Genomic DNA, 72,089 nt, shown 5'->3' on the forward strand with positions numbered 1-72,089 from the left:
ACGCGGGGAGTGCTCATCCTCCTCGAAGGCTCAGAGTGGGGTGCCTAAATGTGTGTGGATGTAACCAAGATGTGAAAAAAGGAGAGATAGGTAGTATGTTTGAGGAAAGGAACCTGGATGTTTTGGCTCTGAGTGAAACGAAGCTCAAGGGTAAAGGGGAAGAGTGGTTTGGAAATGTCTGGGGAGTGAAGTCAGGGGTTAGTGAGAGGACAAGAGCAAGGGAAGGGGTAGCAATACTCCTGAAACAGGAGTTGTGGGAGTATGTGATAGAATGTAAGAAAGTAAATTCTCGATTAATATGGGTAAAATTGAAAGTTGATGGAGAGAGGTGGGTGATTATTGGTGCATATGCACCTGGGCATGAGAAGAAAGATCATGAGAGGCAAGTGTTTTGGGAGCAGCTAAATGAGTGTGTTAGCGGTTTTGATGCACGAGACTGGGTTATAGTGATGGGTGATTTGAATGCAAAGGTGAGTAATGTGGCAGTTGAGGGAATAATTGGTGTGCATGGGGTGTTCAGTGTTGTAAATGGAAATGGTGAGGAGCTTGTAGATTTATGTGCTGAAAAAGGACTGATGATTGGGAATACCTGGTTTAAAAAGCGAGATATACATAAGTATACTTATGTAAGTAGGAGAGATGGCCAGAGAGCGTTATTGGATTACGTGTTAATTGACAGGCGTGCGAAAGAGAGACTTTTGGATGTCAATGTGCTGAGAGGTGCAACTGGAGGGATGTCTGATCATTATCTTGTGGAGGCTAAGGTGAAGATTAGTATGGGTTTTCAGAAAAGAAGAGTGAATGTTGGGGTGAAGAAGGTGGTGAGAGTAAGTGAGCTTGGGAAGGAGACCTGTGTGAGGAAGTATCAGGAGAGACTGTGTACAGAATGGAAAAAGGTGAGAACAATGGAAGTAAGGGGAGTGGGGGAGGAATGGGATGTATTTAGGGAATCAGTGATGGATTGCGCAAAAGATGCTTGTGGCATGAGAAGAGTGGGAGGTGGGCTGTTTAGAAAGGGTAGTGAGTGGTGGGATGAAGAAGTAAGAGTATTAGTGAAAGAGAAGAGAGAGGCATTTGGACGATTTTTGCAGGGAAAAAATGCAATTGAGTGGGAGAAGTATAAAAGAAAGAGACAGGAGGTCAAGAGAAAGGTGCAAGAGGTGAAAAAAAGGGCAAATGAGAGTTGGGGTGAGAGACTATCAGTAAATTTTAGGGAGAATAAAAAGATGTTCTGGAAGGAGGTAAATAGGGTGCGTAAGACAAGGGAGCAAATGGGAACTTCAGTGAAGAGCGTAAATGGGGAGGTGATAACAAGTAGTGGTGATGTGAGAAGGAGATGGAATGAGTATTTTGAAGGTTTGTTGAATGTGTCTGATGACAGAGTGGCAGATATAGGTTGTTTGGGTCGAGGTGGTGTGCAAAGTGAGAGGGTTAGGGAAAATGATTTGGTAAACAGAGAAGAGGTAGTAAAAGCTTTGCGGAAGATGAAAGCCGGCAAGGCAGCAGGTTTGGATGGTATTGCAGTGGAATTTATTAAAAAAGGGGGTGACTGTATTGTTGACTGGTTGGTAAGGTTATTTAATGTATGTATGACTCATGGTGAGGTGCCTGAGGATTGGCGGAATGCGTGCATAGTGCCATTGTACAAAGGCAAAGGGGATAAGAGTGAGTGCTCAAATTACAGAGGTATAAGTTTGTTGAGTATTCCTGGTAAATTATATGGGAGGGTATTGATTGAGAGGGTGAAGGCAGGTACAGAGCATCAGATTGGGGAAGAGCAGTGTGGTTTCAGAAGTGGTAGAGGATGTGTGGATCAGGTGTTTGCTTTGAAGAATGTATGTGAGAAATACTTAGAAAAGCAAATGGATTTGTATGTAGCATTTATGGATCTGGAGAAGGCATATGATAGAGTTGATAGAGATGCTCTGTGGAAGGTATTAAGAATATATGGTGTGGGAGGCAAGTTGTTAGAAGCAGTGAAAAGTTTTTATCGAGGATGTAAGGCATGTGTACGTGTAGGAAGAGAGGAAAGTGATTGGTTCTCAGAGAATGTAGGTTTGCGGCAGGGGTGTGTGATGTCTCCATGGTTGTTTAATTTGTTTATGGATGGGGTTGTTAGGGAGGTAAATGCAAGAGTCTTGGAAAGAGGGGCAAGTATGAAGTCTGTTGGGGATGAGAGAGCTTGGGAAGTGAGTCAGTTGTTGTTCGCTGATGATACAGCGCTGGTGGCGGATTCATGTGAGAAACTGCAGAAGCTGGTGACGGAGTTTGGTAAAGTGTGTGGAAGAAGAAAGTTAAGAGTAAATGTGAATAAGAGCAAGGTTATTAGGTACAGTAGGGTTGAGGGTCAAGTCAATTGGGAGGTGAGTTTGAATGGAGAAAAACTGGAGGAAGTGAAGTGTTTTAGATATCTGGGAGTGGATCTGTCAGCGGATGGAACCATGGAAGCGGAAGTGGATCATAGGGTGGGGGAGGGGGCGAAAATTTTGGGAGCCTTGAAAAATGTGTGGAAGTCGAGAACATTATCTCGGAAAGCAAAAATGGGTATGTTTGAAGGAATAGTGGTTCCAACAATGTTGTATGGTTGCGAGGCGTGGGCTATGGATAGAGTTGTGCGCAGGAGGATGGATGTGCTGGAAATGAGATGTTTGAGGACAATGTGTGGTGTGAGGTGGTTTGATCGAGTAAGTAACGTAAGGGTAAGAGAGATGTGTGGAAATAAAAAGAGCGTGGTTGAGAGAGCAGAAGAGGGTGTTTTGAAATGGTTTGGGCACATGGAGAGAATGAGTGAGGAAAGATTGACCAAGAGGATATATGTGTCGGAGGTGGAGGGAACGAGGAGAAGAGGGAGACCAAATTGGAGGTGGAAAGATGGAGTGAAAAGGATTTTGTGTGATCGGGGCCTGAACATGCAGGAGGGTGAAAGGAGGGCAAGGAATAGAGTGAATTGGAGCGATGTGGTATACAGGGGTTGACGTGCTGTCAGTGGATTGAATCAAGGCATGTGAAGCGTCTGGGGTAAACCATGGAAAGCTGTGTAGGTATGTATATTTGCGTGTGTGGACGTGTGTATGTACATGTGTATGGGGGGGGGGGTTGGGCCATTTCTTTCGTCTGTGTCCTTGCGCTACCTCGCAACCGCGGGAGACAGCGACGAGGTATAAAAAAAAAAAAAAATATATATATTCCCTCAAGGCCCAGTCCTCTGTTCTTAACGCTACCTCGCTAATGCGGGAAATGGCGAATAGTTTGAAAGAAAAGAAAGATATATATATATATATATATATATATATATATATATATATATATATATATATATATATATATATATATATATATATATATATCGCTGCCAAAACCACTCCCAGATATCTAAAACACTTCACTTCCTCAAGTTTTTCTCCATTCAAACTTACCTCCCAATTCACTTGTCCCTAAACCCTACTGTACCTTATAACCTTGCTTTTATTCACATTTACTCTCAGCTTTCTTCTTTTACACACTTAACCAAACTCAGTCACCAGCTTCTGCAGTTTCTCACCCAAATCCGCCAACAGCGCTGTATCATCAGTGAACAACAACTGACTCACTTCCCAAGCTCTCTCATCCACAACAGACTGCATACTTGCCCCTCTTTCCAAAGCTCTTGCATTCACCTCCCTAACAACCCCATCCATAAACAAATCAAGCAACCATGGGGACATCATGCACCCCTGCCGCAAACCAGCATTCAATGAGAACCAATTACTTCTCTCTTCCTACTCGTACATATGCCTTATATCCTCATTAAAGACTTTTCACTGCTTCTAGCAACTTGCTTCCCACATCGTATATTCTTAATACCTTACACAGAGCATCTCTATCAACTCTATCATAATCCTTCTCCGGATCCATAAATGCTACATATAAATCCATTTGTTTTTCTAGATATTTCTCACTTACATTCTTCAAAGCAAACACCTGATCCACACATCCTCTACCACTTCTGAAACCACACTGCTCTTCCCCAATCTGATTCTCTGTATATGCCTTCACCCTCTCAGTCAATATCCTCCCATATAATTTCCCAGGAATACTCAACAAACTTATACTTCTGTAATTTGAAAACTTAACTTTATCCCCTTTGCCTTTGTACAATGGCACTATGCATGCATTCCGCCACTCTTCAGGTACTTCACCATGAGCCATACATACATTGAATATTAAGATATTAAGATATTCATAATAGCTATAATAAGTATCTTAGCCAAGGAGTGTGTAAAGTCTAGTATGAATGCTTCCCAACAGTGATACTTTATTTCACTTTGTCGCTGCCTCCCGCGTTAGCGAGGTAGCTAAAGGAAACAGACGAAAGAATGGCCCAGCTCACCCACATACACATGTATATACATGCACGTCCACACACGCATATATACATACCTATACATCTCAACGTATACATATGTATACGTTGAGATACACACAAAGAAATATACATATATACACAGAAAGAAATATACATATATACACATGTACATAATTCACACTGTTTGCCTTTATTCATTCCCATCGCCACCCCGCCACGTATGAAATAACAACCCACTCCTCCCGCATGTGCGCGAGGTAGCGCAAGGAAAAGACAACAAAGGCCACATTCGTTCACACTAAGTCTCTAGCTGTTATGTAATAATGCACCGAAACCACAGCTCCCTTTCCACTTCCAGGCCCCACAGAACTTTCCATGGTTTACCCAAGACGCTTCACATGCCCTGGTTCAATCCATTGACAGCACGTCGAACCCGGTATACCGCATCGTTCCAGTTCACTCTATTCTTTGCACGCCTTTCACCCTCCTGCATGTTCAGGCCCCAATCACTCAAAATCTTTTTCACTCCATCTTTCCACCCCCAATTTCGTCTCCCACTTCTCCTCGTTCCCTCCACCTCTGACACATATATCCTCTTGGTCAATCTTTCCTCACTCATGCTCTCCATGTGACCAAACCATTTCAAAACATCCTCTTTTGCTCTCTCAACAACACTCTTTTTATTACCACACATTTCTCTTACCCTTTCATTACTATTATTACTTACTCGATCAAACCACCTCACACCATATATTGTCCTCAAACATCCCATTTCCAGCACAGCCACCCTCCTCCGCACAACGCCTCGCAACCATACAACATTGTTGGAACCACTATTCCTTCAAACATACCCGTTTTTGCTTTCCGAGATAATGTTCTCGACCTCGACACATTCTTCAACGCTCCCAGAACTTTCGCCTCCTCCCCCACTCTATGATTCACTTCCGCTTCCGTGGTTCCATCTGTTGCCAAATCCACTCCCAGATATCTGAAACACTTCACTTCCTCCAGTTTTTCTCCATTCAAACTTACCTCCCAATTGACATGTCCCTCAACTCTACTCTACCTAATAACCTTGCTCTTATTCACATCTACTCTCACATTCTTCTTTCACACACTTTACTAAACTCAGTCATCAGCTTCTGCAGTTTCTCACCTGAATCAGCCACCAGCGCTGTATCATCAGCGAACAACAACTCACTCACTTCTTAAGCTCTCTCATCCACAACAGACTGCATACTTGCATCTCTCTCCAAAACTCTTGCATTCACCTCCCTAACAACCCCATCCATAAACAAATTGAACAACCATGGAGACATTACACACCCCTGCCGCAAACCAACATTCACTGAGAACCAATCACTTTCCTCTCTTCCTATACGTACACATGCCTTACATCCTCGATAAAAAAACTTTTCACTGCTTCTAACAACTTGCCTCCCACACCGTATATTCTTAATACCTTCCACAGAGCATCTCTATCAACTCTATCATATGCCTTCTCCAGATCAATAAATGCTACATACAATTACATTTGCTTTTCTAAGTATTTCTCACATACATTCTTCAAAGCAAACACCTGATCCACACATCCTCTATCACTTCTGAAACCTCACTGCTCTTCCCCAATCTGATGCTTTGTACATGCCTTCACCCTCTCAATCAATACCTTCCCATATAATTTCCCAGGAATACTCAACAAACTTATACCTCTGTAATTTAAGCACTCACTTTTATCCCCTTTGCCTTTGTACAATGGCACTATGCAAGCATTCCACCAGTCCTGAGGCACCTCACCATGGGTCATACATACATTAAATAACCTTACCAACCAGTCAACAATACAATCACCCCCTTTTTTAATAAATTCCACTGCAATACTAATCAAACCCACTGCCTTGCCGGCTTTCATCTTCCGCAAAGCTTTAACTACCTCTTCTCTGTTTACCAAATCATTCTCCCTAACCCTCTCACTTTGAACACCACCTCGACCAAAACACCCTATATCTGCTACTCTATCATCAAACACATTCAACAAACCTTCAAAATACTCACTCCATCTCCTTCTCACATCACCACTACTTGTTATCACCTCCCCATTAGCCCCCTTCACTGAAGTTCCCATTTGTTCCCTTGTCTTACGCACTTTATTTACCTCCTTCCAAAACATTTTTTTATTCCCACTTAAATTGAATGATACTCTCTCACCCCAACTCTCATTTGCCCTCTTTTTGACCTCTTGCACCTTTCTCTCGACCTCCTTCCTCTTTCTTTTATACGTCTCCCACTCATTTCATTATTTCTCTGCAAAAATCGTCCAAATGCCTCTCTCTTCTCTTTCACTAATAATCTTACCTCTTCATCCCACCACTCACTACACTTTCTAATCTGCACACCTCCCACGCTTCTCATGCCACAAGCATCTTTTGCGCAAGCCATCACTGTTTCCCTAAATACATCCCATTGCTCCCCCACTCCCCTTACCTCCTTTGTTCTCAACTTTTTCCATTCTGTACTCAGTCTCTCCTGGTACTTCCTCACTCAAGTCTTCTTCCTAAGCTCACTTACTCTCACCTCTCTCTTCACCCCAACATTCTCTCTTCTTTTCTGAAAACCTCTACAAATCTTCACCTTCACCTCCACAAGATAATGATAAGACATCCGTCCAGTTGCACCTCTCAGCACATTAACATCCAAAAGTCTTTCTCTCGCGCTCCTATCAATTAACACGTAATCCAATAACGCTCTCTGGCCATCTCTCCTACTTACATACGTATACTTATGTATATCTCTCTTTTTAAACCAGGTATTCCCAATCACCAGTCCTTTTTCACCACATAAATCTACAAGCTCTTCATCATTTCCATTTACAACACTGAACACCCCACGTACACCAATTATTCCCTCAAATGCCACATTACTCACCTTTGCATTTAAATCACCCATCACTATAACCAGGCCTTGTGCATCAAAACTACTAACACAGTCTCTCAGCTACTCCCAAAACACTCGCTTCTCATGATCTTCCTTCTCATGCCCAGGTGCATATGCACCAATAATCATCCATCTCTCTCCATCCACTTTCAGTTTTACCCATATCAATCTAGAGTTTACTTTTTTACACTCTATCACATACTCCCACAACTCCTGTTCCAGGAGTAGTGCTACTCCTTCCCTTGCTCTTGTCCTCTCACTAACCCCTGACTTTACTCCAAAGACATTTCCAAACCACTCTTCCTCTTTACCCTTGAGCTTCGTTTCACTCATAGCCAAAACATCCAGGTTCCTTTCCGCAAATATATAACCTATCTCTCCTTTTTTCTCATCTTGGTTAAATCCACACACAACTAGACATCCCAATCTGAGCCTTCGAGGAGGATAAGCACTCCCCGCGTCACTCCTTCTTCTTTTTCCCCTTTTTAGAAAGTTAAAATACATGGAGGGGAGGGTTTCCATCCCCCCGCTCCCGTCCCCTTTTACGACACGTGAGGAATGCGTGGGAAGTATTGTTTCTCCACAATCCCCAGGGATAAACAGTAATATTACATTTCAAAAATTCTGGTTAGGCTTTCTGTTTGTAAACATTAGTTTGTAGTTTTACAGCAAGTTGAAATTAGTTGTCAGTTTAAGGTTTCATATGTTATCTGATAATGTGACTTGAGCCTCAACATGTAGAGAGATAAAAATGAAGGTCAGATGAGTTTCTTGACCCATCATATATCCTCCTACTGAGATAGACTTCTTAATGTCCTGACAGAGTTGAAGCAGTACATGACATTAGGCCCTAAAGATTTTGATTACTGACTGTCTTTCCTAGTGCTAACATCGTGATAGTTATATTCAAATATAAACATTGTTAAACATAAAAGGCGAAGTGTCCTTACTGATGTTCCCCTAACAAACAATCTACATGTTGCATGTTCAAAGATGAAAACAGATTATGATGAAGTTTTCAAGATATTAGTGCTAAACATCATATGAATAATCCTGAAATCACAAAGTTTATGTTAACAGTTAGTGGAAATTATAGATAAGTGTTTTTGAAACAATTTGAAGTTTTACATTACCTGATTACAAGGCTTTTCTAGAACTGAACTACCATTAAATTATGAATATATCAATTTACTGATCAAATATGGCTCATTCAGTCACAAAATAGAAAGCCACGTTTGCTCATGTCATTTGTCAACCGATAGACCCCGTTGCTCACCATAGTGAGACGAAGGGTATTCGAGTACTTAGTATTTCGAATAGTTGTTTCCTATTATACAGTCCCTTAGCCTAGCGGTTAGCATGCCTGCCTCTTGCACAAGGGGTCCCAGGTTCGATCCTGGCTGATGGAACTTTGTATGTTCTATGAAGGTGCGCGTTCATATACACTTTATTCGTATTCATATAACTCCGCGTTGTACAGTCAGGTTCGGTAAAACGCTCTCAGCTGGCTATGTGTTCTGTTCGGAAACAACCGATAGACCCCGTTGCTCACCATAGTGAGACGAAGGGTATTCGAGTACTTAGTATTTCGAATAGTTATTTCCTATTATACAGTCCCTTAGCCTAGCGGTTAGCATGCCTGCCTCTTGCACAAGGGGTCCCAGGTTCGATCCTGGCTGATTGAGCTTTGTATGTTTTATGAAGGTGCGCGTTCATATACACTTTATTCGTATTCATATAACTCCGCGTTGTACAGTCAGGTTCGGTAAAACGCTCTCAGCTGACTATGTGTTCTGTTCGGAAACAACCGATAGACCCCGTTGCTCACCATAGTGAGACGAAGGGTATTCGAGTACTTAGTATTTCGAATAGTTGTTTCCTATTTTACAGTCCCTTAGCCTAGCGGTTAGCATGCCTGCCTCTTGCACAAGGGGTCCCAGGTTCGATCCTGGCTGATGGAGCTTTGTATGATATATATATATATATATATACATATATTTTTTTTTTTTTTTTGCTTTGTCGCTGTCTCCCTCGTTTGCGAGGTAGCGCAAGGAAACAGACGAAAGAAATGGCCCAACCCACCCCATACACATGTATATACATACACGTCCACACACGCAAATATACATACCTACACAGCTTTCCATGGTTTACCCCAGACGCTTCACATGCCCTGATTCAATCCACTGACAGCACGTCAACCCCGGTATACCACATCGATCCAATTCACTCTATTCCTTGCACGCCTTTCACCCTCCTGCATGTTCAGGCCCCGATCACACAAAATCTTTTTCACTCCATCTTTCCACCTCCAATTTGGTCTCCCAATTCTCCTCGTTCCCTCCACCTCCGACACATATATCCTCTTGGTCAATCTTTCCTCACTCATTCTCTCCATGTGCCCAAACCATTTCAAAACACCCTCTTCTGCTCTCTCAACCACGCTCTTTTTATTTCCACACATCTCTCTTACCCTTACGTTACTTACTCGATCAAACCACCTCACACCACACATTGTCCTCAAACATCTCATTTCCAGCACATCCACCCTCCTGCTCACAATTCTATCCATAGCCCACGCCTCGCAACCATACAACATAGTTGGAACCACTATTCCTTCAAACATACCCATTTTTGCTTTCCGAGATAATGTTCTCGACTTCCACACATTCTTCAAGGCTCCCAGGATTTTCGCCCCCTCCCCCACCCTATGATCCACTTCCGCTTCCATGGTTCCATCCGCTGCCAGATCCACTCCCAGATATCTAAAACACTTTACATCCTCCAGTTTTTCTCCATTCAAACTTACCTCCCAATTGACTTGACCCTCAACTCTACTGTACCTAACTACCTTGCTCTTATTCACATTTACTCTTAACTTTCTTCTTTCACACACTTTACCAAACTCAGTCACCAGCTTATGCAGTTTCTCACATGAATCAGCCACCAGCGCTGTATCATCAGCGAACAACAACTGACTCACTTCCCAAGCTCTCTCATCCACAACAGACTTCATACTTTCCCCTCTTTCCAAAACTCTTGCATTCACCTCCCTAACAACCCCATCCATAAACAAATTAAACAACCATGGAGACATCACACACCCCTGCCGCAAACGTACATTCACTGAGAACCAATCACTTTCCTCTCTTCCTACACGTACACATGCCTTACATCCTCGATAAAAACTTTTCACTGCTTCTAACAACTTAGAAAGGGTAGTGAGTGGTGGGATGAAGAAGTAAGATTATTAGTGAAAGAAAAGAGAGAGGCATTTGGACGATTTTTGCAGGGAAAAAATGCAATTGAGTGGGAGATGTATAAAAGAGATAGACAGGAGGTCAAGAGAAAGGTGCAAGAGGTGAAAAAGAGGGCAAATGAGAGTTGGGGTGAGAGAGTATCATTAAATTTTAGGGAGGATAAAAAGATGTTCTGGAAGGAGGTAAATAAAGTGCGTAAGACAAGGGAGCAAATGAGAACTTCAGTGAAGGGCGCAAATGGGGAGGTGATAACAAGTAGTGGTGATGTGAGAAGGAGATGGAGTGAGTATTTTGAAGGTTTGTTGAATGTGTTTGATGATAGAGTGGCAGATATAGGGTGTTTTGGTCGAGGTGGTGTGCAAAGTGAGAGGGTTAGGGAAAATGATTTGGTAAACAGAGAAGAGGTAGTAAAAGCTTTGCGGAAGATGAAAGCCGGCAAGGCAGCAGGTTTGGATGGTATTGCAGTGGAATCTATTAAAAAAGGGGGTGACTGTATTATTGACTGGTTGGTAAGGTTATTTAATGTATGTATGACTCATGGTGAGGTGCCTGAGGATTGGCGGAATGCGTGCATAGTGCCATTGTACAAAGGCAAAGGGGATAAGAGTGAGTGCTCAAATTTCAGAGGTATAAGTTTGTTGAGTATTCCTGGTAAATTATATGGAGAGGGTGAAAGCATGTACAGAGCATCGGATTGGGGAAGAGCAGTGTGGTTTCAGAAATGGTAGAGGATGTGTGGATCAGGTGATTGCTTTGAAGAATGTATGTGAGAAATACTTAGAAAAGCAAATGGATTTGTATGTAGCATTTATGGATCTGGAGAAGGCATATGATAGAGTTGATAGAGATGCTCTGTGGAAGGTATTAAGAATATATGGTGTGGGAGGCAAGTTGTTATATATATATATATATATATATATATATATATATATATATATATATATATATATATATATATATATATATATATATATATATATATGAGGTTCGAAGTTATAACTTAAGTACTAAGAGCATCATGTGGACTCACAGTAACCATGTGCGATCAAGTGCTCCTGTTGAACTAGTCCGACGAGAGCCATTATGAAGGAAAAAAAAGAGATTCGAACCCGTGTTAATGGTTTCGGATCTTCTGAGCATCGAATCCTTGCCTCATACCTTTCTGTTCAACCTGATGTTTTTGTCCACTTCTTCATGCTGTAGATGTTCTCTTTTTCATCCTTGGGTTTACCTTCTTTTTTTCTTTGGCTTGCATGTAGTGCCAGGGGAGAGGAGGGTGGTAGCAGTGCCGGGGACCTGGGGGGTGGCAGTTGTGCCTGGGAAGGGGAGGGTGGCAGTATTGCTAAGGGAGGGGGTGGTAGCAGAATTGCCAAGGGACGAGGGGTTGACAGAGTTTCCAGGGGAGGTGGTGGTGACTGTAGTGCTAGGGGATCAAGCACCCCTGCTGCCAGGGGTGGGGGTGTTGGCAGCAGTGCCAAGAGAAGGGGGGTTGACAGTAGTGCCATGAGAGGGGGTGGTGGGAGTATTAACAGGGGAGGGGGGGGGGGGTGGCAATAGTACCAGGGGAGGGAAGGGTGGTATCACTGTCACGGGGGGGGGGGGGGGAGGGTGGTAGCAGTGCCAGGAAAGGGGGTGGTGGCAGTTGTTCAATGGTTCGTGGGGTTGACAGTTGTGCCAGGGTAGGGGTGGGTGGCAGTATTACCAGCAGACGGGGGGCAGACAGTAGTGGCAGGGAAGGGGAAGGGGGCAGTAGGGCCAGGGGAAGAAGTAGCGGCAGTAGTGCCAGGGGAGGGGAGGGTGGTAGCAGTGCCAGGGGCCTGGGGGTGGCAGTTGTGCCTGGGGAGGGGAGGGTGGCAGTATTGCTAAGGGAGGGGGTGGTAGCAGAATTGCCAAGGGACGAGGGGTTGACAGGGTTTCCAGGGGAGGTGGTGGTGACAGTAGTACTAGGGGAGGGGGAGGGGGTGGTGGCTGTTGTTCTAGGGGAGGGGAAGGTGTCAACAGTGCCATGGAAGGGTTTGGTGGCAGCAGTGCCAGGGGACGGGGAGTTGAGAGTAGTGCCAGGGGAGGGTAGGGTGGCAGCAGTAGCATGGGAGGGGATGGTGGCAGTAGTGCCAGGGGACGGGGATGTGGTATTAGTTCCAGGGGAGGGGAAGGTGGCAGCAGTGTCAAGAGAAGGTGAGTTGACAGTTGTGCCATGAGAGGGGGTGGTGGAAGTATTAACAGGGGACGGGGGGGGGGCAATAGTGCCAGGGGAGGGAAGTGTGCCATCAGTGCCACGGGAGGGAAGGATGGCAGCAGTGCCAGTGGAGAAGGTGGTGGCAGTAGTGCCAGGGGACGCGGTGTTGACAGTAGTGCCAGGAGAGGGTGTGGTAGCAGTAGTGGCAGGGGAGAGAAGGATATCAGCTATGCGAGGGGAGGGGATGCTGGCACTGCCAGGGGACGGGGTCTTGACAGTAGTGACAGGAGAGGGGGTTGTGGCCGTAATGCCAGGGGACGGGGGGATGGTAGCAATGCCAGGGGAGGTGAGGATTGCAGTAGTGCCAAGGGAGGTAAGGGTGGCAGTAGTGCCATGGGACAGGGTGATGGCAGTAGTGCCAGAGGAGGGCGTGATGGCAGTAGTGGGAGGGGACGGGGAGTTGACAGTAGTGCCAGGGGAGGTAGTGGTGGCAGTTGTGTCAGGGGACGGGGGGGTTGACAGTAGTGTCAGCGGAGGGTGTGGTGGCAGTAGTGCTAGGGGAGGTAATGGTGGAAGTATTGCCAGGGGACGGGGGGTTGACAGCAGTGCCAGAGGAGGTGGTAGTGGCAGTTGTGTGTGGGGACGGGGGTTTAACAGTAGTGTTACGGGAGGGCGTGGTGGCAGTAGTGCTATGGGAGGTGGTCATGGAAGTATTGGCTGAGGACTGGGGGTTGACAGGAATGCCAGAGGAGGTGGTGGTGGCAGTTGTGTCAGGGGACGGGGGTTTGACAGTAGTGTCAGGGGAGGACGTGGTGGCAGTAGTGCTAGAGGAGGTGATGGTGGAAGTATTGCCAGGGGACGTCGAGTTGAGAGTAGTGCCAGGGTAGGGGTTTATGGCAGTAATGCTAGGGGACGGATGGGCGGCAGTAGTGCCAGGGGAGTGGGTGGTTACAGTAGTATCAGGGGAGGTGATGGTGGCAGTAGTGCCAGGGGAGGTGGTGGTGAAAGTATTGCCAGGGGACGGAGAGGTAGCAGCAGTTCCAGGGGAGGGGGTGGTGACAGTACTGCCAAGGGACGGGGAGGTGATGGTGGAAGTATTGCCAGGGGACGTCGGGTTGACAGCAGTGCCAGGGTAGGGGTTGATGGCAGTAATGCTAGGGGAGGGATGGGCGGCAGTAGTACCAGGGGAGTGGGTGGTGACAATAGTGCCAGGAGAGGTGATGGTGTCAGTAGTGCCAGGGGAGGAGGAGGTAGCAGTATTACCAGGGGACAAGGGGGCGGTGGTAGTGCCAGGGGAGGGCAGGGTAGTCGCACTGCCAGGGAAGAGGGTTGGTGGCAGTAGAGCCAGGGGACGGAGTGTTGACAGTAGTGCGCGGGGAGGCGGTGGTAGCAGTGCTGCCAGTGGAGGTGGTGGTGGGAGTATTGCCAGGGGACGGAAGAGTGGCAGTAGTGCCGTGGGAGGGGAGAGTGGCAGTAGTGCCAGGGGATGGGATGCTGGCAGTAGTGCCAGGGGATGGTGGGTTGAGAGTAGTGCCAGGGAAGGGGGTGGCGTGAATATTGCCAGGGGAGATGGTGGTGGAAGTATTGGCACGAGACTGGGGGGCGGCACTAGTGTTTGGGGAGGGGAGTGTGGCAGCTGTGCCAGAGGAAGGGGTAGTAGCAGTAGTGCAAGGGGAGGGGATAGTGGCAATAGTGCCAGGGGATGGGAGAGTGGCAATATTACCATAGGAAGGGAGGGTGGCAATTGTACCAGGGGATGGGGTGATGGAGGTAGTGCAAGGGAACGGGGGTTTGGCAGTAATGGTCGGGGAGATAGAGGGGATGCCACATGGCCGTATCAACCGTGACGTAAAGTTTACCCCAGCTCAGAAGAAGCTGTTGGTAGATATGCTGGTGCGTGCGAAGTGCGAAGTGCAAGAAATACCGTCTGGGTTGGTGGAGGAAAATTTTTCTGCTTTTGTTGACTGTCTTCCTGCTGCTGACCTCCTGCTTTTTCCATAAGACTGGTCCTGGAGCTTCTTCCAGGGACCTGCCAGGGGCCAGGAAGACTAGTGATCTGTTGATGAACAGCTTTAGGAGTAAAGCCGGAATATGAAACTCAGATTGATGACCATGCATTTATCCTACCTCCGTTTTTTTCTCTAAGCATTTTGCTGAACTGGTTATTACAATTGATCGCGTTGCGATCAGGTAATTAATACATTTTGTCCCGATAAGGCCACCCTCACCACACCCTTGTCTCCTTCCCCACTCCCCATCGTTACACCCTCCTAACCACTGACCCTTGATCTAACCATTATAGGTAAGGTCGAAGGTTACCCATTTCCACACATACACACACACACACACACACACACACACACACACACACACACACATCACTCAAAGATAAATCTGTGAATGAAAGGATATTGAATGTAAAAATATAAAGAAGATGGCCAATGGCCTAATTGACATGAGTGTGTCTTTAGAAGATATGATAAAGAAATACATAGTGATAAGTTAGCCCGACTCAGGCCATGTGGACGATAACACCTCAAGAGTCCTATACTGTTAAGGTGCGATGACCTACCTCAGGGATTCTTGATATGAAGCACAAAAGTTTTCTGTTCAATCAGTTGGCTGTTTCTCTCCTGGTGTCTGTCCTCCAGCCATTTCGTTCTGACTGACTGCTCGTTGTCCTCCTGAAGTTCACTGTGTCTTCCGTCTCAGTAGTTGACTGACCTATTCCTCAGCGTCCTTCTTTCCCGCTTCCGTCTACATCCTCTATGTACATCGCTCGTCTCAACTTTCAACTAACCCGTTTCTTTTTGCGTATTTGTGCACTGTCCACCTCCGCTTCGTCCCCTTTTGGCTTATGTCCGCGTCCTTGTTCGTCGCTCATATGACTTACAGCTCTGACTCGTCTCTTCTTTCGGTCTTGTGCACTGCTCACTTCCGACTCGTCTCTCTTTCGTTTATGTCTACTACATCCACTGTGTCCCTCCTTCACTTCGCCCTCAACTCTGTCTTTTCCTCACTGTCCACTTCCCTCTCGTCGCTTTTCCGTTTATGTCTGCACTCTGGTTGTTGTCTGTTCGTCATGGACTTTGGTTCTGGGGGAGGATTCAGTGTCCCTGAAGTTTCGAGGACGGTCGTATCCAGAACTGGTGACGAGGACTTGTAGCCAACTTCATCAAATGACTTCGTCGTCAGCCTGTATCTCATGTCGATCCGTAATCCACCACGGCGTTAGTGGCGTTTAGTATCTTCTGCCCGAGTGTAGAATGGCAGACTTGAATCTCAGGTGCGTATGTGACATCCGTAGAGCAGAAACACATGCATGTGGCACAGCGTCAATACCCTTCCTACATATATATATATATATATATATATATATATATATATATATATATATATATATATATATATATATATATATATGTTTTGGACAATCACATGTTTACCAAATGTCGTCCTAGCTTCGTCTCCTCGATGTATATCCACTTTTACTTATATTTCTCTCTTGATGATGTGATTATTACACGAAAGTGCACTTGGGAACTTATCGTGTTTCATTTTCCCCGTGGACTCAGACGAAATCTTGATCACGCGCAAAATTGTGATCCTTTCCAATATATATATATATATATATATATATATATATATATATATATATATATATATATATATATATATATATATATATATCGTCGTTGCTCTCCCGAAATACGAACGGAGTCTTGTATAATGTCTCGCCATATTTATATTCCCCCCGACAGACTGAGGATGTGTGTGTGTGTGTGTATGTGTGTTGTAGAGTGATGATACGAGTTGCTTCAGAGAGGAAATTACCTGAATGAATTGTGGTTTCACATACATTTTCGAAGGCAACCAGGACGGCTGCGCCATGTTCTAAACTATGTATTCACTTTCACGATGAATTCTTGTACAGCGTTCAGTATTCTGCTCCTCAGTGTTTATAATCTAAACACGCATAGTATATATATATATATATATATATATATATATATATATATATATATATATATATATATATATATATATCCCTGGGGATAGGTGAGAAAGAATACTTCCCACGCATTCCTCACGTGTCGTAGAAGGCGACTAAAGGGGACGGGAGCGGGGGGCCAGAAACCCTCCCCCTCCTTGTACTTTAACTTTCTAAAAGGGGAAACAGAAGAAGGAGTCACGCGGGGAGTGCTCATCCTCCTCGAAGGCTCAGATTGGGGTGTCTAAATGTGTGTGGATGTAACCAAGATGAGAAAAAAGGAGAGATAGGTAGTATGTTTGAGAAAAGGAACCTGGATGTTTTGGCTCTGAGTGAAACGAAGCTCAAGGGTAAAGGGGAAGAGTGGTTTGGGAACGTCTTGGGAGTAAAGTCAGGGGTTAGTGAGAGGACAAGAGCAAGGGAAGGAGTAGCTCTACTCCTGAAACAGGAGTGGTGGGAGTGTGATAGAGTGTAAGAAATTAACTCTAGATTGATATGGGTAAAACTGAAAGTTGATGGAGAGAGAGATGGGTGATTATTGGTGCATATGCATTTGGGCATGAGAAGAAAGATCATGAGAGGCAAGTGTTTTGGGAGCAGCTGAATGAGTGTGTTAGTAGTTTTGATGCACGAGATCGGGTTGTAGTGATGGGTGATTTCAATGCAAAGGTGAGTAATGTGGCAGTTGAGGGAACAATTGGTATACATGGGGTGTTCAGTGTTGTAAATGGAAATGGTGAAGAGCTTGTAGATTTATGTGCTGAAAAAGGACTGGTGATTGGGAATACCTGGTTTAAAAAGAGACATACATAAGTATACGTATGTAAGTAGGAAAGATGGCCAGAGAGCGTTATTGGGTTACGTGTTAATTGATAGGCGCGCGAAAGAGAGACTTTTGGATGTTAATGTGCTGAGAGGTTCAACTGGAGGGATGTTTGATCATTATCTTGTGGAGGCGAAGGTGAAGATTTGTAGAGGTTTACAGAAAAGAAGAGAGAATGTTGGGGTTAAGAGAGTGGTGAGAGTAAGTGAGCTTAGGAAGGAGACTTATGTGAGAAGGTACCAGGAGAGACTGAGTAGAGAATGGAAAAAAGTGAGAACAAAGGAGGTAAGGGGAGTGGGGGAGGAATGGGATGTATTTAGGGAAGCAGTGATGGCTTGCGCAAAAGATGCTTGTGGCATGAGAAGCGTGGGAGGTGGGTTGATTAGAAAGGGTAGTGAGTGGTGGGATGAAGAAGTAAGATTATTAGTGAAAGAGAAGGGAAATAATGCAAATGAGTGGGAGATGTATAAAAGAGAGAGACAGGAGGTCAAGAGAAAGGTGCAAGAGGTGAAAAAGAGGGCAAATGAGAGTTGGGGTGAGAGAGTATCATTAAATTTTAGGGAGAATAGAAAGATGTTTTGGAAGGAGGTAAATAAACTGCGTAAGACAAGGGAACAAATGGGAACTTCAGGGAAGGGGGCTAATGGGGAGGTGATAACAAGTAGTGGTGATGTGAGAAGGAGATGGAGTGAGTATTTTGAAGGTTTGTTGAATGTGTTTGATGATAGAGTGGCAGAAATAGGGTGTTTTGGTCGAGGTGGTGTGCAAAGTGAGAGGGTTTGGGAAAATGATTTGGTAAACAGAGAAGAGGTAGTAAAAGCTTTGCGGAAGATGAAAGCCGGCATGGCAGCGGGTTTGGATGGTATTGCAGTGGAATCTATTAAAAAAGGGGGTGACTATATTGTTGACTGGTTGGTAAGGTTATCTAATGCATATATAATTCATGGTGAGGTGCCTGAGATTGGAGGAATGCTTGCATAGTGCCATTGTACAAAGGCAAAGGGGACAAAAGTGAGTGCTCAATTTACAGAGGTATAAGTTTGTTGAGTATTCATGGGAAGGTATATGGGAGGATATTGATTGAGAGGGTGAAGGCGTGTACAGAGCATCAGATTGGGGAAGAGCAGTGTGGTTTCAGAAGTGATAGAGGATGTGTGGATCAGGTGTTTGCTTTGAAGAACGTATGTGAGAAATACTTAGAAAAGCAAATGGATTTGTATGTAGCATTTATGGATCTGGAGAAGGCATATGATAGAGTTGATAGAGATGCTCTGTGGAAGGTATTAAGAATATATGATGTGGGAGGCAAGTTGTTAGAAGCAGTGAAAAGTTTTTATCGAAGCTGTAAGGCATGCGTACGTGTAGGAAGAGAGGAAAGTGATTGGTTCTCAGTGAATGTAGGTTTGCGGCAGGGGTGTTCGATGTCTCCATGGTTGTTTAATTTGTTTATGGATGGGGTTGTTAGGGAGGTGAATGCAAGAGTTTTGGAAAGGGGGGCAAGTATGCAGTCTGTTGTGGATGAGAGATCTTGGGAAGTGAGTCAGTTGTTGTTCGCTGATGATACAGCGCTGATGGCTGATTCATGTGAGAAACTGCAGAAGCTGGTGACTGAGTTTGGTAAAGTGTGTGAAAGAAGAAAGTTGAGAGTAAATGTGAATAAGAGCAAGGTTATTAGGTACAGTAGGGTTGAAGGTCAAGTCAATTGGGAGGTAAGTTTGAATGGAGAAAAACTGGAGGAAGTTAAGTGTTTTAGATATCTGGGAGTGGATTTGGCAGGGGATTGAACCATGGAAGCGGAAGTGAGTGATAAGGTGGGGGAGGGGGCGAAAATTCTGGGAGCGTTGAAGAATGTGTGGAAGTCGAGAACTTTATCTCGGAAAGCAAAAAGGGGTATGTTTGAAGGAATAGTGGTTCCAACAATGTTGTATGGTTGCGAGGCGTGGGCTATGGATACAGTTGTGCGCAGGAGGGTGGATGTGCTGGAAATGAGATGTTTGAGGACAATGTGTGGTGTGAGATGGTTTGATCGAGTAAATAATAATAGGGTAAGAGAGATGTGCGGTAATAAAAAGAATGTGGTTGAGAGAGCAGAGGAGGGTGTTTTGAAGTGGTTTGGTCACATGGAATTCTTCCAGCCAATCATTGTGCATTCCCACCGCTAATCGCGTTTTTCTTAATATTTGCTAGCGCTGAACAATTCCGAGTCCCGGATGATAAACTATTTTTTTTCCTGTTTGTTGGGAAATTTATTTCCCGTAATTGGCCCCCAACACGTTCGCACTTCTCGTGCAAGGCAGGTTGAAACGCGACGCGGATTCTGGTAAAAATATCTACCTTTGGATAACGTCCACAGCATGTCCAATTACCTAAGTACTGTCCATTGCATTCTACGCTTTATGAGAAAGTATATTTGACGCACATTCCACGTAGGCTTTGAAAGAAAGTACATTTGACGAGCGATGGGATTTAAGAATGAATTAGCGTTTTAAATCTGAACTTTGTGGGACTGGGCTTTCACACACCTATACCACTGTTGAGAGATGAGGCTTTTCACAACTACACCAGTCGGGAAAAATTAAGCTTTTACACAATTGCACCAAACACATAAGCTTTTATACAATTACGCCATACACGTAGGCTTTTATACAACTACATAAAACACAAAGCTTTAACCCAACTACACCAAAAAAAAAGTTTATACACACATCACCAAACACAAGGCTTTTTTACACAACTATACCAAACACGAAGTCATTTACAAAACTAAACCAAACATGAAGTCATTTACACAACTACACCAAACAAAAAAGGCTTTTACATAACTATATCTGACACGATTGTAAATCTTGGAGCCATAAGTCTTCAAAACAACCCACAAATTCTTACAGACTTTAGAGTGACTAGGCAGGCAATCAAACGAAAACACTAACACCATCCCTGCATAATCTGTAGCAACCAGGCTCTGAATTAAACAATATACAAGACACTCCCTTAGTATTTCATACCAACTAGCTACGCTTATCTACAAACTGTGGGCGAAAACACCATGCATGGAGGACTGATTTGCCTGAGGACACACACACGCACACACACACACACACAAGCCCAGTGGAGATTATGGACGCAATGGGAAAAAAATACAAGGACAATAGAGATTGAAGAGACAATGGGAAAAAATACAGACGAAACGACCTTTAAACCAGTACCAAGGCTGGGGAAAACAAATGTCCTAACTGGATATGTGTATCATCAAGGAAAAGGCTATCGCTCTGTGCCTTTTAAATGACACCAGTGAATAAAAAAAAAAAACGAGCTTGGGATATGCTTCCTTAGACTAACTTTACCTAACCTAGTCTACCGTAAACAAAGCAGTGGCTATTGTACCGTGCCTTTTAAATGACACCAAATGATAAAAGAAAGAGCCACACACAGCGACCGGGGTATTCTTCTCCAACCTACAATAACCATGCCTAGCCTAACTTACCCTACCTTAACTTAGCCTAGCTCGCCACCCTACGAGCTATGACGACATTCCTTCATAATCCAACATTACGTAAAGCAATAATCATCATGAATTATTAATATTGCTCTGCGACAAATGTTAAGGATGGGTGTGGACTGTGCCCTAATGATGTAGTTAGTTTTTTTTTTACCTATTCCACCAGGAGCGAGAGTTTTCCATCGCTGAAATACTTTGCATGACGAAAACATCGAAAGAAACACTATGGTGCCATTGCGATGCACAAGGCTATTGAAGAAGGATGGCAGAAACTGTTAGTAATATCAATCCTGTCAGTAAGACAGGAGTACGGGAGAGGGGTGTGTGTGTGTGTAATGGCAGCCCCTTGAGCACGCCAGCACAACACTTTAAAGCACAACGGTACGACTCTTGGGTAGGATGGATGGGGCCTGGCCTCCTAGGACCAACGTAGCCAAGCGTCATAAGAGCCACGCTCAAGGGTCGTAACGCCACGCTCAAGGGTTGTAACCGCCACGCTCAAGGGGCGTCACGTCATGCTCAAGGGTCGTCTCGGTAGGTTGAAGGGCTGCCGAAGACATTTTGCGGTGGTGATCAACTCCGTCATATCTGGGAACACTTAATGCACGTCATTCGTTAAATTCTACGCCCAACAAGCAAACTGAGAGTCGGCCACATACGTATGTACACAGGCGGAATTCCACACCGCCTCCCACCAAAAACCTTTGTCATGGGGGCCATGTGAGAGAGCCCAGGCTGGCGAGATTGCCTGCAGAATCTATCAAAAGTCGCAGGCTATCAAAACCTCCCTCTTCTGTCAAGCTGTGTTGACGAGGAGAGAGAGAGAGAGAGAGAGAGAGAGAGAGAGAGAGAGAGAGAGAGAGAGAGAGAGAGAGAGAGAGAGAGAGAGAGAGCTCATACTGAGCCCTCCAGTTTAGGGTGACACGTTACTTACATCTCGTGCATTATATTTCACCCCTGCGTTGATATATGGGGCAAACTTTCCAACCAGCCCAATGAATTCAAATCTTAGCCGCCTGAGGGAAGGTCTCTCTCTCTCTCTCTCTCTCTCTCTCTCTCTCTCTCTCTCTCTCTCTCTCTCTCTCTCTCTCTCTCTCTCTCTCGCGGGGCGCTCGTCTTACCACACAACTGACTGGAGGTCAGAGAAAGAATCATGTCTCCCTCAAGGACCTGCTGTACGCTAGCTTGACTCAAATCCCTGGTATTTTCCCATGAGAGGGACAAAGATGGGAGCCGGGGTTTCGCCAGCCCGCTCACGCGCTACCTGACTCAATTATAGGTGTCTCAAGGACGCCACCCACCCATCACCCTCACAGTTCCTCCTCCTCCACCCACCTATCACCCTTACAGTTCCTCCCCCTCCTCCTACTCCTCCGCCCACCCATCACCCTCACAGTTCCTCCTACCCACCCAACCATCACCCTTACAGTTCCTCCACCTCTATCCACCCACCGCCCTCACAATCTGTCTTCCTCCACTATCTTCATAGCCTATCCTTCATCCACCCACCCACTGTCATTCCAGTCTGTCCTCCTCCACCCACCCACCACCCACAGTCAGTCTTCTACCCTAACAACAACCTTACAGTGTCTTCCACCCACCCACCCACCATCCTCACAGTCTGACCTCACCCATCCACCTACTACCCTCACAGTCAGTACTCATCCACCCTCACATCTCACAACCCTCCACTATATTGGTTTCGGACGTATTTTACCCCCACTGCTGGGTCTAGCACCTTACCTTACCTTACGTATACCTTACGATGGTCTGGGAGGTCTTCTACCCCCCACGGCTGGGTCTGGAACCTTGCCTTACGTATACCTTACGATGGTTTGGGAGGTCTTCTACCCCCCAACGGCTGGGTCTGGGCCCTTCTCTTACGTATTTCTGACGATGGTTCCAGAAATCTAACCCTACACTGTGGTCTCCGACCAAGCCGTTGTGTTGCTCCTCTGCTCTCGGTCAGGCTTTTGCAGACCACTGCTTAGAAAGCCTACGCATCCACCACTTCACATATGTCCTCTCTCCACGCACGACACACCACCCCTCACCTGCTCTCTCTCTCTCTCTCTCTCTCTCTCTCTCTCTCTCTCTCTCTCTCTCTCTCTCTCTCTCTCTCTCTCTCTCTCTCTCTCTCAGAATGACCCACCCGACTTAAAAAAGTAAGGACGTTCTTAAATTGGAGGCAGTGCTGCGAAGAGCAAGTAAATTGCCCTCCCCTCCCTGAGTACCAAACCATATGAGGAAAGACTGCGAGAATCAAATCTGCTCTCCCTAAGCAAGAGGCGCTCATCCGAGGCAAATTAACAGAATATTTCAAATCACTTATATGATTCAACAATGATATTGAACATTTCTTCCCTTTTTTACGGTAGCGCCAGCATTACCGACGAGAGAAAATGACTTGAAACTTAAAAAGGTCATCTAGTTAATCTGGACTTTACTGATGCATGGAATAAGCTCCCAGACAATGATGTTCAAACTCTGGCTTGATCATCACTTGTCACTCTCCGGTACTGAATGATACAATTCATCATCACGCATTGGTATGTCATATGCTACCTTCTCAACCACTGATCTCTCCCTAGTAATGTTGCGGGATCATACTAAACACGGATTAACCCACGTCACCTGCTTTGAGAGAGTGATTCAAGAATTACTGTCTCGTTCCTCAACATTAGGAATAATATGGGCATGGTTAAGTCGAGAGGCTGGAGCTCAAGTTTATCCTTAGTATTGCCTATATAACAAAAAATGAAGGGATAGGCACAACATATCCATGTTCATTCTACCTTCTGACTTTCCTATAAAAAATTTCCTCCAAGCTAACTAATCCTGCAAGGTATTCTTTTTTCCACCAGTTTGCCTGCCGCTGTGTGCTAGAGGGAGTGGAGGGTGGAGAGAGAGCCTTTGCTTTGCTATCCTTTTCTTCTACTGCTTACATGGGGGCCTTTTCTTTCTTTCGATGGGACCACCTTGGGTAAGTCTCTCTCTCTCTCTCTCTCTCTCTCTCTCTCTCTCTCTCTCTCTCTCTCTCTCTCTCTCTCTCTCTCTCTCCCCTACCCTCTAAAATACATCACGCCCCCTCTAAACCCTTTTCCTCCAGTAAACGCCGACCAATTGTAACCTCTTATGGATAAGTGGGTGAGCAATAAAGACCAGCCTTCCAGATCCACTTCCATCGCCGGGAACTAATAAAGGTATATCATCACCCCCCACCCACTCTATTCCGTGGCCGGAGAGGAAATCCCGTTTCAATTAGCAGCGGCGGTGGAATACGATAATACGAGGGTGATTGAGGGGATTGGAAGGGAGGTAGGATGTATTGTACAGCACTCCTGTGGGTCGGGCGGACGCTGGAATACGTCCAGCACGGCAGGGACGGACTCGAACAGCCTGGGTGCAGTAGGGGGCGGTAGAAGCGCTGGAACGCGTCAGACGCGGTGGTGGGGACGGCGCTAAAACACGTCCGGTGTGGCAGGGACCGACGCTGAAAGCACCTCAGATGCGACAGGGACGGATACCGGAATACGTCTGGTGTGGCATGGACGAAGGCTAAAAAAACACACATCTGGCGCGGCAGGGACGACGCTGGAACATGTCCAGCGCGTCAGGAACGACGGCAGAACACGTCCTGCGCGTCAGGGACGACGGCAGAACAAGCCCTGTGCATCAGGGACGACGGTAGAACACGTCCTGCGCGGGGGGGATGGAGAGCCGCTCGATTGCAGCGGGGGACGAAGGCACGCGAGCACGGTCTGGGTTCTTGTAAGGCGAGACCCTCATCAAACACACGACGCCTTCTCCCCCTTCCTCCCTCCAACCTCACCGCCACAACCACAAGAATCTCACCACCACCTCAGCAACACTACCTACCCCATGCAACTCGCCATCGTCGCACACCCTCAGCCTTCAAGTACGTCCAAGTCTCCACCTTGCGCTGCACTGTATTTACACTCCACCCTCGCTTACGTATACGTAACAACACTTTCAAACACTGTCAAGTGCCTGTGATGTTGTGCCCACGCCTTAGCAGCCTCGGGCTGGAAATAGATTAAACGAAACACACCAACAAACCAATGCAACAGGCCTCAAGATGCCGTCGGGTCGACTTCACGACACACGCACTTCGCCAACAAAACATCCACCTCTCACTAGATAACGATATGTACCAATTTCACCTTCTCTTCCTGATCCGTGTCTTCTCCCATCATGATTTTAGCCTATTTTCTAATTCATATTCCCCCTTCCACACATCAACAACCCACCACTCTAATCCCATCCCTATTTCTTTAACCATCACCCTCAAACAGAATCTTCCCCATTTACAGTTAGTTTCCTACATTCACATAATTCCTCTCCCCTCCACGCCTATCATCCCCTTAGATATACTTCACAAACCCACTTAAACCTTCATCCACTTTAACACCACAAATTCAACACACGTCATCCAGCACAGCAAATTTGCAAACATTGTACCCAGCAATATCTTGACCAATAAAGTAAATCCTTATAAATTTCTGACCCTCAATAAAATGTCCAAGGGCCGCACTCCGCATGCACCTCGAGACAGACACATAAGGAAGGTCATGAGACACGAGACGAGGTCAGTCCGACATATCACGTCGCCGTCAAAGTTGAGAGGCAGGCTGTGCTGAGGGAGGGAAGGTCGGTGGTCATACAGGCGAGCGTCTGAGGCTGTCAAGAGCCACCACGGCCGCAGTAACGGTGCTCGAACGACGAAGTGGAAGGACTGTCATAGACGAAACACGACACAACCGCGCCCCAGTACCCTACTGGGAAAGTATGCCCTCACTCCTCACTTAACCCTCGCAATCAGCCTCCACATCACAGTGAATTTACGCACCATGCTACCTCGAGATAATAAAAACTCTACTGACCAATATATTCCTTGAAATATTTCTAGGTGTCCACACAGCTACATGAACATGTCTCCAAATAAACAATATCACTATCACTTTCTCAATCTCAGTGTTGAACAATACATGAGACAAACGCACAGGATGGAACTGCTGGTTGGGAAGGCGCCAAACCATACACACACATCTTCAAGGTCGGCGGGAGGTGGTTGACGGCGTTGGTGTAGGTTATCCTTCGTGTCACGGTGGTATGGCACGGGAGGGAGGAGCTACGGTACCAGACCACCATTCATTAGTCACCCTAAGATACCTCCTAACCTCCCTGTCTGGCCGCCAGGCGTTGTTGCTCCCTTACCAACCACCCTCCCATGGGATAAGGAGATTCTCCACACTCGTCACCAACTCTTCGAAAACTACTTAATGGCCTCAATAATCAAGCTACTGTACAAAGATCTTTTTTTTTTAACGTCTATGAATACACAATAAAAAAAAAGTGTAAGATATTCTGAGGCCGGGCGATGGAATTTGTGATTCGAAGCCACTTCAACAGAAATTGAGCGCTGGGGCAACTGGTACATCCCAGGGAGGCAACGTAGGTGTGATGCAAGTGATATCCACGAAGAGGGCACCCTACCTGACAGACAGCGTTCCCTTGCCCTGCTTATTGGACGAGCCTCGGCCTTGGGGCTGCGACCATGGCAGCGTTGTCATTATTCTATTACGAGGAATGATCCACTGTCTCGGGCGTGTAGCCTAGCCCTCATCACTCTCACACCTGTAGCGAAGCCTCGCCCTGACAACGGCGTGCAGCGCAAAACATATCGCAAATCATTACGTTGAATTTACATAGGGAATTCTTTACGGAACACTGCACAGATACTGCTATCAGTGGTCCACAGCCATTCCCAAATATAATAAACTGAAGTCCGATGAAATTACTTTGGGAACGCTATTGCTGGTTCACAGCTGGTGCACACAACATTATCGCACACGATACAGGGAAGTCCATCATCGGATTTACTTTCGCAGCGCTATAATAAATGATGCTACAGCTAGTTTACAGCCGATGTTCATAACCTGCACACATACCGCATTGGATAAACTGAAACACAATGGATTTACTGAAGGAATGCTAAAAACTGATGGTTCAAGGCCCATGTTCGGTCCCTACCTTAAGCCCTGTCACCTGATCATAAAAAAAAACGTTTTATAAGCGTCTTCGTTTCTTGTTTATATGGTCTCCAAGATGCTACGTCCTAAAATATCATTTATAGGGAAAATTACACCAATTTACGTGATGTAGACGTTCCCGTCCACAACCAACGTGTCATTCATTATCCCTGAATGTGACCAAGAGCCCAGAACGACCGCAGCCGGGGTGGGCTTCGGGTACGGCTGGGGCGCCCGTCATGACCGAGCCTCCGGCAAGGTCGCCCGTCACCGCTCTGGCTCCTTCCTGGCGAGAGCTAACTGCACACTCGCCCACGCTACCTTCAAACATGTCCTATGACTCCCCCCCTCCTGCTCACAACCTAACTCAGAATTTGCCCTGCACTGCTAAACATCAGCTGAATTTAATCCACTCATCCATATCTGATCTACACATACACCTGGTCTGAAATGCTAATTACATCAATGCAGTAACATCTCTTCGCGTATTGTCACATAGCAATAAAACAGTAATTCGCACAACACAACCAATAAAGGATAAATAATAAGCCATCTCCCAGTCATTTGCACTACTTCCCTGCAAGAATCGTCCAAACACCTCTCTCTTCTCTTTCAGTAACTACCTTCCTTCTTCATCTCAATACTCACTACCCTTTCTGATCTGCCCACCTCCTGTTTTTCTCATGCCACATGCATCTTTTGTGCAAGCTATCACTGTTTCCCTAAATACATTCCATTTCTCGTCCACTCCCCTCGCGTCATGTGCTCTCACCTTTTGATATTCTACACTTAACCTCTCCCGGTACTTCCTCATACAAATATCCTTTCCAAGCTCACTTACTCTCACCAATCTCTTCTCCCCAATATTATCTCTTCTTTTCTGGAAACTCCTACAAATCTTCACCTTCGCCTCCACAACAAAGTGATCAGGCATCCCTCCAGCTACCCCTCTCAGGATATTAACATCCGAAAGTTTCTCTTTTACACGCCTATCAATCAATTAACACGTAATCCAATAACCCCCTTTGACCATCTCTCATACATATACTTATGTATATCTCTCTTTTTAAACCAGGTATTCCCAATCACCAGTCCATTTTCAGCACAAAAATCCACAAGCTCTTCATCATGTCCATTTACAATACTGAACACCCCATGTAGACCAATTATACCCTCAACTGCCACATCAATCACCTTCGTATTTAAATCACCCATTACTATAACCTGCTCTTATGCATCACAGTTGCTTACACACTCACTCAGCTGCTCCCAAAACACTTGCCTCTAATAATCTTTATTCTCATGAAGAAATAATCACCCATCTCTCTCCATTCACTTTCCGTTTTACCCATATTAATCTAGAATTTACTTTTTTACACTCTCACACACTACCACAACTCCTGCTTCAGTAGTGCTACTCCTTTAGTTCTTGTCCTTTCTCCAACCCTTGACTTTACTCCCAAGACATTCCCAAACCACTCTTCCCCTTTACCACTGAGCCTTTTTTCTTCAGATCCAAAACATCTATCTATCTATCTATCTATCTATCTATCTCTCCTTTCTTCTCATCTTGTTACATCCACACACACTCAGACACCCCAATCTTAGCCTTCGAGGAGGATGGGTACTCTTCGCTTGACTCCTGTTTCCGTACGACACGCGGGGAATACATGGGAAGTATTCTTTCTCCCCTATCCCCAGGGATATATGTGTGCATTTCAGAATACATGTGTGAGAAAGGACGGAGAATTGAGTAAAAGTTTCAGTATATACGTGGGTATAATGTCACGTTGGCTTTTTAACATATATAAGTATATAGTGATAACACATACGAAAGGAAAGCTAGGGAAAGGAGATGCAGAGATGGAGTGTAACGGAGCCTGTTTTCGGATGATACTGTGTTTCAGAAGGTTGTAGGTACGAGTTTTAATTGAAATGAGATTTAGAATTGAGTAGTGGTGTTTGGAAGGAAACAGAGTTTCTCACCCGAATCAGCCATCAACGTTGTATCATCAGCGAATAACAACTGACTCACTTCCCAAGCCATCTCATCCACAACAGATTGTATACTTGCCCCTCTCTCCAAAAATTTTCATTCACCTCCCTAACAACTCAATCCATAAAAAAATTAAACTATGGAGACATCATGCACCTTTGCGTGATATAATAATAATAGTAATAATAATGATGATGATAATGATAATAATAATGATAATAACAACAACGTGGTCATACATTTGGCGCTGGACGTGTTCCTGCTTCTGGGGTTGGAAGAGGCCCTGCAGCCGTGACGGCCGGAGATGGAAGCGACCATTCTGCCAGGGGTGGTAGTGGTCCTGCTTTTGGGGCTGGAAGAGGCCTTGCAGCCGTGACGGCCGAAGCTGGAAGCTGGACGTGATCCCGTGCTTGAGCCTGCTCTTGGTGCTCGACGTGGTCCTGATGTTGGGGCTTAACCTGGTGCTGCTGTTGGGGCTGGACGTGGTCCTGCTGTTGGGGCTTGACGTGGTCCAGCTGCAGAGGTGGCAGTGATAACAGTGTCCGGAGTGGTGGCAGTAGTGTTAGGGGAGGTGGTGGGGGCAGTAGTGCCAGGGGAGGGGAGGGTGGTAGTAGTGCCAGGGGAAGAGGTGATGGTAGTAGTGTCAGGGAAGGGGACGGTGGCAGCAGTGCCAGCGGATGGTGGGGTGGCAGTGTTGCCATGGAAAGGGAGGGTGGGTGCATTGCGAGAAGAGAGGGTGGTGGCGGTTTTGCCAGTGGACGGGGGTTTGACAGTAGTGCCAAGGGAGGGAGTGGTGGCAGTAGTGCCAGGGGAGGGGGTGTTGGCAGTAGTGCCAGGGAAGGGGAGGATGGCAGCAGAGCCAGGGAAGGGGGTGGTGGCAGTAGTTCATGGGGACGGGGTGTTGACAGTAGTGCCAGGGTAGGGGTGGGTGGCAGTATTACCAGCGGACGGGGGGCGGACAGTAGTGGCAGGGGAGGGGAAGGAGGCAGTAGTGCCAGGGGAGGGGAGGGTGTCGGCAGTGCCAGGGGCCTGGGGGTGGCAGTTGTGCCTAGGGAGGGGAGGGTGACAGTATTGCCAAGATAGGGGGTGGTACCAGAATTGTCAAGGGACGGGGGGTTGACAGAGTTTCCAGGGGAGGTGGTGGTGACAGTAGTGCTAGGCGAGGGGGTGGTGTCTTTTGTTCTAGTGGAGGGGAGGGTGTCAACATTGCCAGGGAAGGGGTTGGTGGCAGCATTGCCAGGGGACGGGGGGTTGAGAGTAGTGCCAGGGGAGGGGAGAGTGGCAGCAGTGCCATGGGAGGGGATGGTGGCAGTAGTGCCAGGGGACGGGGATGTCGTATTAGTTCCAGGGGAGGGGAAGGTGGCAGCAGTGCCAGGGGTGTGGGTGTTGGCAGCAGTGCCAAGAGAAGGGGGGTTGACACTAGTGCCATGAGAGGAGGTGGTGGAAGTATTAACAGGGGACGGGGGGTGGCAATAGTGCCAGGGGAGGGAAGGGTGGTATCAGCACCAACGAAGGGGAGGGTGGCAGCAGTGCCAGTGGAGGAGATTGTGGCAGTAGTGCCAGAGGGCGAGGGGTTTACAGTCGTGCCAGGAGAGGATGTGGTGGCAGCAATGCCAGGGTAGGTGAGGGTTGCAGCAGTGCCAAGGGAGGGGAGGGCGGCAGTAGTGCCAGGGGAGAGGGTGATGGCAGTAGTGCCAGAGGAGAGCGTGATGGCAGTAGTGCCAGGGGAGAGGATGATGGCAGGCTTGCCAGAGGAGGGCATGATGGCAGTAGTGGGAGGGGACGGGGAGTTAACAGTAGTGCCAGAGGAGGTGGTAGTGGCAGTTGTGTGTGGGGACGGGGGTTTGACAGTAGTGTAAGGGGAGGGCGTGGTGGCAGTAGTGCTAGGGGAGGTGATGGTGGAAGTATTGCCAGGGGACGTCGGGTTGACAGTAGTGCCAGGGTAGGGGTTTGTGGCAGTAATGCTAGGGGACGGATGGGCGGCAGTAGTGCCAGGGGAAGGGAGGGTGGCAGCATTGCGAGGGGAGAGGGTGGTGGCAGTATTGCCAGTGGACGGGGGTTTGACAGTAGTGCCAAGGTAGGGAGTGGTGGCAGTAGCGCCAAGGGAGGGGATGGTGGCAGTAGTGCCAGGAGAGGGGGTGGTGGCAGTAATGCCAGGGGACGGGGGGATGGCAGCAATGGGTGCAGCAGTGCCAAGGGAGGGGAGGGTGGCAGTAGTGCCAGGGGAGAGGGCGATGGCAGTGCCAGGGTAGGGGTTTATGGCAGTAATGCTAGGGGACGGATGGGCGGTAGTAGTGCCAGGGGAGTGGGTGATGACAGTAGTGCCAGGTGAGGTGATGGTGGCAGTAGTGCCAGGGGAGGTGGTGGTGGAAATATTGCCAGGGGACGGAGAGGTAGCACCAGTTCAAGGGGAGGGGGTGGTGACAGTACTGCCAAGAGACTAGGAGGTGATGGTGGAAGTATTGCCAGGGGACGTCGGGTTGACGGTAGTGCCAGGGTAGGGGTTGGTGGAAGTAATATCACGGGACGGGGGGATGGCAGCAATGCCAGGGTAGGTGAGGGTTGCAGCAGTGCCAAGGGAGGGGAGGGTGGCAGTAGTACCAGGGGAGAGGGTGATGGCAGTGCCAGGGTATGGATTTGTGGCAGTAATGCTAGGGGACGGATGGGCGGCAGTAGTGCCAGGGGAGTGGGTGGTTACAGTAGTATCAGGGGAGGTGATGGTGGCAGTAGTGCCAGGGGAGGTGGTGGTGGAAGTATTGCCAGGGGACGGAGAGGTAGCACCAGTTCAAGGGGAGGGGGTGGTGACAGTACTGCCAAGGGACGAGGAGGTGATGGTGGAAGTATTGCCAGGGGACGTCGGGTTGACGATAGTTCCAGGGTAGGGGTTGGTGGCAGTAATGCTAGGGGACGGATGGGCGGCAGTAGTGCTATGGGAGTGGGTGGTGACAATAGTGCCAAGGGAGGTGATGGTGGCAGTAGTGCCAGGGGAGGAGGTGGTGGCAGTATTGCCAGGGGACAAGGTAGGTGCGGGAGTGCCTGGGGAGGGCAGTCTAGTCGCACTGCCAGGGAAGGGGGTGATGGCAGTAGAGCCAGGAGACGGAGTGTTGACAGTATCGCGAGGGGAGGCGGTGGTAGCAGTATTGCCAGTGGAGGTGGTGGTGGGAGTATTGCCAGGGGAAGGAAGAGTGGCAGTAGTGGCATGGGAGGGGAGAGTGGCAGCAGTGCCAGGGGATGGGATACTGGCAGTAGTGCCAGGGGATGGTGGGTTGACAGTAGTGCCAGGGGATGGTGCATTGACAGTAGCCCCAGGGGATGGTAGGTTGACAGTAGTGCCAGGGGAGGGGTTGGTGTGAGTAGTGCCAGGGGAGATGGTGGTGGAAGTATTGGCACGGGAATGGGGGGCGGCAGTAGTGCTTGGGGAGCGGAGGGTGGCAGCAGTGCCAGGGTAGGGGAGGGTGACAGCTGTGCCAGAGGAGTGGGTAGTGGCAGCAGTGCCAGGGGAGGGGGTGGTGGCAATAGTGCCAGGGGACGGGAGAGTGGCAATATTACCAGAATAAGGGAGGGTGGCAATTGTGCCAGGGGATGGGGGAGAGAGAGAGAGAGAGAGAGAGAGAGAGAGAGAGAGAGAGAGAGAGAGAGAGAGAGAGAGAGAGAGAGAGAGAGAGAGAGAGAGAGAGAGAGAGTTGAATCTGTGAATGTGTGATGGTTGGTACCTGAAATTTGTCTCATGACAGTTTAAGAGCTTGTTCGTATGATAATAATGATAATAATGATAATAATGATAATAATGATAATAATGATAATAATGATAATAATGATAATAATGATAATAATGATAATAATGATAATAATGATAATAATGATAATAATGATAATAATGATAATAATGATAATAATGATAATAATGATAATAATGATAATAATGATAATAATGATAATAATGATAATAATGATAATAATGATAATAATGATAATAATGATAATAATGATAATAATGATAATAATGATAATAATGATAATAATGATAATAATGATAATAATGATAATAATGATAATAATGATAATAATGATAATAATGATAATAATGATAATAATGATAATAATGATAATAATGATAATAATGATAATAATGATAATAATGATAATAATGATAATAATGATAATAATGATAATAATGATAATAATGATAATAATGATAATAATGATAATAATGATAATAATGATAATAATGATAATAATGATAATAATGATAATAATGATAATAATGATAATAATGATAATAATGATAATAATGATAATAATGATAATAATGATAATAATGATAATAATGATAATAATGATAATAATGATAATAATGATAATAATGATAATAATGATAATAATGATAATAATGATAATAATGATAATAATGATAATAATGATAATAATGATAATAATGATAATAATGATAATAATGATAATAATGATAATAATGATAATAATGATAATAATGATAATAATGATAATAATGATAATAATGATAATAATGATAATAATGATAATAATGATAATAATGATAATAATGATAATAATGATAATAATGATAATAATGATAATAATGATAATAATGATAATAATGATAATAATGATAATAATGATAATAATGATAATAATGATAATAATGATAATAATGATAATAATGATAATAATGATAATAATGATAATAATGATAATAATGATAATAATGATAATAATGATAATAATGATAATAATGATAATAATGATAATAATGATAATAATGATAATAATGATAATAATGATAATAATGATAATAATGATAATAATGATAATAATGATAATAATGATAATAATGATAATAATGATAATAATGATAATAATGATAATAATGATAATAATGATAATAATGATAATAATGATAATAATGATAATAATGATAATAATGATAATAATGATAATAATGATAATAATGATAATAATGATAATAATGATAATAATGATAATAATGATAATAATGATAATAATGATAATAATGATAATAATGATAATAATGATAATAATGATAATAATGATAATAATGATAATAATGATAATAATGATAATAATGATAATAATGATAATAATGATAATAATGATAATAATGATAATAATGATAATAATGATAATAATGATAATAATGATAATAATGATAATAATGATAATAATGATAATAATGATAATAATGATAATAATGATAATAATGATAATAATGATAATAATGATAATAATGATAATAATGATAATAATGATAATAATGATAATAATGATAATAATGATAATAATGATAATAATGATAATAATGATAATAATGATAATAATGATAATAATGATAATAATGATAATAATGATAATAATGATAATAATGATAATAATGATAATAATGATAATAATGATAATAATGATAATAATGATAATAATGATAATAATGATAATAATGATAATAATGATAATAATGATAATAATGATAATAATGATAATAATGATAATAATGATAATAATGATAATAATGATAATAATGATAATAATGATAATAATGATAATAATGATAATAATGATAATAATGATAATAATGATAATAATGATAATAATGATAATAATGATAATAATGATAATAATGATAATAATGATAATAATGATAATAATGATAATAATGATAATAATGATAATAATGATAATAATGATAATAATGATAATAATGATAATAATGATAATAATGATAATAATGATAATAATGATAATAATGATAATAATGATAATAATGATAATAATGATAATAATGATAATAATGATAATAATGATAATAATGATAATAATGATAATAATGATAATAATGATAATAATGATAATAATGATAATAATGATAATAATGATAATAATGATAATAATGATAATAATGATAATAATGATAATAATGATAATAATGATAATAATGATAATAATGATAATAATGATAATAATGATAATAATGATAATAATGATAATAATGATAATAATGATAATAATGATAATAATGATAATAATGATAATAATGATAATAATGATAATAATGATAATAATGATAATAATGATAATAATGATAATAATGATAATAATGATAATAATGATAATAATGATAATAATGATAATAATGATAATAATGATAATAATGATAATAATGATAATAATGATAATAATGATAATAATGATAATAATGATAATAATGATAATAATGATAATAATGATAATAATGATAATAATGATAATAATGATAATAATGATAATAATGATAATAATGATAATAATGATAATAATGATAATAATGATAATAATGATAATAATGATAATAATGATAATAATGATAATAATGATAATAATGATAATAATGATAATAATGATAATAATGATAATAATGATAATAATGATAATAATGATAATAATGATAATAATGATAATAATGATAATAATGATAATAATGATAATAATGATAATAATGATAATAATGATAATAATGATAATAATGATAATAATGATAATAATGATAATAATGATAATAATGATAATAATGATAATAATGATAATAATGATAATAATGATAATAATGATAATAATGATAATAATGATAATAATGATAATAATGATAATAATGATAATAATGATAATAATGATAATAATGATAATAATGATAATAATGATAATAATGATAATAATGATAATAATGATAATAATGATAATAATGATAATAATGATAATAATGATAATAATGATAATAATGATAATAATGATAATAATGATAATAATGATAATAATGATAATAATGATAATAATGATAATAATGATAATAATGATAATAATGATAATGATAATACTAATGATAATGATAATAATGATGATTATAATAATAATAATGATAGTAATGATAATAATAATGATAATAATGATAATAATAGTAATAATAATAACAATGATAATAGAATACTAAATTGTAGTTGTATATAGTAATGTTTCCTCGGGTGTGTGCCTGCAGTCAGTCATATATACGTACGTACCAGGTCGTCGTCGTCTATCGTGGACGACCATAGTGACTGGGTCTGGGACTCAGGGACAACTCTACGAGTCATCATCACAACTTCTTACATGATTGGCATCAGACGAGCCCCTGCTGTTGGGGCTGAACATGGTCCTGCTTCTGGGGCTGGAAGAGGCCCTGCAGCCGGGACGGCCGGAGCTGGAAGCGACCATTCTGCCAGGGGTGGTAGTGGTCCTGCTTTTCGGGCTGAACATGGTCCTGCTTCTGGGGCTGGAAGAGACTATGCAGCCGTGACGGCCGGGGCTGGAAGCGACCATTTTGCCAGGGGTGGTAGTGGTCCTAGTTTTGGGGCTGAACATGGTCCTGCTTCTGGGGCTGGAAGAGGCCCTGCAGCCGTGACGGCCGGAGCTGGAAGCGACCATTTTGCCAGGGGTGGTAGTGGTCCTAGTTTTGGGGCTGAACATGGTCCTGCTTCTGGGGCTGGAAGAGGCCCTGCAGCCGTGACGGCCGGAGCTGGAAGCGACCATTCTGCCCGGGCTGGACGTGATCCCGCGCTTGAGCCTGCTCTTGGTGCTGGACGTGGCCCTGCTGTTGGGGCTGGAAGTGGTCCTGCTGTTGGGGCTTGACGTGGTCCAGCTGCAGAGGTGGCAGTAATGACAGTGTCGGGAGTGGTGGCAGTAGTGCTAGGGGAGGGGGTGGGGGCAGTAGTGCCAGGAAAGGGGAGGGTGGTAGTAGTGCCAGGGGAAGGGAGGGTGGCGGCATTGCGAGGTGGTGGCAGTATTGCCAGTGTACTGGGGTTTGACAGTAGTACCAAGGGAAGGAGTGGTGGCAGTAGTGCCAGGGGAGGGAGTGGTGGCAGTAGTGCCAGGGGAGTGGAGGATGGTAGCAGTGCCAGGGAAGGTGATGGTCGTAGTAGTTCAAGGGGACGGGGGGGTTGAGAGTAGTGCCAGGGTAGGGGTGGGTTGCAGTATTACCAGCGGACGGGGGGCAGACAGTAGTGGCAAGGGAGGGGAAGGGGGCAATAGTGCCAGGGGAAGAGGTGGCGGCAGTAGTGCCAGGGGAAGAGAGGGTGGCAGCAGTGCCAGGGGCCTGGGGGGTGGTAGTTGTGCCTGGGGAGGGGAGGGTGGCAGAATTGCAAAGGGAGGTGGTGGTACCAGAATTGTCAAGGGACAGGAGGTTGACAGAGGTTCCAGGGGAGGTGGTGATGACAGTAGTGCTAGGGGAGGGGGTGGTGGCAGAAGTGCCAAGAGAAGGGGGTCTGACTGTAGTGCCATGAGAGGGGATGGTGGAAGTATTAACAAGGGACGGGGCAATAGTGCCAAGGGAGGGAGGGGTGGCATCAGTGCCAAGGGAGGGGAGGGTGGCAGCAGTGCTAGTGGAGAAGGTGGTGGCAGTAGTGCCAGAGGACGCGGGGTTGACAGAAGTGTGCTGGCAGTAGTGGCAGGGGAGAGGAGGGTATCAGCTATGCGAGGGGAGGGGATGCTGGCAGCAGTGCCAGGGGACGGGGTCTTGACAGTAGTGCCAGGAGAGGGGGTGGTGGCAGTAATGCCAGGGGACGGGGGGATGGCAGCAGTGCCAGGGTAGGTGAGGGTTGCAGCAGTGTCAAGGGAAGGGAGGGTGGCAGTAGTGCAAGGGGAGAGGGCGATGGCAGTGCCAGGTTAGGGGTTTGTGGCAATAATGCTAGGGGACGGATGGGCGGAAGTAGTGCTAGGGGAGTGGGTGGTGACAGTAGTGCCAGGTGAGGTGATGGTGGCAGTATTGCAAGGGGACAAGGGGGTGGCGGTAGTGCCAAGGGAGGGCAGGGTAGTCGCACTGCGAGGGAAGGGGGTGGTGTTAGTAGAACCAGGAGACGGAGTGTTGACAGTTGTGCGAGGGGAGGCGGTGGTAGCAGTGCTGCCAGTGGAGATGGTGGTGGGAGTATTGCCAGGGGACGGAAGAGTGGCAGTAGTGCCGTGGGAGGGGAGAGTGGCAGTAGTTCCAGGGGATGGGATTCTGGCAGTAGTGCCAGGGGATGGTGGGTTGACAGTAGGGCCAGGGGAAGGGGTGGTGTTAGTAGTGCCAGGGGAGATAGTGGTGGAAGTATTGGCACGGGACTGGGGGGCGGCAGTAGTGCTTGGGGAGCGGAGGGTGGCAGCAGTGCCAGGGGAGGGGAGAGTGGCAGCTGTGCCAGAGGAGAGGGTAGTGGCAGTAGTGCCAGGAGAGGGGGTGGTGGCAATAGTGCTAGGGGACGGGAGATTGGTAATATTACCAGAGGAAGGGAGGGTGGCAATTGTGCCAGGGGATAGGGTGGTGGAGGTAGTGCAAGGGAACGGGGGTTTGGCAGTAATGGTCTGGGAGATGGACGGGATGCAGTCGGTGGGATGGGTTGTGGCTCGATGGTGGGGGAGTCACCAACGTCCCCACAGGTTACTAATATGTTTATTCCGCGAGCTCCAAGTCTCTCCCGCAGAGCGGCAGCATTGCGGGCAGCAACAATGCGGTTAATCCTTGCCTGCCGCTCGTCCACCACGGGCTCCTGACGAGGGCGACGGTGATTCCTACGAACGGTTTGCCGGCCACGCCATGCAATAGCCTGGTTGCGTTCCCACTGGCCATTTGGTAAACATGCAACAATCACATGTTTACCAAATGGCGTCCTAGCTTCGTCTCTTCGATGTATATCAACTGACTGTTATATTTCTCTCTTGTGTCTCCCCTGATGATGTGATTATTACACGAAAGTGCACTTGGGAACTTTTCGTGTTTCATTTTCCCCGTGGACTCATAGGAATATATATATATATATATATATATATATAGGGATAGGGGAGAAAGAATACTTCCCACGTATTCCCTGCGTGTCGTAGAAGGCGACTAAAAGGGGAGGGAGCGGGTGGCTGGAAATCCTCCCCTCTCGTTTTTTTTTTAATTTTCCAAAAGAAGGAACAGAGAAAGGGGTCAGGTGAGGATATTCCCTCTAAGGCCCAGTCCTCTGTTCTTAACGCTACCTCGCTAATGCGGGAAATGGCGAATAGTATGAAAGAAAGAAAGATATATATATATATATATATATATATATATATATATATATATATATATATATATATATCGAAAGGTTGACTTCAAATATATGAGTCAATAATTACTAAGTTGCTGATGATAAAGTATAAAAAGGTCATCTCGATGGTAATTATCTTACCAGAATCTCGTAGAACTTTCCAGAAGACCAAGAACTCTGCAGACAAGGAGCGAGGGAGGGAAGGAGGGCCTCTAGCTGGTGGTTATATGTATAACATTTTTGATCAAATCAGATCTTACCTTAGCAGATGTTGTGGACTCTGAACTCTAATACCACCAATCCGAGTTCGAATCTCAATGGTTTTCAACCTTTTTGAGTTCTTAGAAACCGATGATGGCCACCCTGTTGTATATATATCACATTTATATATATATATATATATATATATATATATATATATATATGTACATATATGTATATATGTATAATAATGTGAATATCATCACTAGCCAGCGGCCCTACCTGCAGAGTTCTTGGTTTTCTAGAAGGTTCTACGAGATTCTGGTAAGATAATTACCAGTGAGAGGAGGTTGTTAGGGGACAGTCAGGTTCCACCTATGGTTTGTTGAGGTACGATGGGTCTTTTTCTGTTCTGAGACAGTCAGTTGGTTATTTCTTTTCATAATTTGTTATAGTTTCTATTTTCTACAGACATAGTCTAGAATATTGTTCTCAATGTTGTTATACTTTCATTATCATCAACTTTGTGACTCGTGTGTAAGCGTCTGACATCTTGCCAGCAAGAACGCTTTCTGATCACTATATTTCTGCGTTGGGCAGTTGGTCGTAGTCTTTTATTACAAGAATTTTTCTTTTGTTTTACATTAAGATCTAGAGACGGTTTTCCCACCAGCCGCAGGAGTTGACGTAAGATACAATATTGATGCCCTCTATTTCAATGCTTGCACCTTTCTCTTGACTTCCTGCCACTTTCTTTTAATATCTCCCAGTCATTTATACTACTTTCCTGCAAGAATCGTCCAAACACCTCCCCTCTCTTTCAGTAACAACCTTCCTTCTTCATCTCAATGCTCACAACCCTTTCTGATTTGCCCACCTCCTACCTTTCTCATGCCAAATGCATCTTTTGCGCAAGCTATCACCGTTTCCCTAAATACATTCCATTCCTCGTCCACTCCCCTCGCGTCATTTGCTCTCACCTTTTGATACTCTACACTTAATCTCTCCCGGTACTTCCTCATACAAATATCCTTTCCAAGCTCACTTACTCTCACTAATCTCCTCTCCCCAACATTATCTCTTCTTTTCTGGAAACTCCTACAAATCTTCACCTTCGCCTCCACAACAAAGTGATCAGGCATCCCTCCAGCTATTCCTCTCAGGATATCAACATCCGAAAGTTTCTCTTTTACATGCCTATCAGTCAATTAACATGTAATCCAATAACCCCCCTTTGACCATCTCTCATACTTACACTTTTAAACTAGGTATTCCTAATCACCAGTCCATTTTCAGCACAAAAATCCACATGCTCTTCATCATGTCCATTTACAACACTGAACACCCCATGTAGACCATGTAGACTCAACTGCCACATCACTCACCTTCGTATTTAAATCATCAAAGCTGCTTACACACTCACTCAGCTGCTCCCAAAACAGTTGCCTCTAATAATCTTTATTCTCATGAAGAAATAATCACCCATCTCTCCCCATTCACTTTCCGTTTTACCCATATTAATATAGATTTACTTTTATACACTATCACACACTACCACAACTCCTGCTTCAGCAGTGCTACTCCTTTCTTAGTTCTTCCTTAGTTTCTTTTTTCACAACTTTACCAAACTCAGTCACCAGCTTCTGCAGTTTCTCACCCGCATCAGCCACTAGCGCTCTATCATCAGCGAACAACTGACTCACCTCCCAAACTCCCTCCAAAACTTGCATTCACCACCCTAACAATCCCATCCATAAATTAAACAATCATGTTTGACCTTACGCACCCTTGCCGCAAACTGACATTCACTGAGAACCAATCACCTCCCTCTCTTTCTACTCGTGCACATGCCTTACATACTCGAAAACTTTTCACTGCATCTAATAACTTGCCTTCCACACCATATATTCTTAATACCTTCCACAGAGCATGTCTATCAACTCTATCATATGCCTTCTCCAGATCCATAAATGCTACATAGAAATCCATTTGATTTTCTAAGGATTTTTCACACATTTTTCAAAGCAAAAACCTGATCCACACATCCTTCTTAAAGCACGCTTCTCTTCCCCAGTATGATTGTACATGCCTTCACCCTCCCAGGAATAATCAACAAACTTATACCTCTGTAATCCCGATTGCCTTTCTACAATGTCACTATGCATGCATTTTGCCAATCATCAGGTACCTCACCATGAGTCATACATGCATTAAATATCCTTGACAACCAGTTAACTACACAGTCACTCCCTTTTTCAATACCATCTAAACCCGCTGCCTTGCCAGCTTTCATCTTCCACAAAGCTTTTGCTACCTCTTCTCCGTTTACAAAATAGCAGAATAATGCATTAAGTTTAAAAATCCTTCCCTTGTGAACCCTTCACCGAGTATATCCGTAAAATGTTCAACATTCTGTATTTCTTCTTTATTATGTAATATCCTCATTCTAATGAGAATTCATTTATATCGTACTGTTGGAACATACAAGTCTAACTTTATACTTACGTTTGTCTTTTTTGCAAAGATTTATAAACATAGGCACAAAGATCCCTCTTATAAACACTTTCAATATCGTACTGAAACATTTGCTTCAGATTCCTTCATATAACTTATTTTTGTTTTTTTGGCACAGTAAGTCTACCAGAGCAATGTTTATCTATAGATTTTGTGGTATATCTATACAATATACATAGTGTCATCCTTTTTGGATGAAAGTAGATCTTACCATCAACTCCGATGGTCGACTAATGACATTCATCCTTATTCATCCTAACAATCAAAATGTACTCCGGACATTTCAGTTTGAGAGCGTGAGAGCTGGAGGCAGGAGAAGGCTGCAAGAGTTTAATGCAAAACACTGAACCAAGCAAGAGCAGCAAGGTGTATACTTAACTGAAACTGCCGATATTATGGAAATATGTTACAATTATGCCACACGATTTCCCTATTATATTCGCATGGATACTCCTATCACTATGGATTTGTCCTTCTCGTAAGCAGGGTATTGATACACTCGATCATTCGTCAGCAGTAAAGTTGGCCGATACTCAAAATATCAATTTCTTTCTCTTTACTGACGACTCTTCGTTCGTATCACACTGCTTCGTTGCCATGTGTTTAGTGACAGGTTCGTCGTTTGATACAGCATAAAAACAATACATATAATCAGACAACCGTTCAAATATTCTATTGTAATCGTTATCATTCATTAATTATTCCATACAGCTGGGAAGACAAACAAAAATGTTGGTGGCCTCCACTGAACTCACAACAGCGTGAATAAATGATTTCTGCCCAAACATGTTCAATGTTCTGCTCCTTTGGCGGCCTAGTCCAGTCGTAGGGTGTCTTGTTCCTAGGGAAAAACACGAGCAGTGTGGACGGAGCTCCTGTCGTTAATAGAAATGATAGGCCCGGCAGGGAGAGATAAACCCCTTTCCCGCAGAGGCGGCAAAAAACGTTTTTCCAGCAGTTATTGCAACAGTCGTTGCAGTAAAGCGACCTCCAATATTGAAGACGTTACTCAGGCCATGAAATGTCACTTTCCACTGGATGTAGCAGGTAAAGTGACAACGGATCTCCTCACTCATGCTGGCTCTGTCATTTTTGCCTGTGAAACATTATATGATTTTAACGTTTATTATAGTGGTTCGGCAGGATTTATATCATTTGTGGTGTCTGAACAGTACATCATTAACTTTTGGTTATCCACATGAATATCTTGTTATCATAACTATGACGTTCTGTCTTTGAACAGCAACAAATCATTAACTTCATACCGGGTATATTTCCTTCTCAAGCAGTAAACCTTATCATGAGTGTTGGATACACACATCTCAGTGACCACTGCATCAGACCAGAATCTAAGTTTCGCTAGGAATGTACTCATTACTCGCGGGAGTTTTGTGCTAACCTAACCTAACCTAATCTAACCTAACCCTTGCAGTGCAAAATTCGCCTGTCGCTCAACGACACGTTCGATGGAGTGGGTTGCCTCTGTCGCTCACGTTCCGTCAACAATAAAACAATCATCTTCACAAGGAATGGACACTCTCGGTTGCCTAAGTTGAAAATTTCAATTTCAATTGTCAAGTTTAAATAGTTATGAGCCTAATTTCATACCTTTCACATAATCTACATATCTTTAATATGAAAATGTGGTTACAATGGTGATTATAATGTTTCCAGATATGCTGCTTACTTCGTTGTTATCTAAACTTAGCCATACCTCTATATATAGTCACCCGCAGGTATCTCATTCTCTATGGATGCTTCATGATTGCTGCCATTCCCACTCCTTTTAACGGACACTTAAAACTTTCATTAAATCGTTAAGGTTACCGCTCTCCACCATCTTCTAATCCACTTCATGGTGTTGGAGGACAGGCCAACTTCATGTGTTATACCCAGTAAGGAGAACACATCTGAGCAACAATCACTCTCCTCTCCGATTTACCCTAGCCTACCTCATCGCGACAATAACCACAGCTCGAATGGCCAACCCTAACCTACCTGACAGTAACCCAGCAGGCAGACCCTAGACTCCAACCTCACCGTGACCGAGGGCAACAGCTATTGCAGTACTTGTGTCTGACATAGGCTATCTCAACGTGATCTAATAGACAAGCGACCGGCTTGCCTACCGGCCAGCCTACCTCACTTGATCCAGTAGACGAGCTGATGCTCCCCGGTCAGCCGACCCTTGCCCACCTCACCATAACTCAGCACAGTAGCCACCACTCACCAGCCGGTCCTAGGCCACCTCACCGTTACCGTGACTAGTAGCCACCACTCACCCGCCTTTTCTATCCTACCTCACCATGACCTATTGCAGTAGCTCCCCTCCCAGCTCCCAGCAGCAGAATAATTATAATCATAATGAAAATGTACCATTATAATTGTGGTCTGTGGTGTGAGAACGCGTGGAATTGCCAAATGTTTCTGATTTCTTTCACTGGCAATAGAACCCGGTGGTCAGTTACCGTTTGTATATTGCAAATTTAAAACGAAAAACGTCATTCATATGAGCTAAACGGGCAATTTACAAAAACCATGTTAACTGTAAAAACCTGTATGTCGGGTTACAATCATAAGCTGTCACTTGAAGGAATAGTTAATATACTTCGAAGGCTCTGTCTACCAAGTTCCTATGTTCTATACATTTTCCAGCTGTGGTAACTACAATGAGAGTTGTCAAATACACCAAGTACACCTAACTACAGCTCACCACTCACTCTCCAAATGTTACTCATGCCTGGCTAGAAATGAGACCTTTGTTTATGCAAACATCAGTCAACTCCGAGCCGGGAGCACGAACCTGGATGGCAGCTACCGAGCCGGCGACCAGTCACCTGTGGTCACACATTCTACCCTTTCCACCATTACTTGGGTCAGTAACATGATTTTTACCCTAAGTGTCTCAGTGACCAGTACCTTACTTCTTCTCTAGTCCTCTGAAGCCTCCACCACTACACTTCCAGGAACCCTTAACGCGATACTGTCACTCAACACAACCCAGGAAATGAACGCATAAACCAGAAACAGTAATTTTCGGTTGGAATGAACGCGCTCATCCACCATCTCGTAGCATAAGCGGGGCTTCATTGTATCTGCATGGCCTTTTATCGTTTAACGTTCGTTTTTAATTATATAATTTTTCATGTTCCATGTACTTGTGCTACATGCGCATGTTACTAAAAATCTACGCAGAAAAGTACCTTATATAATAAAGTGTATATTTTGAACGTGAGGCAATCCAAGTCACAGCCAATGTAACAATCTGGATTCAGACATCGTCCACGTTTATAATCTATCCCGACTCTTCTGACGTCAGTCATTTTCTAAACAATGTTTTACTTATCTTTCTATGGTAAACCATGACTGAGAAAAAATGTGATCATAAAAACTTATTCTGTGACGAAAATACATTTATATAACGATTATGGACAGAACATCTCCAAGGACAGCTGTAGCCAGGACTACCAACCTACATCACCATTACCACACTCATCATAGTAAAATGGAATTGTGTCGATGGTTTTTTATAGTGCAATGAAAAGTGGACACAGAATCAACAGAAGGGTGTGAACATACCAGACTAAAACATGGGCAATATACTCGTCCTGCTTTTAATGTGGTATTTCCTGAAACAACCTTTGTCGACAGAAATTTCCAAGCCACGTATACCAACTGTCCTGATTGATTTACTTTTTGTAGTGTGTCAGAGGCAGAAGGGTCATCTGAATGCTCTGATCAAAGCATCTCATTAACGAGTATATGCATATACGTCCTAATGTACGAAAGTGCACTACAACGGCCTGTTCTCCCTGTTAAACAAGAACGATTCACTCCTTGAAGCATCAAAGGCGCTTTTTCCAATGACGTCTCAACAGCCTAAATACGTCAGCACCTCATATCCTGGAGCGTGTTGGCCCGTTTCCTCCTGATACAGGATGTCAGCATACTCCAAGACTGACAACTACGCCTAACACTTGCAGGCACTAACAGCAGGGTGTCAGCCACCGTCACGTGTCAATGCTTTACTCCCTGCAGTGGGAAATTACGGCAACTCGCTCCCCGGCTAATTCAAGATCATAGTGACAAACGCCCCGCCCTGTCCCTCTGACACAAGTGGGTGGCTCCCTCTCTGACTGACGTTACTAGTTCACGCCTCGACCTGACCTGAAGGATGGGCACGTCCTAACAGGCGACAGTGGTTCGCTCCTTGACGCCCGACGAGTGCTGTCATGTTGGCCTCTTGCGACCCCAGCGGACAACTGAGGCTGCTAGACTGGGGACAGTTAGTGACTGCCGACTCTGTAGTTTGACTGGAACTCTGTAAGAGACCGGTCACCATTGTTAGTTTTCTATATGAAAATATCATATGAAGGCATACATTATATTATATACATTAACATACATTATATTTAGCCGAATTACCGTATTTTGTATCTAATAAGAGTTTTCATGTCATGTGCACGTTATACCTCCTCACTTTACAAACCATTCTTAATGATATACTTAAAATTGGTTGCTAATTGCAGAACAAAATCTATCAGAATAACCATTTCTGTTAATTTGTTTCCGTTTTCTTCCACCAGCACAAGGAACATCAAAAGCAAACCTAAAACAAAATGAGCCATTTCGATGGTAAGCTAAAATGGTGATTTACCCAAACAACCCAATTGTAATAACCTAGAGTGTGTGACACACTCTAGGTCGACCAATCACAAAATGTCACTTGAAGGAATGATATACATTAAATTTTTTGTCCAGTGACGTCATACATTTTCTATATGTTCTACCTGTAGTAACTACAATAAGAGACGTCAACTCTTACCAGCCTGGCAACAAGTACGACCTTTATTTATGGAAATATCAAACACATTTTAGCCGAGAACATGAAGCTAGCTGGGAGCTATCTAGCTGGCTGACAGGTACCAAGCCGTTCGAGAGCTAAAGACCAGGTAGATTCCACCTTGCCGGCCGGTTGGTAGTCGCCAGTCATAAGTGGCCACACTTGCTAACCTTCACTAGCGTCAGTCACCAGAGCGTTTTAGTGACCAGTACTTCACTTGCCGGAACCCTTATCACACGACCGTCACTTACAACCAGCGAATGAAGCCACATGAGCCAACAACGTTGCACTAGTCATGGTTCACCTTTGGTTCCGAACTCCGAAATGAACCTGCTCGTCAGCTCTCTTGAACCAGAACTGGGGATTCACTGTCTCGCGAAGCTTTGTCTCGCTCCGGTAAAATGACTTGCATACGCTCTATGTAACTATTCGTTTTGCACCCCATACTTCCTAATGGGCCATATGTTTATACCAAATGAGTATGTTATTAACAAGTAAAAGAAGGAAAATAATTTTATAGATTCATAGAAAGGTGAATCTTGAATAATATTGAACCTGAGTCAGCCTAAGCCACAGCCAACGTAAGAATTCGGACTCGGACATCGTCCACCTTTCAGAATAATTCGTACCATTCTGATGATAGTCAACATTTAAATACCGATTTACTTGTATATTTTTCTATCGTAAACGAAGAAGTAAGACAAAATGCGATCACTGTAACACTCCATCCTTGACAGTGTAATTACGGCTACTACATTCTTCGTAAATGACGATTATATACATCTCCAATATCAGGGGGTTATCGGTACTTATAGTACTTCCTAAATGTGTTATGATCAGTAGTGACTGGATTAACATAATGGTATTAAGATACTAGCTGATGACTCGTGGAGCTAGAAAGAGCTGAATAAAATCGTCTAACGGCAGCCACATAAAGTTTCGAAAGTGAAGCTTGGCTTTGATACCTCTCGTCTGTTGAGTAATATTTCCAAAGTGAAGCTTTGCTTTAGTGATTTGCACATTCTTAAATTGAAGCTTTACTTTCATGATCCTTAGACGCCGAAAGAAAGAGAGATCGTCAGGCTTCTGTCAAAGTAAAATTCCCAGTTTTTCTTTTTTTTTTTTTCTTAAGTGACCCGTGGAATCTACAAAGCCTGAATGAAATGGTATGGCATGTCAAAATATAATTTTCAAAATGATGCATTTCTTGGATTACCTGTGAAGCCTAAAAAATTAGAATATATTTTTTTCTTGACTTCGGCTTAGATAGAATTCAGAAAGTGCAGCTTATTTTCATGACTCGTGGAGCCAATAAGATCTAAATAAAAAGTCTGTCGTCGAACAAGATATAATTCCCAAAGCGAAGTTTTATTTTGATGACCAGTGGAGCTCGGTGAAGCTTCAAAATATCGTTTGGCATTGGTCGGAATAAAATTCATTGATCAAAAATTCAAAAGCCAAGTGAAATTGTCTGGCTTCAGCCAGAATAAAGTTACTGTGGTGACTCATGTAGCCTGCACATGGAAGCCAGTGGACCCCGTCCCCAGACGTGGAAGCCAGTGGACTCCATCTCAAGACGTGGAGGCCAGTAGGCACCGTCTCCAGACGTGGAGGCCAGTGGACTCCATCTCCAGACGTCACCAGACGTGGAGCCAGTGGACCTAAAGTGAAGCTTTACTTTGAAGCCCTATGAGCCACGTCAAACCCAATAGAATCGTTCTCTTCGTGTATATGTATAGCTTGATCTATCTTTGATTCTCTCATTTTGTAACTATCTTATGAAGGTGTGTTAATACACGAAGGCGCTCATGATCTCGTTCGGACACAAGAGAAACCACATGTCTTCACATCGTCGGAAGTCCTTCTCTCGGACAGGAACACGCTTTGGCAACATCTAGGTGCATGTTCCAGTGAGCTTGCAACGAGTCAAGCATAGGCTACAGAAAGCAGCATGGCTCCGGACCAAGAGGAATCTCCTGGACGCCTACGATGCCGGATCTCTGTCAGCCAAGTGGTACATGGTGGTCACGTTACTGGAACCAAAATATAACGACAGAAGCATGAGAAGGACAACAATACTCAATTTACCCCGTTTACAACTGGGGTACCAATGTAGCTGGCAGATAATTGACGATGTCATCAGAGACTGCGTCTACATCAGGGGCCGTCAACGCACCCTCTGAAACACTGCATGCTGGATTGCGAAGTGACACTATAAACCCGTGCAAGGGTTTATTTCGACACTTTTGAACCAGTGATGAAATTGTCACGATGTATCCTATGCTTGAAGTTACCAATACTAAATTCCGAGACTGAAATACATCTTTTAAAGACGTCATTACCTTTTCGTAGTGCTGTCATGGGCAGAGACGAAGAAAAACGTGTTATATTTAAGGAAAGAATTGAATGAAAGTGTTGTGGAACAAGAAATTTACCAAAAGTTAGAGACCTACCTGAAGATATAAAAGAAGAAAATGTGCCTTATGCACAATAGAGAAAACATTATATTTATAGCCATAACGAATGTATTTGTTGATTGGCAGAAACGCGTTAACCTGATATACCCGTAGTCCTAATGATCTGAGATAATACGTTATTTTACCTTTCACTTGGGCTCAGCTTACCTCCATATTTCACAAGGAACCAGTTCAGCAAGTTAACATGGCATCCAGAAATAGAGGCAAATTGAGCGTTTGATTTAAAGCCCCTTTGGCGGCGCTAAAGGCCATTACTGGGGCATAGCGGCATCCATAAGGAAAGAGACAAGTTGATGGTTTACTGAAAAGCCACTTTGGCAGCGCCAAAGGGCATTACAGTGATGTGGAGCCATCCAGAAATAAAGAGGAAATTTGAAGGCTTAATTTAAAGCCCCTTCGGCGGCGCCAAAGGCCATTACAGGGGCATAGAGGCATCTATAAGGAAATAGACAAATTGAAGGTCTACTTTAAAGCCACTTTGGCGGAGTTAAAGGTTATTAGAGTGCCGTGGCGGTGACCAGAAATAAAGAGGGAGTTTAAAGGTTTAATATAAAGCCGTTGTGACAGCGCCAAAGGCCATTACAAGGGCAGAGGGGCATCCATAATGAAGTAGACAAATTGATGGCTTTTTTTTTTAGAGCTACAATGGTGGCACCAAAGGCGGCATCTTTTAAAGACGTCATTACCTTTTCGTAGTGCTGTCATGGGCAGAGACGAAGAAAAACGTGTTATATTTAAGGAAAGAATTGAATGAAAGTGTAGTGCTGTAGGGGGAATTTGAAAGTTTAATCTAAAGCCACTTTGGCGACACCAAAGGCCATGTAGTGAAGCGGCGCCATTCAGAAATAAAGAGGCAAATTAAAGATTTAATTTAGAGCCCTTACGAAGAGGCCAAAGACCATTACAGGGGAATAGCGGCATCCACAATGAAAGAGAAAAATTGAAGGCTATGGGCAGTAATTCTAATGATCTTGACATGTTATATGGAAGTAAGTCTAATGATCTTGGGCTGTTATAAAGCAGTAAATCTAATGACCTTGACATATAAGGCAGTAAATCTAATGATCTTGACCTGTTATAAGGCAGGAAATCTACTGATTCTGACCTGTTATAAAGCAGGAAATATAATGATTTTGACCTGTTACAACGCTGTAAATCCCATGATCTTGAACTTATAAGGCAATAAATCTAATAATCTAATAAATCTAATAACCTAATAATCTAATAATCTTGTTAAAAGGTACTAAATCTAATGATCTTGGCCTGTTACAAGGCAGTAAACCTTGACCTGTTAAAAGGAAGTAAATCTAATGATCTTGGCCTGTTATAAGGCAATATCTCTAATGAATTTGACCTGTTATAGGGCAATAAATTTAATGATCTTGACATGTTATATGGAAGTAAGTCTAAGGTTTGTTGAATGTGTCTGATGACAGAGTGGCAGATATAGGGTGTTTGGGTCGAGGTGGTGTGCAAAGTGAGAGGGTTGGGGAAAATGATTTGGTAAACAGAGAAGAGGTAGTAAAAGCTTTGCGGAAGATGAAAGCCGGCAAGGCAGCAAGTTTGGATGGTATTGCAGTGGAATTTATTAAAAAAGGGGGTGACTGTATTGTTGACTGGTTGGTAAGGTTATTTAATGTATGTATGACTCATGGTGAGGTGCCTGAGGATTGGCGGAATGCGTGCATAGTGCTATTGTACAAAGGCAAAGGGGATAAGAGTGAGTGCTCAAATTACAGAGGTATAAGTTTGTTGAGTATTCCTGGTAAATTATATGGGAGGGTATTGATTGAGAGGGTGAAGGCATGTACAGAGCATCAGATTGGGGAAGAGCAGTGTGGTTTCAGAAGTGGTAGAGGATGTGTGGATCAGGTGTTTGCTTTGAAGAATGTATGTGAGAAATACTTAGAAAAGCAAATGGATTTGTATGTAGCATTTATGGATCTGGAGAAGGCATATGATAGAGTTGATAGAGATGCTCTGTGGAAGGTATTAAGAATATATGGTGTGGGAGGCAAGTTGTTAGAAGCAGTGAAAAGTTTTTATCGAGGATGTAAGGCATGTGTACGTGTAGGAAGAGAGGAAAGTGATTGGTTCTCAGTGAATGTAGGTTTGCGGCAGGGGTGTGTGATGTCTCCATGGTTGTTTAATTTGTTTATGGATGGGGTTGTTAGGGAGGTAAATGCAAGAGTCTTGGAAAGAGGGGCAAGTATGAAGTCTGTTGGGGATGAGAGAGCTTGGGAAGTGAGTCAGTTGTTGTTCCCTGATGATACAGCGCTGGTGGCGGATTCATGTGAGAAACTGCAGAAGCTGGTGACGGAGTTTGGTAAAGTGTGTGGAAGAAGAAAGTTAAGAGTAAATGTGAATAAGAGCAAGGTTATTAGGTACAGTAGGGTTGAGGGTCAAGTCAATTGGGAGGTGAGTTTGAATGGTGAAAAACTGGAGGAAGTGAAGTGTTTTAGATATCTGGGAGTGGATCTGTCAGCGGATGGAACCATGGAAGCGGAAGTGGATCATAGGGTGGGGGAGGGGGCGAAAATTTTGGGAGCCTTGAAAAATGTGTGGAAGTCGAGAACATTATCCCGGAAAGCAAAAATGGGTATGTTTGAAGGAATAGTAGTCCCAACAATGTTGTATGGTTGCGAGGCGTGGGCTATGGATAGAGTTGTGCGCAGGAGGATGGATGTGTTGGAAATGAGATGTTTGAGGACAATGTGTGGTGTGAGGTGGTTTGATCGAGTAAGTAACGTAAGGGTAAGAGAGATGTGTGGAAATAAAAAGAGCGTGGTTGAGAGAGCAGAAAAGGGTGTTTTGAAATGGTTTGGTCACACATGGAGAGAATGAGTGAGGAAAGATTGACCAAGAGGATATATGTGTCGGAGGTGGAGGGAACGAGGAGAAGAGGGAGACCAAATTGGAGGTGGAAAGATGGAGTGAAAAGGATTTTGTGTTATCGGGGCCTGAACATGCAGGAGGGTGAAAGGAGGGCAAGGAATAGAGTGAATTGGAGCGATGTGGTATACAGGGGTTGACGTGCTGTCAGTGGATTTGAATCAAGGCATGTGAAGCGTCCGGGGTAAACCATGGAAAGCTGTGTAGGTATGTATATTTGCGTGTGTGGACGTGTGTATGTACGTGTGTAAGGGGGGGTTGGGCCATTTCTTTCGTCTGTTTCCTTGCGCTACCTCGCAAACGCGGGAGACAGCGACAAAGTATAAAAAAAAAAAGTCTAATGATCTTGGGCTGTTATAAAGTAGTAAATCTAATGACCTTGACATATAAGGCAGTAAATCTAATGATCTTGGCATGTTACAAGGCAGTAAATATAATGATCTTGACCTATCATAAGGCATTGAATCTAATGATCTTGACCTGTTAAAAGGAAGTAAATCTAATGATTTTGACCTGTTAGAAGGCATTAAATCTAATTATCTTGACCTGTTATAAGGCAGTAAATCTAATGATCTTCACCTGTTACACTGGATTAAATCTAATAATCTTCAGCTGTATCTTGACCTCTTACAATGCAGTAAATCTTGAGCTGTTTTAGAGCAGTAAATCTAATGATCTTGACATGTTATAAAGCAATAAGTCAAATGATGACCTGTCATCAGGCAGCAAATATAATCTCGAGAAAATCTAATGATCTTACCCTTACTGTTATAAGTCAGTAAGTCTAATGTTATTGACCTGTTATAAGGCAGTATATCTAATGATTTTTACCTGTTACAATGCAATAAATCTAATGATGACCTGTTACAAGGCAGTAAGTCTAATTGATCTTGACTTGTTACAAGGAAGCAAATCTCATGATCTTTGCCTGTCAAGAAATCTAATCTGTAAATCTGTTATAAGGCGGTAAATCTGATGATTTGGCCTGTTATAAGGCAGAAAAGTATAATGAGCTTGACCTGTTACAACGCTTTTATAAGGCAATTAATCTAATAGTCTTGACCGGCTATAATGATCTTGACATGTTACAAGGAAGTATAAGGAAGTATAAGGAAGTATAAGGTAGTAAATCTAAGGCAAAAAATCTAATCTTGACCTGTTGCAATGCAGTAAATCTGATGATATGATATAATAATCTTGATTTGTTATAAGGCGATAAATTTAATGATCTTGAATTGTTAAAAGTCGGTAAATCTAATCATCTTGACCTGTTATAAGGCATTCGAGAAGGGATTAAATCTAATGATGTTGAGCTGTTATAGAGCGGTAAATATAATGATTTTGACATGTTTTAAGGCAGAGGTCTAATCATCGATCTGTTTTCATTGACAAGGCAGTGATTCTAATGATTTTGACCTGTTATAAGGCAGTATATCTAGGAAGTAAATCTAATCATCCAAAGCAGGAAATCTTGACAAATTATAGGGCACTAAATCTGTTATAAGGCTTTACCGCCTATTAAAAGGCAGGAAATATAATGAGCTTGACCTGTTACAACACTGTAAATCTAATGATCTTTAACTCTTATAAGGCAATAAATCTAATAATCTTGACCTTATAAGATCTTATGATCTTGACATTTATAAAACTGTAAAACTAATGATCTTGACATTTATAAAACTGTAAAACTAATGATCTTGACCTGATATGACAGGAAGTAATTCTAATGATCTTGACATGTTATAGGCGCTAAATCTAGTTATTGTGGCAGTAAATCTATTGCTCTTGACCTGTTACAAGGAAGTAAATCTAATTATCGTATAAGGTAATAAATCTAAGATAAAAATCTAATAATCTTGACCGATTACAATGCAGTAAATCTAATGATATTGACCTTTTATAAAGCAGTAAATCTAATAATCTTGAACTGTTATAAGGCAGTAAATCTAATGATCTTGAATTATTAAAAGGCAGTAGATCTAATGATCTTGACCTTTTAAATTTAATGATCTTGACCTGTTACAAGGCAGTAGCTGTTATAAACAGTAAAATGTTGACATATTAAGGCAGTAGATTTAATGATCTAATCATTATATCCTGTTATAAGGCAGTAAATCTATTGTTCTTGACCTGTTAAAAGGAATTAAATCTAATAATCTAAAGTAGTACATCTAATGATCTTGAACTGTTATAAGGCAGTAAATCTAATGATCGCGTCTTGTTATAAGGCAGTATATCTAATGAACTTCACCTGTTACAAAGAAGTAAATCTAAAGATCTTGACCTGTTATAAGATCTTGACTTGTTACAAGGCAGAAAATCTAATGATCTTGACCTATTGCAAGACAAAAAATCTTAATATCTTGACCAGTTGCAGGGCAGAAAATCTAATGACCTTTATAAGAAATAAAGCCTTAAATATAATGATCTTGACCTGTTACAAGGCAGTAAATCTAATCATCTTGACCCGTTATAAGGCAGTAGATCTAATGATCTTGACATGTTCAAAGGAAGTAAATCTAATGATCTTAACATATTATAAGGCATTAAATCTAATGATCTTGACCTGTTACAAGGCAGTAGATCTAATGACCTTGACCTTTTAAAGGATGTAAATCTAATGATCTTGACCTGTTATAAGGCATTAAATCTAATGATCTTGGCGAGGTAAAAGGAAGTAAATCTAATGATCTTGACTTGTTGATCTTCGTCTGTTACAAGGCAGCTGTTATAAAATAATAAATTTAATGATTTTAACATATTATAATGCAGTAAATCTAATGATCTAATCATTATGACCTGTTGTAAGGCAGTGAATCTATTGTTCTTGACCTGTTACAAGGAAGTAAATATAATCTTATAAGGTAGTAAATCTAATGATGTTGACCTGTTACAAGGAATTTAATGAGGCAAAAATTTAAGAGTAAATCTAATGATCTTAAGCTGTTATAAAGCAGTAGACCTAATGATCTTGAGCTGTTATAAAGCAGTAAATCTAATGATCTTGACCTGTTACAAGATCTTGACCTGTTATAAAGCAGTAAATCTAATGATCTTGATTTGTTAAAAAGCGGTAAATCTAATGAACTTCACCCGTTACAAAGCAGCAAATCTAAACATCTTGACCTGTTACAAAGCAATAAATCTATACATCTTGACCTGTTTAAAGGCAGTAAATCTAATGATCTTGACCTGTTATGTGGCAGTAAATCTAATGATTATTGACCGGTTATAAGGCAGTAATTCCTGTTATAAGATAGTAAATCTAATGATTTTGACATGTTATAAGCAATAAATCTATTGCTCTTGACCGGTTACAATGCAGTAAATCTAATAATCTAATAATCTAATACTAACCTTTTATGAAGCATAATAATCTTGAATTGCTATAAGGCAATAAATTTAATGACCTTGAATTCTTGAAAGCTAGTAAATCTAATGATCTTGACCTGTTATAAGGCAGGAAATCTAATAATATTGACCTTTTAAAAGGAAGTAAATCTAATGATCTTAACCTGTTATAAGGCATTAAATTTAATGATCTAGACATTATAAGGCAGTAGATTTAGTTGTTATAAAACAGTAAATGTAATTATTGACATATAGTAAGGCAGTAAATCTAATGATCTAATCATTATGTCCTGTTATATGGCTGTAAATCTATTTTCTTGACATGTTACAAGGAATTAAATCTAATAATCTTCTAAAGTAGTAAATCTAATGATCTTGACCTGTTACAACGCATTGAATCTAATGATCTTGAGCTGTTATACAGCGGTAAATCTAATGATCATGACATATTGTAAGGCAGTAAGCCTAATCATATTAACCTGTTATAAAGTAGTAAATTTAATTATCTTGACTTGTTAAAAGGCAATAAGTCTAATGATCTTGACCTGTTTAAGGCAGTAAATCTAATGATCTTGACCTGTTACAAGGCAGTAAATCTAATGATCTTGACCTGTTATAAGGCAAAGTCTAATGATCTTTACATGTTCCAGTGCAATAAATCTAATGATCTTTGTTAGAAGGCAGTATCTGTATCTGTTATAAGACAGTAAATCTAATTATCTTGACCTGTTATAAGGCAGTAAATCTAATGATTTAATGACCTGTTATAAGGTAATGTCTAATGATCTTTACATGTTCCAATGCAATAAATCTAATGATCTTGACTAATGTCTAATGATCTTTACATGTTCCAATGCAATAAATCTAATGATCTTGACTTGTTATAAAGCAGTAAATCTAATGAACGCCTTTTACAAAGCAGTAAATCTAAACATCTTGACCTGTTATAAGGCAGTAAAATTAATGATCATGACCTGTTACACGGAAGTAAATGCTATGATCTTCATATGTTACAAGGCAGGAAATCTAATGATACTGAGCTGTTATGAAATAGTAAATCTAATGATCTTGACCTGTTACAAGGAAGTAAATCTAACGATGACCAATTACCTACAGTAAGGAAATAAATCTAATGATCTGGACCTGTTAAATGGCTGTATCTTGAAAATTTGAAACTTTACGAAGCAGTAATTCTAATGATCTTGACATGTTATAAGGCAGTAATTCTAATGATCTTGACTCATTACAAGAGTAAATCCAATGATTGACCTTTTGTAAGGCAATATCTCTAATGAACTTAACCTTTTACAAGGCAGTAAATCTAATGATCTGTTATAGGGCAGTAAATTTAATGATTTTGGCCTGTTATGATACAGTAAATCTAATGATCTTCACTTGTTATAAAGCAGATAATCGACATGTTATAAGGCGATAAATCTAATGATCTTTGCCTGTTACAAGGCAATGTTATAAGGGAGTAAATCTAATGATTTTCACTTTAAACAGGGCAATAAATCTAATGAGCTTATCTGTTATAACGCAGTAAATGAAATAATCTTGACCTGTTATGGGGAAGTAAATCTAATGATCCTTAAGGCGGTAAATCTATTGATGACCTGTTATAAGACAATACTTCTCATGATCTTGACTTGTTACAATACAATCTGATGATCTTCACCTGCTACACCTGTTATAAGGCAGTAAATATAATGATCTTGACATGTGGGAAGGAATTAAATCTAATGATTGACCTGTTATAGAGCGGTAAATTTAATGACTTGTTAAAAAGTTCTAATGATCAATACATGCTACAAGGCAATGAATGTAATGATTTTGACCTGTTATATGGCAGTAAATCTAATTACCTTGACCTGTTATAAGGCAGTAAATCTAATGATTTTGACATGATAAGGGAGAAAATCTAATGATCTTCACCTGTTATAAGGCAGTAAATCTAATGATCTTGACTTGTTACACGGGATTACATCTAATAATCTTCACCTGTGTCTTGGTCTCTTACAATGCAGTAAATCTAATTATCTTGAGCTGTTTTAGAGCAGTATATCTTACATGTTCTTGACATGTTATAGTCACTAAATATAGGCAATATCTTTATCTGTTACAAGGCAATAAAACTAAATTATCTTAAATTATAAGGCACTAAATCTGTTATAAGGCGGTAAATCTAATGATTTGGCCTGTTATAAGGTAGGAAATATAATGAGCTTGACCTGTTAGAACGCTGTAAATCTAATTATAAGGCAATAAATCTAATAATCTTGACTGGTTATAAGTCTAATGATGACCTTTTATAAAGCAGTAAATATAATGATCTTGACCTTGTAAATCTACATGTTAAAGATCTTGAATTGTTATAAGGCAGTATATCTAATGATCTTGACATTTTATAGGCGCTAAATATACGCAATATCTAATGAACTTGACATTTTATAGGCGCTAAATATAGGCAATATCTAATGAACTTGACCTGATATTGTGGCAGTAAATCTATTACTCTTGACCTGTTACAAGGACGTAAATCTAATGATCTAAGGCAAAAAATCTAATAATCTTGACCGGTTACAATGCAGTAAATCTAATGATTTTGACATATTACAAGGTAGTAAAACTAATGATCTAATCATTATATAAGGCAGTAAATCTATTGTTCTCGACCTGTTACAAGGAATTAAATCTAATAATCTTATAAGGCAGAGAATTTAATGATCTTGACCTATTATAAGGCAGTAAATCTAACTTGTGAAAACATTAAATCTAATGATCTTGACATCTTAAAAAGAAGTAAATCTAATGATGACCTGTTATAAGGCATCAAATCTAATGATGTCATAAGGCAGTAAATTTGATGATCTTGGCCTGTTAAAAGGAAGTAAATCTGATGACCTTGAGCTGTTATAAGGCAGTAAATGTAATAATCTTAAGGCAGTAAATTTAATGATCTAATCAGTATGAATCAGTGAATCTATTGTTCTTGACCTGTTACAAGGAAGTAAACATAATAATCTTATACGGTAGTAAATCTAATGATCTTGACCTGTCATAAGGCAGTAAATTTAATGATCTTGACTTGTTAAGCGGCAGTATATCTATTGATCTTGACTTGTTACAAGGCAGGAAATCTAATGATCTTGGCCTGTTAAAAGGAAGTAAATCTGATGACCTTGAGCTGTTATAAGGCAGTAAATGTAATAATCTTAATTTAATGATCTAATCAGTATGAATCAGTGAATCTATTGTTCTTGACCTGTTACAAGGAAGTAAACATAATAATCTAATACGGTAGTAAATCTAATGATCTTGACCTGTCATAAGGCAGTAAATTTAATGATCTTGACTTGTTAAGCGGCAGTAAATCTATTGATCTTGACCTGTTACAAGGAAGTAAATCTAATGATCTTCACCTGTTATAAGGTAAAAAATATAATAATTTGACAAGTTACAAGGCAGTATTTCCAATGATGTTGACATGTTATAAGACAAAAAATCTTATTATTTTGACCAATTAAAAGGCAGTTATAAAACAGAATATCTAATCATCTTGACCTGTTACAAGGCAGTAAATCTAAAGATCTTGACGTTAAAGGGCAGTAAATCTAATGATCTTGACTTATTATAAGGCAGTAAATCTAATGATCTTGACATGTTATAAGCACTAAATCTAATGATGACCTGTTAAAAGGAAGTAAATCTAATGATGTTAACATGTTATAAGGCATTACATCTACTGATTTTGGCCTGTTACAAGGCAGTAGATCTAATGATCTTGACCTGTTAAAAGGAAGTAAATCTAATGATCTTGTTCTGTTATGAGGAGGTAAATCTAATGATCTTGGCCTGTTACATTATCTGATAATCTTGAGCTGTTATAAAACAGTAAATGAAATGATCTTAACATATTATTGGGCAGTAAATCGATCTAATCTATTCTTGACCTGTTATAAGGCAGTAAATTGAATGATCTTGACTTGTTAAAGGGCAGGAAATCTAATGCTCGAGCTGTTATAAAGTAGATCTAATCATCTTGACCTGTTACAAAGGAAGTAAATCTAATAATCATGAGATCTAATGATTTTGACCTGTTACAAGGCTGTAACTCTAATCATCTTGACCTGTTACATGGCTGTAACTCTAATGATCTTGAACTGTTATAAGGTAAAAAATATAAAGATTTGACATGCTATAAGGCAGTAAATCTAATGATCTTGACTCATTACAAGACAGTAAATGAATTTGACCTTTTACAAGTCAGTATGTCTAATGATCTGGACAAGTTATAGGGCAGTAAATTTAATGATTTTGCCGTTATGATGCAGTAAATCTAATGATCTTCACCCGTAACAAGGTAATAAATTCGATAATCTTGAGCTGTGAATCTAATAATCTTGACATGTTATAAGGCAGTAAATCTGATGAGCTTTGCCTTTTATACGGAATGAAATTTAATGATGACATGTTATAAGGGAGTAAATCGAATGATCTTGACAAAGCAGTAAGTCTAATGATTTTTACCTGAGCTTACAAGGCAGTTTAAGTGAATACGAGGCAGTATAAGTAAATATAATGATCACCTGTTACAAGGCAGTAAATCTAATGAACCTGATCTCTTAAGGCAGTAAATATCTAAAAACATAAAAGATATAAAAATTTGATATGTGAGAAGGCAGTTCTGTTACAAGGCATTAAATCTTGAGCTGTTATAGAGCGTATAGAGCATGTTATAAGGCAGTAAATATAATGATCTTGACATTATATTTGTTAAAAGGCAGTATATCTAATGATCTTTACATGTTACAAAGCAGTAAATCTAATGATGACCTGTTACACGGAAGTAAATACAATGATCATATTGATCTTGTTACAAGGCAGGATATCTAATGATCTTGAGCAGTTATAAGGCAGTAAATCTAAAGATTTTGACCTGTAACAAGGAAGTTAATCTAATGAGCTTGACCTGTTGCATGGCTATAAAGAAATAAATCTAATGATCTTGACATGTTATTATGAGGCGAAAAATATAATTTGAAAAGCATGTTATAAGGCAGTAAATCTAATGATCTTGACTCATTACAAGACAGTAAATCTAACGATCTTGACCTTTTATAAGTCAATATCTTTTATGAACTTGACCTTTTACAAGACAGTAAATCTAATCGTCTGGACCTGTTATAGGGCAGTAAATTCAATTATTTTGGCCTGTTATGATGCAGTAAATCTAATGATCTTCACCTGTTATAAACAGTAAATCTAATAATCTTGACATGTTACAAGGCAGTAAATCTAATGATCTTGACCTGTTATAAGGGAGCAAATCTGATTTTCACTTTTAACAAGGCAATAGATCTAATGAGCTTGAGCTGTTAAAATTATCTTGACTTGTTACAAGGCAATCTAATGATCTTCATCTATTACAAAGCAGTAAATCTAATGATTCTGATCTTTTAAAAGGCAGTAAATTTAATGATCTTGACCTTTTAAAAGGAAGTAAATCTAATGATATTGCCCAGTTACAAGGAAGTAGATTTAATGATCTAATGATGACCTATAAGGCATTAAATCTAATGACCTTGGCCTAAATCAAATCTTGACATGTTATAAGGCTGTTATTGAGCTGTTATGTTGAGCTGTTATTAGATGCATTAGACAGTAAATGTAATGATCTTAACATATTATGAGGCAGTAAATTTAATGATCTAACCATTATGACCTATTATGAGTCAGTGAATCTATTGTTCTTGGTCTGTTACAAGGAAGTAAACAATCTTTTAAGGTAGTAAATCAGGTGATCTTGACAAAAAATCTAACAAACTTGATCAATTATAATGCAGTAAATTTAATGATCTTGACTTGGTAAGAGGTAGTAAATCTAATGACCCTGAGCTGTTATAAAGCAGTAAATTTAATGATCTTGACCTGTTACAAGGAAATAAATCTAATCATCTGTTACAAGGCAGTAGATCTAATAATCTTGACCTGTTATATGGCTGTAACTCTAATCCTGTTATAAGGTAAAAAAAAATATAATTTGACATGTTATAATGCAGTAAATCTAATGTTCTTGACTCATTATACGACAGTAGATATAATGATGTTGAACTGTTATACGGCAAGAAATCTAATAATCTTGAGCTGTTATAAGGCAGTAAATCTAATAATTTTGACATGTTATAGGGCAGTAAATCTGATCTTTGCCTGGTATACGGCAGTTAATCTTGACCTGTTATAAGGGAGTAAATCGAATGATCTTGACCTGTTACAAGGCAGTAAATCTAATGATTTTGACCTGTTATAGGATAGTATGAGAAGGCAGTAAATCTAATGATCCTGACCTGTAAATATGATTTTGACATGAGAAGGGAGTAAATCTAATGATCTTGACCTGTTACAAGGCATTAAATCTAATGATCTTGAGCTGTTATAATAACATGTTGTAAGGCAGTAAGTCTAATGATCTTGACCTTTTATAACGCAGCAGATCTAATCATCTTGATCTCTTATAATGATCTCTAATGATTAATCATCTTTACATGTTAAAAGACAGTAAATCTAATCATATTAACCTGCCTTTTAGGCAGTCTAATGATCTTGACCTGTTTAAGGCAGTGAATCTAATCATGACCTGTTACAAGGCAATGACCTGTTATAAGGCAGTATTTCTGTTGATCTTTACCTGTTACAAGGTAATATCTGGATCTGTCATAAGGCAGATCTTGAGCTGTTATAAAACAGTAAATCTAATGATCTTGACATGTAACGCGTCATAAAGCAGCAAATATAATCATCTCGATCAGTTATAAGGGAGAAAATCTAATGATCTTCACATGTTACAAGGCAGTAAATCTGATCATATTGACCTGTTATAAGGCAGTAAATCTAATGATCTTGACACGTTATAAGGCAGTAAGTCTAATGATCTTGACCTGATATAATGATCTTTACATGTTACAAGGCAATAAATCTAATGATCTTGACTTCTTATAAAGCATTAAATCTAATGAACTTCACCATCCAGACCTGTTATAAGGCAGTAAATCTATTGAGCTTTCAAGGAAGTAAATGCTATGATCTCTATATAAGACAGTGTCCATTGATCTTGACTTGCTACAAGGAAGGAAATCTAATGATTTTGAGCTGTTATAAAGCAGTAAATCTAATGATGACCTGTTACAAAGAAATAAATGGCTGTAACTCTAATCATCTTGACCTACTGTAAGGGAATAAATCTAATAATCTGGACATGTTATAAGGCAAATATAACTTCAATGATCTTAACATGTTATTAGGCTTGACTCATTACAATGATTTTGACCTTTTATAATATCTAATGAATTTGACCTTTGACTTGTTATTGGGCAGTAAATTTAATGATTTTGGCCTGTCATGATGCAATGCAGTTGAGCTATTATAAGGCAGTTAATTTGATAATCTTGACGTTATATATGTTATATATATGTTACATATGTTATATATGATGATCTTTGACCTGTTGCAAGGCAGTAAATCTAATTATTTTTACCTGTAACAGGGCAATAAATCTAGAGAGCTTGGGCAGTAAATGTAAGTTAATAAGTTTTTACAAGGTAGTAAATCTAATGATGACCTATTATAGGACAATACTTCTAATGATCTTGACATGCTAAAAGGCAGTAAATATAATGATCTTGACATATGAGAAGGCAGTAAATCTAATGATCTTGACCTGTTAAAAGGCATTAAATCTAATGATCTTGAACTATTATAGAGCGGTAAATCTAATAATCTTGAAATGTTGTAAGGCAGTAAGTCTGATGATCTTGACGTAGCAGATCTAATCATCTTAATTTCTTATAATGATCACTAATGATCTCTAATGATCTTTATATGTTACAAGGCAGTAAATCTAATCATATTAACCTATTATAAGGCAGTAAATCTAATGATCTTAACTTGTTAAAATGCAGTAAGTGCCTTGTAACAGGTCAGTTAAAGACCTGTTACAAGGCACTGTTATAAGGCACTGTTATAAGACAGCATTTCTGTTAAACTTTACCTGTTACAATGCAGTTATAATGCAGTATATTTAATTATCGACCAGTTATAATTTAATGATTCTGGCCTGTTATGCTGCAGTAAATCTAATGATCTTCACGCTATAAAGCAGAAAAAGGTAGTTAATCTTGACATAAGGCAGTAAATCTAATGAGTTTGAGCTGTTATAAGGCAGTACTTGTTACAATGCAATCTAATGATCTTCATCTCTTACAAGGCAGTAAATATAATGATGCTGACCTGTTAAAAGGCAGTAAATCTAATTATTTGACCTGTTACGAGGAAGTAAATCTAATGATCCTTACCTGTTATAAGGCAGTAAATCTAATGATCTTTACCTCCTACAAAGCAGTAAATCTATTGATAGTACTTCTAATGATCTTGACTTGTTACAATGTAATCTAATGATCCTCATCTCACACGGCAGTGCTGACCTGATCTGATTATTTTGACCTGTAATAAGGCAGGAAATATAATGATCTTGACATGTGAGAAGGCATTAAATCTAATGATCTTGAGATGTTATAGAGGTGTAAATCTAATGATCTTGAGATGTTATAGAGGTGTAAATCTAATGATCTTGACTCATTACAAGACCGTAAATCTAATGATCTTGACATTTTATAAGGCAGTATCTCTAATGAACTTGATCTGGATCTTTTATAAGGCAGCAGATCTAATCATCTTGTTATAAGGAAGTATATCTGATCTTGCCCTGTTACAAGGCATATTGACGTTAAAAAAGCAAGTAAGTCTAATGGCAGTATATATCTTGACTTGCTACAAGGCAGTAAATCTAATGATTTTGACCTGTTATAAGGCATAAATCTAATGATTTTGACCTGTTACACGAGATTAAATCTAATAATCTTCAGCTGTATCGTGACCTCTTACAATGCAGTAAATCTAATGATCTTGACCTGTTACACGAGATTAAATCTAATAATCTTCAGCTGTATCGTGACCTCTTACAATGCAGTAAATCTAATGATCTTGACCTGTTACAAGGCAGGAAATCAAATTATCAGTAAATCTAATGATGACCTGTTACAAGGAAGTAAATCTAATGATCTTGACCTGTTGCATGGCTGTAACTCTAATCATCATGACTTACTGTAAGGAAATAAATCTAATGATCTTGGCGTTATAAGGCAAAAAATATAATAATTTGAAAAGTTACAATTCTAATGATCTTGACATATTATAAGGTAGTTAATCTAATGATCTTGACTCATTACAATACCGTAAATCTAATGATCTTGACATTTTATAAGGCAGTATCTCTAATGATCTGGACCTAAGGCAGTAAATGTAATAATCTTGATTTGTTTTTAGGAATCCTTTCCTGTTATAAGGTAGTAAATCTAATAATCTTTACTTCTTACAGGGCAGTAAATCCATTGATCTTGACCTGCTATAAGACAGTACTTCTAAGGATCTTGACTTGTTACAATGCAATCTAATGATCTTCACCTGTTACAAGGCAATAAGTCTAATGATCCTGACCTGTTAAAAGGCAGTAAATCTAATCATCTTGACCTGTTAAAAGGTAGGAAATATAATGATCTTGACCTGTTATAAAGTAAAAAATCTAATGACCTTGACATATTATTTGTTATTTGACATATGAATGGCAGTGAATCTAATGATCTTGACATGATATATTCGCTAAATCTAATTATTATTGCAGTAAATCTATTGCTCTTGACCTGTTACAAGGAAGTAAATCTAATAATCGTATAAGGGAAAAAATCTTATAATCTTGAACGGATAAAATGCAGTACATCTAATAATATTAACCTTTTAAAATGCAGTGAACTGTTATAAGGCAGTAAATTTAATGATCTTGAATTGTTAAAAGGCAGTAAATCTAATGATCTTGACATATTATAAGGCAGTAAATTTAATCATTATGTCCTGTTATAAGGGAGTAAATCTATTGTTCTTGATATGTTACAAGGAATTAAATCTAATTATCAGTAAATCTAATGATCTTGAACTGTTATAAGGCAGTATATCTAATGATCTTGTCCTGTTATAAGGCAGTACATCTAATGAACTTCACTTGTTACAAAGTAGTAAATCTAAAGATCTGTGATAGGACAGTACTTCTAAAGATCCTGACATGTTACAAGGCAGTAAATCTAATGATCTTCACCTGTTACAAGGCAGTAAATCTAATGATCCTGACCTGCTAAAATCTAATCTTGACCTGTTATAAGGAAGTAAATCTCATGATCTTGACCTGTTACGAGGCATTAAATCTGGATCTGTTATAACGCAGTAAATCTAATTATCTTGAGCAAAGTTATAAGGCAGTAAATCTAATGATCATGACCTGTTACACGGAAGTAAATTCTACGATCTTCATATGTTACGTTATAAAGCAATAAATTTAATGATTTTGACCTGTTAAAAGGAAGTAAATCTAATGGTCTTGACCTGTTACATGGCTGTAACTCTAGTCATCTTGACCTACAGTAAGGAAATGTCTAATGATCATGACCTGTTACATGGCTGTAACTCTAATCATCTTGAAAATTTGAAACTTTACAAAGCAGTAGTTCATTATATTGACATGTTATGATGATCTAATGATCTTGACTCATTACAATCTAATGATCTTGACCTTTTATAAGGCAATTGAACTTGTCCTTTTACAAGACAGTAAATCTGGACCTGTTATAGGGCAGTAAAATTAATGATTTTGGCCTGTTATGATACAATCTAATAAATCTAATTATCTTGCCGTGTTATAAGGCAGTAAATCTGACCTGTTAAAAGGTAATGTGTGAAGGAATTAAATCTAATGATTGTAGAGATGTTGTAGAGATGTAAATCTACCTGTTATAAGGCAGTAAATCTGATGATCTTTACATGTTACGAGGCAGCGAATTTAATATTTTTGACCTGTTACAGGGCAGTAAATCTAATTATCTTGTTACAATCTAATTATCTTGAGCTATTATAGAGCAGTAAATCTAAGGAGTCAAATGATCCTGACCTGTCATCAGGCAGCAAATATATAAGGGAGAAAATCTAATGATCTTGACCTTACAAATTTTGTTTCAAGGCAATAAAGCTTGACCTGTTACAAGAAAGTAGATCTACCTGTTATAAAGCAATAAATCTAATGATCTTGAAAAATTATGTCTAATTGATCTTGACTTGTTACAAGAAAGTAGATCTACCTGTTATAAAGCAATAAATCTAATGATCTTGACAAATTATAAGGCAGTAAATTTGTTATAAGGCGGTAAATCGAATGATTTGGCCTGATGTTATGTCTAGTGATCTTGAGCTTGACCTGTTACAACGCTGTAAATCTAATAATATTGACCGGTTATAAGGCAGTAATTCTAATGATCTTGACCTTTTATAAAGTAGTAAATTTAATGATGTTGACCTGGTATAAGACAGTAAATCTAATGACTGACTTGTTATAAGGCAGTAAATCTAATGATTTTCACTTGTTATAAGGCAGTAAATATAATGATCTTGACATATAGGCGCTAAATCTAATTATTGTGTTAGTAAATCCATTGCTCTTGACCTGTTACAAGGAAGTAAATCGTACGAATAAGGTAGTAAATCTAAGGCAAACAATCTCTACCGGTTACAATGCAATATATCTATTGATATTGACCTTTCATAAAGCAGTAAATCGAACTGTTAAAAGGCAGTAAATCTGATGATGACCTTTTAAAAGGAAGTAAATCTAATGATAACTGTTATAAGACATTGAATATAATGATCTTGACATATTACAAGGCAGTAAATCTCATAATCTTTAGTTGTTATAAAACAGTAAATGTAATTATCTTGACATTATAAGGCAGTAAATCTAATGATCTAATCATTACGTCCTGTTATAAGGCAGTAAATCTATTATTAAATCTAATAATCTTCTAATGATCTTGAACTGTTATAAGGGAGTATATCCAATGATTAGGCAGTATATATAATGAACCACCTGTTACAAGGCAGAAAATCTAATGATCTTGATAAAATAAGATCTAATAAGACAAAAAAAACTTGACCAGTTACAAGGCAGGAATTCTAATGATCTTGACCTGTTATGAGAGTAAATCTAATGATCTTGATTTGTTAAAAGGCACTAAATCTTGACCTGTTTAAGGCAGTAAATCAAATGACCTTGACCTGTTGTAATCTAATAATCTTGGGCTGTTATAAAACAGTAAATGTTATAATCTAATGATTATGACCTGTTCTTGACCTGTTACAAAGGAGAAAACAAATTTATAAGGTAGTAAATCTAATGATCTTGACCTGTCATAAGGCAGTAAATTTAATGATCTTGATTTGTTAAGCGGCAGTCTACTGATCTTGAGCTGTTGTAAAGCAGTAAATATAATGATCTTGACCTGTTACAAGGAAGTAAATCTAATGATCACCTGTCATAAGGAAATAGATCTAATGATTTTGACCTCTTACATGGCTGTAACTCTAGTCATATTGACCTTTTATAAGGTAAAAAATATAATAATTTGACAAGGCAGTAAATCTAATGATCTTGACTCATTAGAAGACAGTAGATCTAATGATGTTGAACTTTTATAAGGCAATATCAGTAGGTCTAATGATCTGGACCTGTTATAGGGCAGTAAATTGAATGATTTTGGCCTGTTATGATGCAAGAGCATTAGGGCCCGCACCTCCTGCACAACAACAAAAGCTGCAGAAAATCTAATGATCTTGACATGTGACAAAGCAGTAAATCTGATAATATTGACCTGTTATAATGCAGTATATCTAATGATCATGATTTGTTAAAAGGCAGTAAGTCTAATGATTTTGAACTCTTTAAGGCAGTAAATCTAATGATCAGTAAGTCTAATGATCTTGACCTGATATAAAGCATTAAATCTAATGAACACCTTTTACAAAGCAGTAAATCTAATGATCTTGACCTGTTACGCGGAAGTAAATGCTATGATCATATCTCATGACAAAAAGTCTATTGATCTTGACTTGTTACAAGGCAGGAAATCTAATGATCTTGAGCTGTTATATAGCAGTAAATCTAAAGATCTTGACCTGTTCCATGGCTGATATTCTAATCATCTTGACAAACTGTACGGAAATAAATCTAATGATGACCTATTAAATGGCGGTAATTCTAATCACCTTGACCTACTGTAAGGAAATAAATCTAATGATCTTAATATGTTATAAGGCACCAAATCTAATGATCTTGACACATTACAATCTAATGATCTTGACCTTTTATAACGCAATATCTTTTAAGACCTTTTACAAAGCAGTACCTGTTATAGAGCAGTAAATTTACTCATTTTGGCCTATGATACAGTAAATCTAATGATCTTCACTGTTATAAACAGTAAATCGTTGCCCGTTACAAGGCAGTAAATTTAATTATCTTGACCTATTATAAGGGAGCAAATCTAATGATTTTCACTTTTAACAAGGAAATAAATCTAATGAGCTTGAGCAGTAAATGTAATGATCTTTACTTCTTACATGGCAGTAAATCTATTACTCTTGACCTGTTATAAGGTCTTGACTTACAATGCAATCTAATGATATTAACCTTTTACAAGTCTAATGATCCTGATCTGTTAAAAGACAGTAAATCTAATCATCTTGTCCTCTTATAAGCCAGGAAATATAATGATCTTGACATGTGAGAAGGCATTAAATCTAATGATCTTGACCTGTTACACGGGATTAAATATAATAATCCTCAGCTGTATCTTGATCTCTGACATGTTCTAAGGCAATAAGTCGAATGATGACCTGCAATAAGGCAGCAAGTATCGGGAGAAAATCTACAAGGCAATAAATCTAATGATCTTGACGTTACTAGGCAGTAAGTTTAATCTACCTTAACTTGTCACAAGGCAGTAAATCTAATGATCTTTACCAGTTATAAGACAGATCTTATAAGGCGATAAATCTTGACCGGTTATAAAGCAGTAAATCTAATGATCTTGACGTGTACGGTAGTAAATCTAATGACCTTGAGGCAGTTTATCTTGAAAATTTATAAGGCAGTAAATCTGATGATCGTGACATGTTATAGGCGCTAAATCTAATTATTATGGCAGTAAATATATTGCTCTTGACCTTTTACAAGAAAGTAAATCTAATAATCGTATAATGTAAGGCAAAAAATCAAATAATCTTGACCTCTTACAATGCAGTAAATCTAATGATAAAGCAGTAAATCTGATAATCTTCAACTATTATAAGGCAGAAAATCTAATGATCTTGACCTGTTATAAGGCAGTAGATTTAATGATCTACTTAAAAGTAAGTAAATCTAATGATCTTGGCCTGTTATAAGGCATTAAATCTAATGATAATCTTGAGCTGTTATAAAACAGTAAATGTAATGATAACATTATAAGGCAATAAATCTTGACATGTTGTAAGGCCAGTAAATCTAATCGTATTAACCTGTTATACGGCAGTAAATCCAATTTTCTTGAAATGTTAAAAGGCTGTGTCTAATGATCTTGACCTGTTTAAGGCAGTAAATCTAGTGATCTTGACCTATTACAAGGAAATTGAATCTAATAACAAGGCAGTATTTCTGTTGATCTTTACCTGTTACAAGGCAGTATCTGGATCTGTTATAAGGCAATAAATCTAATTATCTTGACCTGTTATGAGGCATTAAATCTAATGATCTTGAGCTGTTATAGAGCAGTAAATCTAATGATCTTGACATGTTATTAGGCGTTATAAGGGAGAAAATCTAATTATCTTGACCTGTTAAAAAGCAGTAAATCTAATCGTCTTGACCTGTTATAAAGCAGTAAATATAAATCTTAACATGTGACAAGGCAAGGCAAAAAATCTGATCATATTGTTAAAAGGCAGTATATCTGATTTCTTAAAAGGCAGTAAATCTAATGATCTTTAGCTGTTATAAAGCATTAAATCTAACAAAACAGTAAATCTAAACATCTTGACGATATAAGGCAGTAAATGCTATGATCTTCATATGTCTTATAAGACAGTAAGTCTATTGATCTTCATATGTCTTATTGATCTTGACAATTTACAAGGCAGAAAATCTAATGATCTTGAGCTGTTATAAAGCAGTAAGTCTAAAGATCTTGAAGTTAATCTAATGATCTTGACCTGTTGCATGGCTCAAACTCCAATCATCTTGACCTACTGTAAGGAAATAAATCTAATGATCTTTACCTGTTACTATAAGGAAATAAATCTAATGATCTTGGCATGTTATAAGGCAAAAAATATAATTTGAAAAGTTACAAGTCAGTAATTTTAATGATCTTGACATATTATAAGGCAGTAAATCTAATGATCTTGACCTTTTATAAGGCAATATCTTTCATGAAGACGTTTTACAACGAAGTAAATCTAATCATCTGGACCTCTTATAGGGCAGTAGATTTAATTATATTGGCCTGTTATGATGCAGTAAATTTAATGATCTACAAGGAAGTAAATCTAATGATCTTAACCCAATGATTTTCACTTTTAACAATGAGTTTGAGCTGTTATAAGGCAGTAAATTTAATAATCTTGACCTGTTACGAGGAAGTAAATCTCATGATCCTTACCTGTTACATGGCAGTAAATCTAATGATCTTTACTTTTTACAAGGCAGTAAATCTAATCATCTTGAGCTGTAATAGATCTAATCATCTTGATCCTGACCTGTTACACGGGATTAAATCTAATGCAGTAAATTTAATGATCTTGATCTTGATATGTTATAAGGCAATAAGTCAAATGATAAAGCAGCAAATATAACAATAAGGGAGAACATCTAATGATCTTTACCTGTTACAACACTATAAATCTAATGATCTTGAATCATGCAGTAACAATTTTGAACGGTTATAAGGCAGTAAATCTAATGATCTTGACCTTTTATAAAGCAGTAAATCTAATGACTTGTTATGATCTTGACATGTTATAGGGGCTAAATCTAATGATGACCTTTTATAAAGCAGTAAATCTTTAAGGCATTTTGTAAGGCAGTAAATCTGATGATCTTGACATGTTATACGCGCTGAATCTGATTATTATGGCATTACTTCCATATGGCATTATTGCTCTTGACCTGTTACAAGAAAGTAAATCAATCATATAAGGTAGTAAATCTATGGCAAAAAATCTAATAATCTTGACCGGTTACAATGATATTGACCATTTATAAAGCAGTAAATCTAATAATCTTGAACTGTTATAAGGCAGTAAATTTAATGATCTTGAATTGTTAAAAGGCAGTAAAGCTAATGATCTTGTCCTGTTATAAGGCAGTAAATCTAATGATCCTGACCTTTTAAAAGGAAGTTTATCTAATGATCTTGACCTGTTATAAGGCATTAAATTTAATTATCTTAAACCTGTTATAAAACAGTAAAGGTAATGATCTTGACATATTAAATCTAATCTAATAATCTTCTAAAGTAGTAAATCTAATGATCTTGAACTGTTACAAGGCAGTATATCTAAAGGACTTGTAATGGTCTTGACTTGTTACAAGGCAGAAAATCTAATGATCTTGACCTATTATAAGACAAAAAATCTTATTGACAGTAAATCTAATCATCTTGACCTATTATAAGGCAGAATCTTGACGT

General features: G+C 40.5%; 1 long non-coding RNA gene across 1 annotated transcript; it reads right to left on the reverse strand.

Annotated features, from left to right (window-relative positions):
• Positions 1–41,802: 41,802 nt before the first annotated feature.
• LOC139760015 (uncharacterized) lies at positions 41,803–47,023 on the reverse strand. Its single transcript, XR_011715204.1, has 3 exons — positions 46,885–47,023; positions 46,039–46,192; positions 41,803–42,967 (listed from the first exon to the last, which is right to left on the reverse strand). It is a non-coding gene; the product is annotated as an uncharacterized lncRNA (long non-coding RNA).
• Between the last annotated feature and the right edge of the window lie 25,066 nt (positions 47,024–72,089).

This window comes from Panulirus ornatus, chromosome 34 (assembly GCF_036320965.1).
Source record: "Panulirus ornatus isolate Po-2019 chromosome 34, ASM3632096v1, whole genome shotgun sequence".
Classification (NCBI taxonomy): Eukaryota; Metazoa; Arthropoda; class Malacostraca; order Decapoda; family Palinuridae; genus Panulirus; species Panulirus ornatus.